Source organism: Urocitellus parryii, chromosome 1 (genome assembly GCF_045843805.1).
Source record: "Urocitellus parryii isolate mUroPar1 chromosome 1, mUroPar1.hap1, whole genome shotgun sequence".
In the NCBI taxonomy this organism is placed as follows: domain Eukaryota; kingdom Metazoa; phylum Chordata; class Mammalia; order Rodentia; family Sciuridae; genus Urocitellus; species Urocitellus parryii.
Genome location: NC_135531.1, coordinates 277,271,775 through 277,332,722, shown reverse-complemented (window position 1 = coordinate 277,332,722; position 60,948 = coordinate 277,271,775). Strand labels below are relative to the sequence as shown.

The following is a 60,948-nucleotide window of genomic DNA, read 5'->3' as shown; positions in this document are numbered from 1 at the left end:
CTGCCAAATTCATTGTCAAGAGTGCCATGGCCATATTTTTAGCCTTAAACTATCAAGCAGGAACCAATTCTAGGGAATGATGATGACCTTGATGCTGATCAAAGCTAACAACCCCCATGGTTTTAGCCACTATTCACACTGCATTCTTCAACTTTGAATTCTCAACAAATGATTGTCCTAGTGCAGAGTAAATGTACAACAAATCCCTGGACACTAAAGCTCTGGATCCTCTGCTCCTTAGGAAGGATGTACTCTGCTTCTTGTTTTCCTCACAGTCTCTCCAGTGCTTCACTAAGTAGTGGTTTTTAATCTACAACCGTAGGCTGATGCATGCCGGCTGCAGCATGCTGTCATCAGGGATGATAAGAAAGTTTCTACTTTACTTCACCATCAATAGGAACAGAAACTGTGAGGAATGGATCATTTGGTAATGGGAGTCAAGGGAAGGAGTCTGATCTGAAATAGTTCGATTTGTAATGGAGTCAGGCCCATCACTTGGGACAGATTGCTTTTTCTGAAGATGGCTGTGATATCTTCCACTTGACATACTCTTCTAGACCATTTACTACACTTTCAAGAGGTAGAGTCAAGTTCCCTTCCCCTTTGTCCTTCTAGCCAGTGGAAGGTGGTAGAAGTAGTTTGACTGGCCAGGAGTGGTGGTGCACACCTGTAATCTCAGTGACTCAGGAGGCTGAGGCTGGAGGATTGAAAATCCAAGGGCAGCCTCAGCAACGTAGCAAGACTCTGTCTCAAAAAATTAAAAAAGGGCAAGGGACATAGCTCTGTGGTAAAAAACACCCCTAGGTTCAATTTCCAATATATAAAAAAAAAAAAAAAAGCAAGAAGAGGAAGTAAAACAACAACTCCTGGTGCTTGGTCATGAGAGGTGGTCTAGCTTCCACCCCCTGCTTGCCAAAACATTCCCTTTGGAAGCAAAGCTGACACATAATAAGTCCCAATGGCCTGAGGCTGCCTGGAGCCTGACCACAAGGAAAGGCCCACAAGTAGTTGCCTTATCAACAGCCCTGACTGAAGTCCCAGCTGACACCAGCATCATCTGCAACCAGACATCTGAGTGAAAAATGCAACCAATGATTCCAGCCCCAAGCGTCCAGTCATCCTCAGCATCAAATAATGCCCAAGACATCACGAGGCAGGACAAGATCCTCACCATGCCTTGTCTGAGTTCCCAAATCACCGAATGTGTCAACATGTTAAAAGGGTGGATTTAAGTCAGTAGATTTTGAGGTAATCTACTCACAGTGATAGTGACTAGAACATCCTTGTCATGGACTGAATTATATCTCTCAAAAACATATGTTGAGCCAGGTATACGCCTGTAATCCCAGCAGCTCAGGAGGCTGAGGCAGGAGGATTGCAGGCTCAAAGCCAGCCTCAGCAACTTAGCAAGATCCTAAGACCCTAAGAATAAAAAAATAAAACAGCCTGGAATGTGGCTCAGTAGTCCAGTGCCCGGGTTCAATTTCTGGCATAAACAAACATGTTGGCAACTTAACTCCAAGTGCCTCAGACTGTAACATTATTTGGAGATAGTTTATCAAAAGGGTAAAAAAAAAAAGAAAAAGAAAAAAAAAAAAAAGAAAGAAAAGAAAAGAATCACAGAGCACAGTGGTACCTGTCTGTAATCCCAGCTATTAGGGAGGCTGAGGCAGGAGGATGGCAAATCTGAGGCCAGCCTGGGCAACACCCTGTGTTGGGTGTGTGGGAGTCTCCCCGCTGAAGTTGAGTTTCCGGTCATGGTCACATCACTGAATCCCTTACCCCTCCCCAAGGGCGCCAAGCTGAAGAGTGAAGAACGCCAAATTCAAAGGTTTTCTCAACCAATCCCCACAGGGCACAGTGCTGTTCCTGAGTCACCCTGCCAATCAGCACCTGCCACGTCCCCTATGCAACCCTTCTTAAGCAGAAGCTTGTAGCTCACGCTCTCTTCTCTCTGCCCTCTGCCTTCCTCCCCTTCTTTCTCTCCTCTCTGCTCTCTTCTTCTCTGCTCTCTTTCTTTCTGCCCTCTTCCTCTCCTCTCTCTGCCTCTCCTTTTCTTCCCCTTTGGGCAGCCCCTCAATAAAATCTCTTGGGTTGGTGAGTCACTCACCTTTCACCCTATCTCAAAATAAAACATAAAAAGGGCTGGGTGTAGCTCCATGGTGGAGTGGCCCTAGGATCAATCCCCAGTACAGGGGAGGGAGGGAGGAAGAGAGGGAGGAAGGGAAGAAGAGAGGGAGGGAGGGAGGGAAGAAGAGAGAGGGAGGGAGGGAGGAAAAGAGGAAGGGAGGAAGAAAGGGAGGGAAGGAGGAAGAGAAGGAGGGAGGGAGGGAGGAAAGAAGGAAGGAGTCATGAGGTACCAATATAGCAGGTGTCCATGTAGACAGGGGGTAATTGACACAACACACACACACATACACACGGAAGCGCACCATGTGACCATGAAGACAAGATGAGAGAGACGCTTCTCCACAGATGTGGAGGCTGAATGTCCCCTGCACAGTGAGAACAAAGAGTTGGGGTGATGAGGAAGAGGGTGTAGAAGTTTGAAAGAAGAAAGAGGGGAAGGGTGGAACTCGAGTGTGGAGGGCAGTCCCCCTTGGATTGGGACCCGCTATGGTTTGGAAGTTTGTCCTCCCAAGTTTCCTGTGACAATGTTAGGAGACAGCGGTGCCTTGAAAAGGCAGGGCCTGCTGGGAACTCATGAGCTCAGGGGGTACTGCCCTCAGGACAGAAGTAGGGTCCTTCTTCCTGGGATTCCCAGTTCTCCTGAGACTGAGAGGCCCTCCCCACTCCAGGTCTTCCCGCCCTGTCTAGGAGCTCTTCCTTTCTCAGGCTTCCGCCATCCCCTCACCATGTGTGACACAGGCAGGGGCCCCGCCAGGACCAGTGCTAGGCTGCACCTTCAGCCGCTAGAACTGTGACCTAAACAAACGTCTTTTCTTTATAAAGTCCTCAGGCATTGCTCACTGTGGTGGAAAATGGACTAGCACAGAAGCCTGACAGGGCTGGGTACCTCCTGGAGAGCAAAGGGAGAACACAGGGTAAAGAGTGGCTGAAGAAAACGCTCCAGAGAACTGAGCGGCCATCAACAGGACTCAGAAATGGTACTAAGGAAATAAATTCACTTTTGTGTTTGAAAAACAGGTTTTGTCATAAAAGTACTTGCATATTTTTCTTTTTCTTTTTCCTTTTCTTTTTTTTTTCATACCACGGATTGAACCCAAGAGTGCTTAACCACTGAGCCACATCCCCAGCCCCTTTTTATTTTTTGAGACAGGGTCTTGCTAAGTTGTTTAGGGCCTCACTAAATTGCTGAGGCTGGCTTTGAACTGGTCATCCTCCTACATCAGCCTCCCAAGCCTCTGGGAATAAAGGCATGTGCCACTGTGCCTGGCGCTCTCTCTCTCTCTCTCTCTCTCTCTCTTTCTAATATATATATATATATATATATATTTTTTTTTTTTCTCTCATTTCCAAACTCTGGAGGTAAAAGACAATTAAATCATTTTTAAAATCTTGAAATATAGTAAATGTGTCCTTTCACCCAATACCCCATGATGTGTCCCAAAACGTTAACCATTTTCTTCTGCGTCTTTTGCCTCTTCAGGGTCTCATTTTTCTGTTGCCCCTGAGGGTTCTTCCCACATGTTGTTTAACATTCTTCTCATTTTCTGTGTGGTCATAGATTCCCCTCTCTTTTTTTATTAGCTGTTAGTTAATAAAAGAGTAGTGGCCATGGTGGTAGTTGTTATCATAGCAAAGCAATATATGTTTATGGTTTTAATAGAGTTCAAAGCCAATCACGTTGGTGCATGTCTGGAATCTTAGCAACTTGGAAGGCTGAGACAGAAGGAACACAAGTTCGAGGCCAGTCTTCGGCAATTTAGTGATACCATCTTTCAAAATAAGAAGTAAAAAGGCTGGGGATGTGGCTCGGGTGGTAGAGCACCCTTGGATTCAATCCCCAGTACCACATGCAAAAAAAAATATTTAGAGTTCAAAAACATATACAAGAAAATTTTACTCCCTCAGACCTATAGGACCCTGGGGTTGTCTTCCCCTCAGTTTTGTATGTCATTTTTCCCGAAATATTGTATGCATAAATACAGTACGTATGATGCTGGGAATACAATAGTGGTCCTAAAGTCCACCTGATTTCTGACGTCATGAAGCTTGCAGTCTTCTCGGGCAGAGACACGGCTTCCTGTCTCCTCTCTAACACAAATACAATGAACCCAGCTCAGCATTACTAGGCATACTGCTGGGCTCCAGGGCTTTCCCAAGGAACACTCTGCCTGGAGTCCTCCATGTTTTTGTTTATTTGATAGTGGGGATCGAACCCAGGGGCTCTTAACCACCCAGCCACCTCCTCAGCAATCCCCTTCTTTTTTTTTCAGACAGGGCTTTAGGCTTCGCTAAATTGCTGAGGCTGGCCTCAGACTGCCTCAGCCTCCTGAATTGCTTGGATTACAGGTGTGGGCCACTACGCCCAGCTCACATTTTGTTTTAATGGCTACCCAGCTCTGCATATTTAGGTGTCTGTACCCTGGTGGCTTTAACCCATCCCATGCTGATAGTCATTCTGATTATTACCACATTTTAGCTGTGACTAACAACACTGTCATGAGTAGTCCCTTAAATTCATCTTTTTTCATGTTTATATTTACCTATAGGATAAATTCCAAAGTCAAAACAGTGAACATCTGCTCTTTTTCACGACTGTTCTGCACTTGAAATCCTTTCCCATGTTTGGGGAAATGCGAATCTTGGTGAGAGGCAGGACCTACCTCCTTTCACAGAAAACACAAAATGGAGATGGTACACCTTCCTGCCCCACCCCCACCCCCCACACAGGGGCATGTGACTGGACTCGCCTGAAGCTGAATCTGGAACAAACGACCTGAAGAAGCAGGACACCGCAGAGCTCTGGCCAGCCAGGGCAGCAGCACCACCCCTGGCTGGTTCCCAAGACGTGCTTTCTGGCCACCCGTCAGCTGGCCTCCTGCCTGCTTGCTGAGGTCGGCCCCCCAGCCCTGCTAGCGAGTCTGGGAGCTCCTCCGTGTGTCTTCAGTCAGTCCCTCTTCTGCTTACGTCCCTCTGCCTTCGATTATGTGACTTTTGTGTAAGGGCCCTGATGGATTCTGTGGTGGTCAGCTCCAAGATGGCTCCCAGTGATTCATGCCAAGAACGCTGACCTAGGCAACCCGCAAGTGTGATTAAGGACACTGTGGCCTACGCGTTCCTCTCTCTTGTAGTGTCACCACTGTTGACCGGTGACGAGTCCTCGCTTCCCAGAATGCTGAAGTATGACACCAGAGAAGCCCGCGGAGGCCAGGGGAGGGTGGACGGTGGACGCTTTATTAAAGGACAGCAGAGAAGGCTTCTTTCAGGAGGGAGAAGGGGACCGCAAGGCAGAATCCGTGGAAGGGGGAGGTCTTCCCTTTTTCACAGCTAAGGTCACTTTTAGTCCTCCCACACTCCTGTCCTTTGTTGCCCTCTGTCCTGCAGTGATGGAATGCAGGTGGGAAGGCCCACACGGTGGGGGCTAGGTGGGCTGGAGGAGTCCTCTGGGCAGGAAGGGCCTGGGATGGCTTTTGATTAGCACTTCCCTCCCTGTTTGCTGGGAGCTGTTTCATTAACAGTTCCTTAGGATGGTTCCGGCCTTGGGGACAGTAACATTTCAGTTTCCCAAGTGCTGCTCTGCTTTCCTGGACTCCCTTCTCTATAATGGCCTCCATTTTATTTACCTTACTCCATATTAGACCCGATTTACCTAGCTACACTAACTACCTATCCTCCAATCTGGCTTCAGTAGCACTTGCTCTGGGGGAAGGCAGCTGCCACGGTGTGAGGACACAAAGCGGCCCCCTGGAGAGGGTGGCTTGGCAGGCAACTGAGGCCTCTTGCCAACAGAGCACCCCTGGCTTAACTTCTCAGTACCACAAAAATAAATTTAAAAAATAAGCTTTCTGACACCAGTGGTCAGGAATCCTGCCTTTCCCATCCCTCTCTGCTGAAAAATCCCATCACATTCTTGTGAAATCAACATGCAGGGACTGTGACATGCCAGGCAACACCACGCTGGGCCTCTGGCAGTGGGCAAGGCCAAGCTCACGTCCACAGAAGAGTTCATGGTTCAAACAAGAAGGCAGAGGAGTCAGGAGCGGGATACTGAGTGCTGCTGTAGGATCGCAAGAGAGACAATCTCAAGGGGAAATGGGAACCCTGGACGGGGCTCCTTGTCCAGCATGGGGGCACCACTGATGATACTCTCAGGAGTAGTTTGCCATGGGAGGGAGGAGGAGAGAGGAGGAGGAGAGAGGGAGGGAGTGTCAATCAGAGGAAGCAGCATGTGCAAGGGGCTGAGGGGGTGGCACCTTCCAGGAGCTGCTGTGCGCTGCCTAAGCTGGCTGTACAGTCCCTGTTCCCAGGACCCAGGGAGAGAGGGAGAAGCAGGAGGCGGGGCAAGGCCAGTAGGCCCCAGATCTGAAGAGTGGGAATCAAAAATGGAAGAGAAGATGTTAGGATGAGATTTGCATTTTATAAAGATGATTCCAACTGCAAGGTGGTCCGTCAGGGCAAATGAGGGTAGAGAAACATTGGGTCCCTGCAGAGACCCAGGAAAGGAGCCAGGAAGAGTTGTCCTTGGAGTGGAAGCGGGAACCTGTTATGGTTTGCATCTGCAGCGTCCCCCCAAAGCTCCTGGGTTCGTGTGGGAATATTTGGAGGTGAGATGACTGGATTGCGAGAACTGTAACCTAAGCCGTACATCCTGGTCTGAAGGGACTGACTGGGTGGTAACCATAGGCAGATGGGGAGGGGCTGGGGCACTGAGAGGGGGCGCTAAAAGGGTTCCCCTTCCCGACCCCTTTCCTCTCTACGCTCCTGGCTGCCGTGAATGGAGCAGCACATCATCCTGCCCTTGTGCCATGATCTGGCTCTCCGTGGGCCCAGAACAGTGGAATTGACCACAGAACCTTTGAAGCCATGAGCCAAAATATACTTTTCCTCCTTTAAGTTGTTTCTGTTAGTTATTTCAGTCATAGCTACTAACAGAACATAGGTGGGAGCAACTTCGGCAGGATGTCATGACCAGATGGGAACAAAGGCAGTGTACGTCTGGTTTTTGTGGTTATCTGACCCAATATATGTCCTAAATCCTTTTATGTTACTTTTTTTTTTTTGGTACCAGAAATTGAACCCAGGGGTGCTTAACCGTTGAGCCACATCCCCAGACCTATCTATCTATTTATTTTTATTTTGAGACAGGGTCTAAGTTGCTTAGGGTCTCACTAAGTTGCTGAGGCTGGTTTTGAACTAGAGGTCCTCCTGCCTCAGCCTCCCCAGTTGCCGGGATTACAGGTGTACATTGCCACACCCAGCCATATTCCCAGCCCCTTTCATTTTTTATTTTAAAACAGGGTCATGCTAAATTGCCCAGACTGGCTTTGAATTTGTAATCCTCCTGTCTCCACCCTAGAATTTTCTGGGATTACCGGCTTGTACCACCAAATCCCACTCTCTCCCTTGGGTAAATTTGAAGGAGCACAGTAGCTGGATCACATGTTAAGGACCTCTCTAATCTTTTTGGGCCCTCCCCTCTGATGAAGAGATTTGGAATGTGACCCTAGGTAGAAAAACAATGTTTGAGAATGGTAGGTTATGGGTTGGTGCAGAAATAGACTGATCCTCTGGGAGAGCAAAGGGTGTTCCCTTAAGGCCTGGGTCCTTGCACACGTGGCCTGAGCATCCTGATATCATACCTGGGAGAGGCACTGACCTCATCAGCATTTCAAGGGGTCTAGAAGCTAAAGGATTAAGCTAGAGATATGACCAGTGGCTGGAAGCTCGCTCGCGGGTGTGAAGGAGGTGCAGGGGAGAGCAGCCGACAACCCTCGTACCCCGAACCTCCAGTGAAAACCCTCCCTCCAGTTCCCGTTCCTAACTATGCTACAGGAAATCCCTGTCAACAGAAGCCCAGGGCTGGAGTTGGCCCCCATAGAACACATGCTTCTTCCTCCTAAAGTCACAGAAGACTCGGGTACATTGCTGTGATGGCCAAGTTCATTTGCACAGTTTATTTAAAAAGAAAGAGCTTTAAGGTAGAAATGCAGATGGTTTCTTTACCCTAAAGAGAGAAGTTGCAAAAGAGAAGTAATAAATATGACAATAAGAAATATTTTTTTAAAAAATACAACAAGACCCTGGTCCGAGTGAGCAATCCCAAGAACTCACAAATATAAAAATCTATCATAGGGGTAAGAACAGATTTACCTCAATACCTTGAAGCAGATGTTGGAAATTGGCTCGATGGAGAGGATGGCCATGACTTTGGGGATTTCAAAAGGCACTGGTTGTGTCCCTGGCCTCGTGGGAACCTGAGGGGTCCACTGTAATATGATCTGCAGAGTTAGAGTGGACCTGGAACCCCTCTACTCATTAGCAGTACTTCTAGTGACTCCTTCCTTCTCACAGGTGAGTAGCAGGCACTTAGGTGTGGAAGACAGAACCGCCCAAGGAGGGAGACACGGAGCAGGGGAGTGAAGAGGGAGGGCCAGGGGGGTGCTGCAGGCCAGTCCCCTCCTGCTGCAGCTCCCCATGCTGGAGAGCAGGTGGGCAGTGGTCCACCTGGCCTCCTTGGATCTTGCCACCTCTACAGAAGACCACACAAAAGCAACTGGCAGAATCTGACCAAGAAAGACAACAGAAATGGGAGGAGAGAAGGATTTCCCAAGAAAATGGCAAGCTAACATGTCCTCTGAGGACCACAAAAGAAAGAATTTCTATACAAATGAGCACAACAGGCTACTCACTGGCGTGGAGCAAGGGAAGGGGAAGGCTGAACCTGGCTTCAGGGGAGGGCAGAGAGGTGAGCAAGGGGGACTTGGCCATCCCATGACCCTCTTGCAGGGGCAGAACAGTGGCGGGGCGGTAGCCCCTTGCCACCCAAGTGAGGCTGAGGAGAGGCCTGGGGCCAGGGAGGAGGCTGGAGGGGCCTGCAGGGGTAAAGAAGCTGGGCCATCCCTCCTGGCACCGTGGAGGCACCGCTGTGGGCGGAGGTCAGGGTCTGCTGGACTATGCGCTGAAAGCAGCCTTGAGTTCCCGGAAGGCTGCCTGGCGGAGCCTTCTCTTCTCCTCCTCCCGCTTCCGCTCATCTTGCTCAGCTTTTAATTCGGATTCAAACTTGCTGGCAGAGGACAAGGCCTGGGCCTGCAGAGAAACGGCACACAGGGACAGTTAGGTGTGGGGAGGGACCGGTGCGCCCAGCCAGCAGCTGCAGGGCGTGGAGGGCAGGAGCCCGGGGGACAGGCCTGCCTGTGGTCCTCAGGAGTCCCCTGCTGTGGCGCACATGCTGCTGGCTGTTATGGCTGGATCTGAAATGTCCCCCAGAGACTTGTGTGTTGAAGGCTTCTTCCCCGGGACAGCAATGCTCAGAGGTGACTGGACATGAGGGCTGGTTCCCGGGACTCATAGCTGAATGGATTATTGGGAGGTGGTGGGACTGCAGCGGGTGAACCTAGTTGGAGGACATGGGTCCTTGGGTGCACGTCGTGGGGGACCACACCTTGTCCTTGGCCCTGTCTTTCTCTCTTCCTGGCTGCCATTGCCAACAGTTGTGCTCCACCACACACCCCGCCACGGGGCTCTGGCTCACCACAGGCCCAAGCCATGCAGCCTGCAACCCTGAGCCAGAACCGACGGCTCCTCCTCTAAGTTGACTTCTATCCACTCAGGTTGCTCTCTTCTTTTTCAGGATACTGATTAACATCCCTGCTAGCTATTCACTCTGTGTGTGTGTGTGTTGCTGCTGGGAACCTTGGACATGTTCCACAGGCATTCTACCCCTCAGCCACACCCCCAGCCCTTACCCACACCCTCAGCCCTTACCCACTTTTACATTCCTTGAATTTCACAATAATATTGTAACCTTCTAGGGGAAAAGGCAGAAGCAAAGGCCCCCTTGCTGGGTTCTGGTTGGTACTTCGTCCATCTATTGTGGCGAAGGGAAGCCTTTACCATACAGATTCCTCCAAAGACTTCAGTTTTTATTGTTGCCATTGCAGTCTGAGTTTTCTCTAAATCAATCATTCTAAATTTACTTACAAATATTAACATGTTTTTGTCAGGGCTGGGAGTAGAATGTGGCACCATTTGGGTTTTGTTTTGTTTTTTTTTAAGGTTGTTTGGTGAAACTACACATACACATTATTATTATTTTTAAGGTGGACACAATCTCTTTATTTCATTTTTATGTGGTGCTGAGGATCGAACCCAGTGCCTCATGCCTGCCAGGAGAGCGTGCTACCACTTGAGCCACATCCCTAGCCCCCTATTTGGGTTTTTTAAACCTAACAATTTGTCTTCAAAACCATATCAGATAAATCCATCTAAAAATCCTTTATCCTAGAACTGATTACCCGCCACCGTGTCTCATCCATTTGGTAAAATTTCTTAACAACACATTGGGTGGACATTATTTTAATAAAGACTATTAAACTACTCTCAAAAGTAGCTATTCCTACTCACACCCCACCATCACGGACCAGAGGTGCTCATTTCCCCACGACTTTGCCAAGATTATCATTAACATTCTTCCCTCTTGCCAATCTGATAGGCCAAAAAAAAAAAAAAAAAAAAAAAAAAACCTGGCACCTTTTATTTCCTCTTTGGTGAATTGACTACTTGTATCCTTCACCCATTTTCCAGCTGGGTTTTTTTTTTTCCCTATGTGCAGTTCTCTATTAGGTATTAACTCTTGTTATATTTTTAGTTACTTTCTCCCTGTCTTTTGTGTGTCTTAAACTTTAAGGTGTCTTGACCACAGAAATATGTAAGATACATAATTTTATTCATTTATTTATTGGCAGTACTGGGGATGGAACTGGGGGGGTGCTCTATCACTGAGCTACATCCCCAGCCCTTTTTATTTTGACACAAGATCTCCCTAAGTTGCACAGGCTGGCCTCAAACTTGTGATTCCCCCACCTGTTGTTAGGAGTACAGGTGTGTACAGGTGTGCACCAATGTGCCCAGCTTTTTTTTTTTTTTTTTTTTAAAGAGGCCTCACAAAAGTAGTGCCTGGGTCCACTGGGACATCAGCTCTCCTATTCAGGCTGGGTCACCAGTAGGCTCAGCCCTCCTCCCTCATCTCTTTCCCCTTAGCAGTCACCCCCTTTCCCACTCTTTTTATTCTCCTTTCGCCTCCCCCTGTGCTTAGGACGGACGGGAAGGCCAGACCCTGGGCTGTTCCCTTAATGTCCCTGAGTCCAGGGGCCCACTCTGGAGCTGGCTGTACCTGCTCAAACACCAATGGTGTTTCAATTCTCGTAAATTTTGTGAGTTGGGTATTAAATACAGCTATTATAAAAATTAAATTATATGAGACTATAATCATACTAAAAGCTAAAGTTTTATATATATATCTATCTTTTGGTATTGAGAATTGAGCCCAGAAAAGTTGCCATGTCCTGCTTACATTTTTACATTTTACTATTATCTATGCCTTTAGTTACCTATTTCTTCTATACCTCTGTGATGTTGTTTTGTTTTGTTTTTGTTTCAGTGCTGGGGATCAAACCCACAGCCTCGCACCTGCTAGGCAAGCCCTCCACCACTGAGCTACATCCCTAGCCCGGTACCCATAGGATGGAAATACTGATGGTGATGTATCATTGTTTCCGTGAATCTCCCTTGAAAGCAACTGCAGTGTGAGTGTTGACACCATAGAGAACCACTGAAGCTACGTCTTTGGGCTTGGCTTATTGTTTCGTTGACTGTCTATACAATCTTGTTTTAAAGCAATGGAAAATCAGGTTTAAAGTGCCCATGAAGGGCTGGGGATGTGGCTCAAGCGGTAGCGCGCTCGCCTGGCATGCGTGCGGCCCGGGTTTGATCCTCAGCACCACATACAAACAAAGATGTTGTGTCCGCCATAACTAAAAAATAATAAATATTTTAAAAAATGAATAAATAAATAAAGTGCCCATGAAACTTGGAAGTTTGTGGAGTCTGTTGCCTTTACATGACAAACAGTTCTGAAAATTTGAGAGAATATTCTTCTAATATTCCATTCATTAAGGAATGAAGCTTCAAAATATATCCTTTTATTTGTTTTCTTACAAATTAACTTAAAATATCAACCAACATTCATATTGGAACTATATTCTCTTGTGCATTGCAACCACAAAATAGCTATAAATACAAGAGTCCAGCAAAAATCAAGGACTGCATTCTCTGAGAATTAATAGGCTGTGCCCAACTGACAATAAAAGCAGTGTGTATCCATTGTTTGTGAATTTTGTGCTGTATATTGTTTATAAAATTAATAACACACTTACACGCATGTATAAGTGCATATTGTGTGTGGAGGGTCAGCTACTAGGCATTTACTGACAAACCACTAAGCTTCAGCTCCCTCTGCAAAATGGGACCAAACACGTACCTCTAAAGTTTTTGTTCAGCATCAGACAAAACACGAATCTCAAGCACTTGGCAGAGGGTGTGACCCAGCACCAACTCCCCTGCGCTTGTTAGTCACCCAACCTCCCCACCCTTCCTGGCCAGGTTAGAGGAGGGAAATTCTTGCCATCTCTTCACTTGAGGTATTTCTTCTGTCCACTATAAAAGTCCACCTGTTCTCTGGATCCTATACCCCTAAGTCCTTGTTTTATCCAGCAATCCCCCCTTTTTTCCCTTCTTTCTATTTTGGTACCAGGGATTGAACACAGGGGTGCTTGACCACTGAGCCACGTCTCCAGCCCTTTTTATGTTTTATTTTGAGACAGGACCTCGCTAAATTGCTGAGGCGGCCTTGAACTTGAGATCCTCCTGCCTCAGCCTCCCAAGCTGCCGGGATGACAGGCGTGCACCACCATGCCTGGCTACCCCATTTTGTTCTTGTCTTCTGTGTCTTTGTCTTCCCAACTGCTTCTCTTTAACCTGAACATTCTGACATCTTCCCCGGGCTATGAAATAAACCAAAAAGTTCTTCCCTGAACCCAAGCTACTCTCCCCACCTGGGTCCAGACCTTTCCTGACAAGATGCCCAACTAGCAGGGCTCTCCCTCCAGTTCCCGTTCACTCTTCATCCTACTGTGATCTGGACCTCGTGTGAACCTGGGCCCTCAAAAATCTCTTCTGACCCATTTGCGGGGCCCAAGACCTCTGATTTAATCTGTGTTTCTTTGTTGTTTCCTGTTTGTTTTTTCGGCACTGGGAATGAAACCTAGGCAAGCACTCTACCCCTGAGCCACACCCCAGCACTAATCTGAACACAGCTCGCTTCCTCCAAATAAGTGCTTCTTTAGGGTTTCCTTGGACCTCTGATGACGCACTCATTCTTCTTCCCTGTGGGGAAGTGCCAGCCTCCCCCACAGTCCCGTCCATCATGATTGACCATTGGTCAATCTCCTTGAATTCTTGGTTTCACCTTTTTACTTGTGAAGAGATGGTTCCCACAGTCTGTGACACTGGATGCCTACAAAGTATCCATTTCTTCCCTTCTTTCTTCCTGTGAGAAACTCTCCTGCATGTGGAGAGTGACCCCGCTGCTCCTGACTCCAGGAGGGACCCACGGGGCAATGACATTCTAGCCCTTGCCAATGGTGGGGTCAGGAAGGGACACGTATGGGAGAATTACTGCACAACCCTCGATGTCCAGTACCCCCATCCTCCTGGTAGCATACTTACAAGTGGGCACATGGTTCCCAGGGAAAAAAGACTTACTTGGATCCGTCTATGCAGCCAGTTTCTGTCTAACAAGATGTGATCAAAAGCCATTTGCACCAATGTGACACCCATCAAATAGAGGCATGCCTGAAGTCACTTCAGACCTGACACCCAAACTCATTTTATAACTTTCTGTCCTCAAACACTCCCATGGCGGGAGGCAATCTTGAATTAAAATCTCAGTCCCTTTCCCCACAGCTCTCACACCATGGCCCACAACTTCTCGGCCCCCACTGGGTGGACATGAACACAGAGAGTTCTAGAGTTCTGGGTTCAGGTTACCCGCTCCCTGCCTCAGGCCACGGCCCTCCTTGGACCTACATTCTTCTCCAGACATCTGTGGAATCTCTTCCCAGGCAAGTCCACCCTTGTATTGCCACCCCTGGGAGCATCAAGGACCTGCTTCAACACCCCCGGGGTCTCTGGGGCCTGCAGCTGTGCAGTCCACTCCTGGCCGTGCCTGTGCCTGCACAGCTGATCAATGACACATTTCCTGGGCCTGGGAAGCTCGTCCACAGGTGGTCCTGATGCTCAGAGGTTGCGGAAAGGCCTTCCCAGCAGGTGTCCCTCAGCCTGGGGCAGGTCAGAGCTCCCTGAGTGTGTCCCTTGCCCCCAGGGGCCATCAGCCTCAGTCATCTACCACATATGCCACAGTCGGCCAAAGGGTGGGAAGTGCTGGCCCCGTTCTTTCATCTCGGCTTCCACTCCAGACACATCACCAGCCCTGCTCCCTCACGCATCCCATGTCCTCGCCACTCTGGGACACCTCTCCACGACGCTCCCTGCCTCCGTGCCTTGGAACCCTCACGTTTGCTGTTCCCACGACCAGAACGCCTTCCCTTCCTTGATTACAAGGTGAATCCCCATTCATCTCAGAACATCTGTCACCGGTGTCAGCTCCTAAATGGCCTCTCCCAAATTCAAGCCGTGATGCCCTCCATTCGTCATTCAAGCCAACATTTATTGAGAGCTATTACGCACCAGGCACTGTAATTACAAAGATAACACGCCCACGCTGCCTTTGAGTCTGGCTGAGGAGGCAGACTTAGAAGCATAACGAGTGGAAAAAATTTATTGTTATGCTTTTCATCTTTTCTCCTGCTTATAAAAATAATATGCACTCATTATAAAACATTACAGAAATATAAAAAAAAGTCCCTCTGACATAACCATGACTAATAGTTTTGCATGTAATTTTCCAGGTTGTATTTAATATTTCACAAAATCATGGATGGCATACATAGCTTTGCTTAATTTATTTTGGACATCTGTCCACATAGAGACGCTGTCACATCTCATTCTTTCATGACGGTGCAAGCACGTGGCAGCACCACAATGGACTCTTTCTGTGATAACAGAAATTTTGGTTGTTTCCTATTTTCCTCTGTCATCCACTATGCCAAGCATAAATTCTTGTCCAGACATTCTATGTGCATTTGCATGAATGCTCACAGATAAAACCCCAGAGGTAGAAGGTTAATGGCGAGTCCCAAGCTGCCCTACAGAAAGATCAGTTGGTCCTCACTGCGGCTGCCCATGAGCGGCCGGAACAGCTCCATGTGCACTAGAGGCCCACAGGGCGGGGTGGACTTGCCTGCCCTGGAGGGTCAGGAAGAGCAGCCTGGAGGGGCCAAGCCTGAGGGCAGTTCTGGAAGGAGCAGAGTTTGCTAGGCAGAGATGTTAGGGTGGGGCTCCAGACAGAGGGACAGTGAGGTCCAGGTGTGAAAAGGGCCTGGCAGCACTTGAAGCAGGTGGAAGGGGCTGGAGCGGGGATGGGAGCTGGGTTGTAACAGGTCCTGAGTGCCCCTTAAGACGCTCCCAGGGACTCACACACACTTTACCTACAGCCCTGAGCACATGCACCATCCTGGTGTCTCAACCCCAGGACTGTGCCCAAGGCGTCAGAAGAGCTCTGCACATGTGCCTCCATTACGAAGGACCCAAGCCAGCAGAACGGACCCTCCCTCCTCTGCACTCGCTCAGTCAGGGGGAGTCTGCTTCCCTCACTGGACTGTGCGTGCCCCCTGGGGAGGACAAACTCTTTGAAGGAGCTGTATCTTAGAGCTTAAAGCAGGGCCTGGCTTTGCTGGGGATGGGCCAGTGAATCAAAGGGAAGGCAGGAAGGAAGGGTCAATCCACTTAAGACTGGACACACGATTCTGGTCTTCAAGGCACATGGAGCGGTTGGCCTGTCCCTGACCCTGTCCAGTGAAAGCACTAGAAATTCAGCTTGTGGGGTGGCAGAAAGACGACAGAATCCATCTCTAAGCAGTGACATGGAGAAGGGAAAATATATGGGGAGCAGTGACATAAGACTTCACCTAGCAAATTGGGAGGCTGAGACAGAAGGATCGCAAGTTTGAGCTCAGCCTGGGCAACTTAGCGAGACTATTTCTCAAAAATAAATTTTAAACAGAGATGAGGATGTAGCTCAGTGATAGAACTTTTGCCTTGCATGTGCAAAGACTAAGTTATCTCTCAGCACTGAATAATAATAATAATAATAATAACAACAACAACAACAATGAGAACAGAGCCCTGCTAAAGGGTCTAAGCAGACTAGGATATGTGACCAAGGACACTTTGTCCCTAGATAAGATCCCAGAAGCTATTTCCTGCCTGGAGTGACAGGGATTCCCCACAGCTCAGATCACCCAGGGAGTTCTCAGTGAGCCCACTTGCCCAGCACTTCATGAGTGAGCTCATCTAATCCTCAGGAATGCTCTCGTCAGCCTCTGCCCCATTGTACAGATAAAGAAACCGAGGCACGGAGAGGCAACCAGTAGAGGAGGCAGGATCTGCACCTGGGCAGCACGGCTGCGGAGCTGCATCCTTTCCCTGGCACCCCGGGTCTGCTCAGCCCGGGATGTGCAGGACTCTCCCGTCTGTTTCTGCAGGAGTGCTCTGCAGAGATGAAGGTAAGAGGGCAGAGGCCAGCCTCGCGTGGAGAGGCACATCAATGCCCAGGGACTGCGTGAACTTGTGAATGGAAGGAAGCACCCGGAAGGGCTGCGGGGCCAGCCCTGGACATTCCTCCCCAAGTCTGGACCACTGTGATGCGCAAAAACCCGTTCAAGACAAGCCACCCTGTGCACGCCCGCACCCCACCACCCACCCATGTGTTCAGCACCAACTCATCCAGGGCTGGGTGGAGCTCTTTGCCGGGTGTCTATGGAGCGCTGACCCGGAGCGCCGCACCAGCGGGTCTGTTGAACCTGACCGGGACCCAGCGTATTTACTCTTTGGTTGTTCTCTGTTTTGTGTTGACTTTTCAATGGCACAAGGACACGCTGTTATTTCCCTGAGCGAAGCACTGGACAAGGGCGCGCCTGTCCCTCAGAGAGGGTAACGGAGGGAGCGCTGGCTCCACGGAGAAGAACAGGAACGTACCTTGGCTTCAAAGAAGTCCTTGGCACCCCTGACGCCCTCCAGGGCCACGTCGATCTCGGAGAGCTTGGCCAGCGCCAGCAGCCCGCTGTCTTCCTGCAGCTCTCCCGCCGCGGCCTTGTGGAAAATGAGCAGGAACTGCAGGAGGAGACAGAAGGACAGGAGCCGCTGTGCCTCGGCCTCCCTGAGACCCAGAGAACCCCTGGGGCCCCAGCCGAGGCCATTCTTGCCAACACTGGAAAAGGGCGTTTTTGTGGTGTGTGATGAGTTGGTTTGTTCCTTATCAGATGGCCAAAGAAAAGACAGGGCCCTGGGGTGAAGCTCAGGGGTAAAGGGCGTGCCCAGCATGTGCTAGGGCCTGGGCTCCGTGGCCAGCACCCAAAACTATATGCCAAAAATAAAATGCTGGGGGCTGGAGCACAGCCCAGGGGTAGAGCACATGCTCAGCATGAACAAGGATCTGGGTTCCATCCCCAACACAAAATCACACACACAAAATAATCAAATAAAATGCTGTTCATTTGCCCAACCACCAGTGTCATGGCTGGGAATTTATCCCTCAGAAACTCACAAAATAGTGTTAGCATTATCGATACAATTGGCAACATCCTAGCTTATAGCTACAAAAGGAAAATCAAATAGATCTATATATATTATTTTGAAACAAAATAATATTTTTGATATATCTTAACTACTTTTTTTTAAGTATTTTAAAAAAATGTTTATTTTGTTTTTCAGTTGTAGTTGCACACAGTACCTTTGTTTATATGTGGTGCTGAGGATCGAACCCAGGGCCTCGCACATGCTAGGCGAGCGCTCTACCACTGAGCCACAACCCCAGCCCATTAACTACTTCTGTTTTACTTGTGTGTTCCACTTTTTCTTTTCTTTCTTTCTTTTTTTTTTTTTTTTTTTTTTTTGGTTCTGGGGATTGAACTCAGGCTTGCTTAACCGGTGAACCACATCCCCAGCCCTTTTTATGTTATTTTTTGATTTTGAGACAGGGTCTCACTAAGTTGCTTAAGGCCTCACTAAATTGCTGAGGCTGGCCTCGAACTTGTGATCCTCCTGCCTCACCTTCCTGAGTTGCTGGGATCACAGGCATGGGCCACCATGCCCAGCGTTGTATTCTACATTTCCATCAGATTGCTTATCTCTCTGTTGGCTAAGAGATCTTCACAAGACCTGCTAAAACTTTAGCTCTGTCACTTGCCCTTTAACTGTGCGTACAGTGAGTTTTGACTTTTAGAAGTTTTAAATAAACTCTTTCAAATCTTTTTCTTTCTCTCACCAGAGTTATGTTCAGAAAAGCCTTTCTTGCCACCAAGGTTACGTGAACAATCACCTATGTTTTTGTCCACTACTTTTATGGCTTCTTAAAAAAAAAAGTGTAAATAATTAATCTCTGAAATGTCTTCCATCTATCCTGTGAGGGTAATTATTAACCTTATTTTCTTCCAAATGGTTACTTAGTAATCCCCACATCATTTATTGAATAATCCTTCTACTTCCTCCAGATTCAAAACGTGACCTGAAAGAATTAATCTTTGAATGCAACTTGTCCTAAGGCCTCAACAAAATAATTTATTAAATAAATAAATTGACCAAACATCAATGGCAGGCCTCCCACTTTCCTATTCTCTCCTGAGGTGATTCTGTAGATTGAACGCAGAGGCGCTTAACCACTTAGCCACATCCCCACCTCCCCTTTTTTTCCATATATTTTATTTAGATATAGGGTCTGGCTAAGTTGCTAAAAGCCCCACTAAGTTGCTGAGGCTGGCTTTGAACTTTCAGTCCTCCTGCCTCAGCCTCCTGAGCCACTGGGATTACAGGTGTGCACGACCATGCCTGACTTTTGATTCTTTTTAAATAATTTTTATAAATCTACCTGTCAAACAACTACCATGCAATGTCTACTATTTACTTTCCATTTGGGTATAAACTGATAGACTCCATATCATCAAAAGAGGATTTCCCCAGGTTTTCAGATGAGACCTAAAACATAGGTGTCTACAAGGAAATTTCAGGTTTCCATGTCTTTCTTCACACCTTTTTCCTGTGTCAAAGGACATCACTGAAGCAGTGACAAATCCAGTAAGTGGGACAGGCTTTCCAAAGCCCAGCTTGGCTCTACCCCAAGGCTCTTGCTCGAGGGGGAGGTGAGCTCCACTGAGTGGTTCTCACCCACCCTCACAGCCCCAAACGCCTCACTCACAAACCTCCGATCTGGGTGCAGTGACACACACCTGTCACCCGGCGACTCGGGAGGCTGAGGCCACATACTGAGACCCCCTCTGAAAATAAAACAAACCTTCTCAGGTTCCTCATTCCAGGGCCCTCAGTCCACTGTGGACCCCCCCCCCCCGCCCAGTACTAATCCATGCCCAGGGACTTGGAGCTTCGCTGAGGCATGAGCAGGAGCTTGGATGGACTGAAAGGCCACGTCCATCCACCTGCAGCTTCTAACCCTCTCACTAGAGGACGGCAAAGACTCAGTCTGCTGCAGAGGATCGGGCCAGAACACGGCCCAAAGAAAACAAGCCTGTTCAAGGAGGCCAGGCCCCCAGGAATAGGATCAAGGCCAAAAGGGCGGGGACAGCAATGACCAAGTTCTCTCCGGGAAGAGATTGAAGCAAAAAAGACTTCAGTGTTTGCCAACGTGAGCTGTGGGCAGGAGTAAAATGCCAGCCCTTCTGTACCCTGCAGCCATAGTCTGTCCCCACTAACACCCACTAGAACAGTGTTGAGAGGCAGTGGGCCTTTAAGAGGTGATTAGGTCACCAAGCAGGATGAAGGCCTTTCTGCTGGGACTGGGCGGGAATAGAGTGGGTTTGGCTTCCTCTGCTCTCTTACTTTCTCTCTCACCATGCCATTTCTTGTCCACTCATGGCCTGGCCTTGTGATTTCCACCATGAATTTCAGTGGCACCCAAAGTTGGCAGATGCCAGCACTATGCTCCTGGACTTCTAGATCTGTAGGTCAAAATAAACCTTTTTTCTTTCTAGATTACCAGTCTCAGGTATTTTGTTATAGCATCAGAAATTTGACTAAAATTATGACCTAAGTCATTTTGTTTACAGAACCCTCTCCCCTGTAGCTCCACAAGCAGATAGCTCTCCATATCAGCTATTCTTATTGGCCCCATGAAGTAGCTCAGAAAAGAGGGAGCAGCGCCCTGAGCTCAGCACCAATCCAAGTGACCTCAGGGTTTCCTTCTGTCCCCAAGACTCAGTTTTCTCACATCTGAAGAACAGGCAACAGAATCTGTGTTCTCTGGAGGGCTCTGTGAACTGGAAACATTAAAGAATTCCTCACGGCTCTTTTCCCTAAAGCTATTTCCTCTGAGCCTCAGGTCTGGGGTGGATCCAGCTCGTGGGCCCTGGCTGTGCCATCTCAGCAGGTTACCCACAGTGGCCCATCATACTCCAGGGTCTCCTGACCCCAAATAAGAAAAAAAAAAAAAAAATCCAGTCCAACCTGAAAAGGGCAGCCTTCCATGAAGCACGCCCGACGTTCCCATTTGACTTCATCACCGTCACTCACTGCCCCTGAATGACCATCTCTCCAACCGCCCAGCCTCGTTTGTCTCCCTATTTATAGTCCACAGAGACTGGCATGGTGTACAAGAATTGGAAAACGTCCTGACTGTGACTGGGAGGAGGCGGAGGGGGGAGCTGCAGAACAAAGAGCCAGAGAGAGCTCACAAAGCCCGAGGCCCCCCGCCACAGCCTGACGCCTCGGGTGGACTGGGGGGACTGTTCACCCTTGCGGCTCTGACAGGTGACACAGATGCTACCCCTATGTTAGTCAGAGCTCTGAGATTGAACTGACAGAAATAGACTTGTTGGCTGAAGCAAAAAGAGGTGTTTGTTACATGAAGATGTCTCAGGAATCCCGGGGCAGCAGGTACCGGCCCGGAGGAGGCCTGAGAGTGGACAAGTCTGACCAGGGACGACATTCCCTCTCCATCGGCCTGTTTGGTCCACGTGGCAGGCCGCGGCCACCCTACTTTGAGTGGGAGCAGCCGCCTGCAGAGTCATCTTGAGGCAAAAGTCTAGGAGAGGAGAGAGAGTTTGCCTGGACTAGGGTGGCCGGAGGCCCGTCATGACCCCATCATCCATGACATCCATGGCAGGTGAGGCACCCAGCCCCGCTAGGGCAGCAGGGACCCCATTTTCAGCTGCTCGGGCTGCTCTAACAAAACACCACAGACTGGGTGTCCTAAACAGCAGAAGTCTATTCTCCTGCAGTGCTGGAGGCGGGAATCCACCACGGGGTGATGGGAATGCAACTTCTGGTGAGGCTTCACTTCCCCGCTGGTCCATGACACAGAAGGAGAATCAGTTCTTGCCACCGAGGCTCAAACATAACAGACCTTGGCCAGCACGGTGGGGTGGCGCCCGCCTGGTAATCCCAGCCACTGGGAGGATGAGGCAGGAAGATCACAAGATCAAGGACAGCCAGGGCAACTTAGTGAGACCCCGTCTCAAAATAAAAACTAAAGGGCCTGGGGACGGGTCTCCATGGTGAAGTACCCCTGGGTTCAATCCCAGGTACGATGACTTGCTCAAGTGACCCAGCGCCATGTGGCAGACCAAGATGGGGCCACAGTCTGGGCTCCTCTCACCGCGCACAGTGTGGCTCCAGCGGTTCCCAGCCCAGGCAGAGACCAGTGGTGAAATGACTCAGCAGGAGGCCCGGCCGTGAGGCCTGAGGGCTGGCGTGTCCTTGCACTTTCAAATCCCCTACTCCAGGTACAGTGGCCACCCTCGGGACCACAGCAGGGCCCGGAACTGACAAGGATTAAAGCCAGTGCCACTGGAGCTCTGGGAGGGGGCGGAGAGCTGACAGGCCCTCTGGGGGTGTCCACGGCCTCGGGAAGTGGCCCAAACCGCAGCTCGTCCAAGGCGAGCCAGGTGTCTTAAACTCGAGAGGAACAGATGTGGGCAAAATGGGACCCGCAAGTTGGGTCTTAGTTCAGCTGGTGACTGCACAGACCCTAAGCATGCCCCCGACGTGTTGTTCCAGAGGTCACCATTTTGGGGACCAAAGCAGAGGCTCTTTCCCCAGCGTCTCCTCGAGCTCCACCAAGGCAAGCTTCTACCTCTGTACCCCAGGGGAACCCGGGTCGAGAGAGCCCATGCCCAGCAGGGGGCGTGAGGGGTACCCCACAGGGCTGTGAAGCCCAGCCATGGGTGCCAAGGGCAGGCTGGGCAGCCCCACTCAGCCCTGCAAAGGGGCCTGACCACGGGCTGGGCCTTCCTTCCACCTGACATGAGAAGCTGGCCGAGGCCACCTCGAGGGCTCTGCCAGCTCACGCTTTCTGTGATCTACTTTAACGACACAGGGTACAGAGCCAGCGTGGCTCTCCTCCTCTCCCTTACACAGCACTTCGGACCCCAGGTACGTGGGGTCTCCTTGCACCAGCAAGCCAGCGATTCTCTAGGGGCAGAGCCGCCAGCAGACACCGGCTGGGCGACCTCGAGTCTGATTCAGTCCCAACACTATCTGCCTGCGAAGGCTTCAGAGCCCACAGTCAAGGGCTCAGTCCCCAAGACTGCCTCCTTCACCTTAAGATGGCAGTCCCAGGGACAGGCCTCTGGCCCCTCACCGCCCCTCAGGTTTCCTCTCAGTTACTCAGAAGCCCCCAACTCAGGCCTTTTCAGCCTCATGGAAATTCTATACACAGACCCGACGGATTCAACCCCTGGCCGCTGGTGATCCTTTAACCTTCAGACGGTCTGCTTTCCCAAGAGGTTGCTCTTGGTGCTTCCTGTGATCAGCCCCATCCTGAACCTACCTAGGGGTGGCCTGCTGCCATCTCATTCGCATGCAAAAGACACTCTGGAGATTTCCAGGGTTTAGCTGCCTGTCAGGAGACAGAGGAAGACCAAGCACAGTGCCCACAGTACAGAGTATTCAGCTCCTGTCTGTCTGGGGTGGGAAATGGTCACTCTATTCCTCATTTAATAAAAACACACCAAAACTTTGTGCCTATAAATATCCACCACGGATATTTTGGTGAAACATCCTTCTAGGTTTCTTACCACTTTACACAAGTCAGGTGATTTTCAGTCTGTTTCCTGACCAGCACATCGGCTCAACACCTCCCTAAAGTGGAGGAGGCGGGTGCTGGGGAGGGAACCCAGGGCTCAGACATTCTAAGCCCAGGTTCTACCACTGAGCAACACCCCGCCCCTTGAGCATAGTTTTAAAAGCAGCATTGCAGGTTAAATTTCCAAACAGCACTCTCACGAGGCAGACCCGTTTGTACCCCAGAGGGCTGTAAACTGGGGGTCCCGCCCCAGGGCCCAGGAACAACAGGATGCAGATACCTCCCGGAAACTGAGCTTGCCGTCGAAGTCCTCGTCCACCTCCTTGATCATGCTCTTCAGGCCCAGGTGGGTCTGGGGGGCCCCCAGCTTCTCCATCATCAGCTTCAGTTCCATCAGGTCGATGAAGCCGTCGCGCCCAGCATCATACCTGCGGGGTCGCAGCAAGGCACGGTCAGGAAGAAGGGACACTTGTTAGTCTCCCAGACACGTGATCCTTTGGCCTCATTTATGAGTTGGTTTCTTCTTGTGTGTGTGGCTGGGATGGAACCCACGGCCTCTTACCTGCTAGGCAGGTGTCCTCATCCCCAGCCCTCACTTACTGAAAAACGACTCCAGTATCTCCCACTCAGTGTCCAGGTCACTTCCTCAGAAGGGACCTCTTTGAGCAAGACACCTTAGGGCTTAAGAGTGGACTCGGTGGTACACACTAGTGTCACGTCTCTCATCTCCTCCAGGCCACGCGCTTCCCCAGGATGGACACAGGCCTTATTGACTTGACTTTCCCGGGTCCAGACCATGGACACCATGGGCACCTCACGCTGGGGGAGCGGCACTCGGGTGCCCACGGCACCCTCCACACTCACAGGAGGGAGCCTCCTCCTGGGCACCATCCCCACATCCCTGCACACCCAGTTCCCACAGCCCCCATTCCCTGGGGCTGCCTGTCCTGTGTCTCCAGAAGCTGTTTCCCACTCTGCGTGGCTGTGAATTGGGCCTGGGCCTGGCTTAGATTTCTGGCTTTGCCCTCGGGGTCACTCGCCAGGTCTAAATGATCACGTCTGTGTGATCGACTGTCCTTTCACAGAACCTCTGCTGGCTGTCTCACCAGTCCCCAGCCCCCTCTAGGGACCAGCCTCAAGAGGTGAGGGGGTGGGGAGGCACCTCCAGACAGCTCAGCTCAGCCTCCCCCGCCCCTGCCCAGCCCAGCCCTGTCCCTTCTCCACACACCTGACCTCACGGGGCTCCCCTCCCTTGAGGGCCTTCATATTTTTGATACCAAGAGGCCTCTTGCTGCTCAGGTCTGAATGCCCTGCTTTAAAGAGCCAATCGGGTCTCCACAGCCAAACGGTGGGAATGACCCACGGAAAGGACACCCTGGCACATGCCACCACAGGGAGGACCCTCAGGGACGTAATGCTGAATGAAGTCAGCCAGCACAAGAGGACACGCACGCTGGGGTCCACTACCGAGGGACCCGGATGGGGGCCGAGCTGGGGGAGGTGGGGGCTCCTGTGTGATGATGGGCAGAGGTTCAGCAAGGGCTGAGGAAGAGCGGACAGTGGACAGTGGGCAGTGACGCTGGCCTCACAGTGGGAACGCACTTAACACTCCTGAGCTGTGCACTCAAACGGTTAAAACGGAAAATCCGTTCCACACATCTCACCATAATTTTCAAACTAAACTAGTCATAAGCAAACCAGCCTTCCTCACTATCCACCTCTTCATACACCCACCCCCAGGAACACAAACCCGCCACTGTCGAGAACCACCACCGACGCCCACCAAGAAATGCAGCCGTGGGCCTCTGGAAATTGGCCACTGAGGGCTGTGGCATTTCTAGGGCCCACATAGCCAGGCCAGCGGGGGGGGGGGGGGGGGGGGGGCAGGAGTCCCCACGGTGCTCCATGCCGGCCACTGTGGCTGGTTCAGGCCTCTCCTCCCACCGTCTAGCACGCCCTGCTCTGCTCTGTGGCCTCCTTGCTCCCCAGAGCCCAGGGCCTCCCACTTCTGCCTCTGCTGTCAACAGCACCCACTGTCTGTCCTTGTCTGGCCCCAGCACTCACCACCTCCTCTGCTGGGCATGTTTTATGCAAGTCCTCCCCACCCTCCGGGTGCAGCCTCCTTGTTGGAAGAGTTATTTGATAAGGTGCTAAAGGTCACAGAGGAGATCCCTGAGTGAATGCTGGTGACCTCTGAGCAGCCCTGAAAACAGGCGTTCCACATCTGGAAATGAGCAAGCTACCTCCAGGCTGCCAGGAAGTAGGTAGAATCTACACATCACAAATGGATCGGCCCAGGATCTAGTAGTAGTATCAAAGAATGGACTATTCCCAGCAACTGGGGAGGCTGAGGCAGGAGGATCTCAAGTTCCAGGCCAGCCTCAGCAACTTTGCCAGACCCTGTCTCAAAATAAAAAATAAAAATGGCTATAGATGTAGCTCAGTGGTAAGCTGCCCCTGGGTTTAATTCCCAGTACACACACACACACACACACACACACACACAAAGATGGATTGTGAGTACTTTAAAATGGAAGCAATGAGCCAGGCAAGGTGGCACATGCCTGTAATCCCAGTGGCTTGAGAGGCTGAGGCAGGAGGATCGTCAGTTTAAGGCCAGCCTCAGTAATTTAGTGAGGCCCTAAGCAACTCAGTGAGATCCTGTCTTGAAATAAAATGTATATATATTAAAAAAGGGCTGGGGATGTGGTTCAGCGATTAAGTGCCCCTGGGTTCAATCCATGGTACCAAACAAACAAACAAACGAAACCCCAGCTTGATTGAGACATAATGCACACATTATACTATCTCCTCCTATAAACTGAACAGTTCAGTGGTACTTTTTTTGTATTTCTGGAAATTGAACCTGGCCATGCTCTGTCACTAGCTGCATTCTTGCTGAGACTAGCCTCTAACTTGGGATCCTCCTTCCTCAGCTTCCCAATTTTCTGGGATAATAGGCGTGGCCACTGCACCCAGCCCGTTCAGTGGCTCTTAGTATATTCACAACTCTATGCCACCATCATTACCATCTAATTCCAGAATATTTTCATCACCCTAAAAAACAATCCATAGCCATTAGCACTCATTCCCCCTGCTTCTCTCTCCCTGGTCCTTTAGCAACTACTAGCATTTCTGTCTCTGTGGATTTGACACCTAGAAATTTCTCATAAACGGACTCACACAATATATAGTTTTCCTGTCTGGCTTCTTTCCCTTCACTAACGTTTTCAAGGTTCACTCATTTATCCAGCATGCATTCATCGACTTTATTCCTTTCTGTTGCCAAAAAACGTTCCACTTGCAGACACACGCCACACTTGGCCCATCCGTTCATCAGGTGACGACACTTGGGCCACTTCCACTTTTCGGCTCTACACTTCCACTTTTCGCTGCTTTGAACACTGGTACACACGTGTTGGTGTGGAACTCCCTCTTGGTTTCTTTGGGTAGACATCTCAGTGCAACTGCTGGGCCATGTGGCTCATGCACCTTTGAAAGCTGGTGGTCAAACGGGCCCAACAGAAAACCATGGTCAACTGGAGTTGCTGCTCGGGTGACCAAGGCCCTCTGTCAGGCCCTGGGCGGGAGACCCACAGGGCAGATTCCCCATCGGTCAGGTGGACCCTCTGTGATTGGGCCACCCAGAAAGGTGGCAAAACCCCGTCCCCAAACAAAAATAAAAAGGCCTAGGTTCACTCCCTAGTACCATAAAAAGAAAGGAAGGAAGGAGGGAAGGAGGGAAAAAGAAAAAGAAAAAGTTCAGGGACCGGACGATGGTGAATGTACTTAATGTCACTAAACTGCATATTTAAAAATGGTCACTTTGGGGGCTGGGGCTGTCCTGTAGCTCAGGGATTAAGCATTTGCCTAGCATGCACAAGGCCTTGGGGTTCCATGCACCAGAAAAAAAAATTTTAAAGAAGTACATTTTACTTTACACACACACACACACACACACACACACACACACACACCTTACCACAATTAAAAATTTTTTTCATTTAAAAAAGATCAAGGGGGCTGGGATTGTGGCTCAGATGTAGCGCGCCCGCCTAGCATGCGTAAGGCACTGGGTTCGATCCTCAGCACCACATAAATGTAAAAATAAAGACATTGTGTCCACCAATAACTAAAAAAATAAACTTAAAAATCATGTGGCAATAAATGAAGGAGCTTATTTAAAAAAAAAAAAAAAAAAAAAAAAAGATCAAGGTCCCGAAACTAAGACCCCAAGCCAACTTCAGAAGCACAGAGCTTGAGGAAAGAGCTCAGTGGCATGTGTGACCACACCCCTGGAGGCCGGGATACCACAGTGAGTCCTGGAGGCCACGTACTCATTATGGTAAGAAGGAAAAGTCCCAAACAAACAAACAAAGAATGATAGATCTAACAGAATATTCCAGATGCACTAGAAAGATGATTCCTGTGGAAATGGCCAAGTCCACCTGAACATTAAATTCACCTACTCCCACCCACCTCTTGACGCCCTGCTCCACCCCATGCAGACCCCACACTCCAGGGAAGCTGGGGCTGGTCAGTGGAGGCTCCCAAGAAGGTGGGAAGGCCTAAGACCCCGTGCAAGGACAGAGGGAGAAGGGACCAGGGGTCTTCAGCTCCAGGAAGAAAAAGAGGTATCTCTGGACGTTGCCCAGGGGCCCAGAGGCAGCCAGAACGGAGCGTGGAAATGAGACCCATTTCCACAAGGTGCAAAGAGGATCTTTTCTTTAAAACAGTTGACCAGATCTGGACCCGGAAAGTCAGGAGAGCTCTCACAGACAGGCTGAGATGGACAGTCTCCATTACAAGGAGTCCGACTCAAAGAAAACAGGTTTCCATGGTGTGGAACTTTCCAGAGCCTTCCATGTGGTCATGTGTTCAAAATTCACCAGAGGGAAACAGCACAGGCTCATCTGACCACAGATCCTCCGCCTGTAGTGATTTTCCACTGCAGAGGGGGCATTCGACCTCAGAAGGGGCAGCTCCAGGTGGCACAGTGCTTGCCCAGGGTGCACGAGACCCCAGGCTCCATCCCCAGCATCACAAAAAATAAAAGAAGGGGTGGCCCAGTTAAATGACCACTAAGTTCCCTGAACGCAGAGATTCTGAGTGAAAGTCTTCTGCCCTGTGCTCAGCACAAAGCCTGAGTTCCAACAAAGCTCGCAGAGGAGACCGGAGCCTTGCGGGCGGCACCATTAAGACGTGAGTCTGTCCAGGCCCGGGCAGGAAGCAGTGTCAGCAGACACTGGACAGCAGAGAAGGAAGGAGCAGAGGGGAATCTGTGAGGGAGCAGCTGGAAGGCTTAGGTGGCAGGAAAGAGGCGTACTGGGAGGGTGGGGACGGGAAGTAAAGGTCAGGGAACAAGGCAGGGGTTTGTCCTCAGATGAGAGAGCACTGAGTGGCTCCCAGCTCACTGACCTAGAGATGGCACTGCCTGCCGCAGACACAGAGGCGGGCAGTGGGGCCGAGCCAGGCTGGGGCTCCTCCAGCCACAGAGAGGCGTCAGCAAAGCCGTGCTCCCACTCTCCTTTGGGGTCTGGAAAAACTTTCCTCTGGATGCTCCAACCCAAAACTCTCCAGACTGACAAAGAGCACACAAGCCAGAAAGGACCCTCAGCCAGCTCTGGGCCACAGCTTCGAGAAAGTCCAATTTCTATCTGGTGAGAAGCCTGGGTCCAACCCCCTTTGGAGATTATGAGCCTGGAAGCAGAAGCCCACCACCCGAGTGGGCAAATCCCAGACAGGAGAAGAGCCAAGGCTGAGGCCCACGCAGGCCTGGGCTGGGTTCTGCTGGGGGCAAGAGGTTGGCACAGGGATGGAGCGTGCGGAGACATGGAGGGGACATCTCCAAGGCCGAGAGCAGGAAAGAAAGGAATCGTGAGCCAGCCGCCCCTCCACTCCCAGGTGCCCAGTCAAGCCTGCCTTCTTTTGTTCCTATTAGAAGCATCGGCCTAGTGCCATCTATTGAAGTCCTGGCAGGACTATAAAGTGACCACACATCAGTGGCATCCCTTTCCCTGTGGAGCCGGGACTTGAATTCAGAAGGGCACCCGTCTCTTCAAAGTGACCCTCTCCGAGGGCTGGTCTACAGTCACTTCCTTCAGGGCCTAGATTTGCAAGACAGGCAGGAAAAAAACTCAACACGTCCCTTTCATCTTCTCACTGTTTTATCTCCTCCCTCGAAACACCCCCCGACTCTGCAGAGCCCGGGACACAGTGGGGCTCAAAGCCTTCAGCAAGTACAACTGCTCTCTTCACAGCTGACCACCTTTGTCTCACAGGCTGGTCCCTTTGATCTTTAGGACAGTCCTGTGAAAAGTTTTCATACAAGCCACCTGCCCTTCTTGTTTATTGAGAGCTCACTGAAGGCCAGGCACTGGGCTAAATGACCTCACTAAATCCAGCAGTGCTGGGAGGTGGTAACCAGTAGTCCCACTCAGTGGACAGTGACAACTGTAATAAGTAGCAAAGCCACCTCTAAGGGAACTGCACTGGCCTGGGGTTTTAAGCTTCTATGGGAGCAGGGAAGGCAAGCGTGGTCATGAGCTGAGTTTATTCTAGGTACCCCTCAACTTTCAAGAGACTAGGGGAGGTCTACCTAATGTCCCACGAACAGATCACTGTCATCACTGTGAGCGTCATGCCTCCTGTGGTTCTCATCTGAAGACTTTGGCAGAAATGGCCGCGCAGTGTTTGTGATATTCATGGCTTCTCACTTTGACAGTGAAACATGGTGCCACACATTACCTACACATGCAAAGCAACTCACTTGTGATCCAGAGTGCACTAAAGTTGCCACCTTACAAACATTTGGAGAAACAGTTCCCCATCCAGGCATTTCCAATAAATAGCATCTGTTTTATTCTTAAACCCTCCTCTAAGGGGTATGGTACTGCTGGACTGCTGAAGAAACCTGAGCCCATCACCATCAGCCCAAGGTCACCAGGCCAGGCAGGTAAACAGGGAGGACCTCCTCCCCAGCCTGATTTCCAAGCCCTCAGCTCTGCCCCGGGCTGGGCTGCAGGGCTGAAGATACCACGTCAGGCTTTAGGGTAGGGGCCTTGATATTCAATGCCAAGGCTGCCTCTCCAGTTAACAAAGACAGAAACAAAGTTATTAAAACATAAAGGCAAAGAGAGTGTGGTTCAGTGGTAGAGTGCTTGCCCAGCAGGGCGGAGGCCCCCGGCTTCCACCCCCAGCAGGATGGTGATGATGGAGGAAAAGAAACAAGATGCAGGCCTCCCTGAAGGTTTTAGGAGGCCACCATTGGTGCATCATAGGTGGCTAGAGGTGAGGACCCTAGCAAGGCCTGCAAGCCAGGGCCCTGGGACCCAGCACACTTTGCAGGGGAGGGAGATGCTCATCTTTAATCTGCACCAAGGCCACCCTCTGCAAACCAGTGAGGCATGCAAACCCGTAGACAGACTGACTGCCACCTTGCACCAAGTGCACTAATGTTGCCACCTTACAAACATTTGGAGAAACAGTCTCCCCAGCCAGGCATTTCAAATAAATAGCATCTGTTTTATTCTTAAACAGGCCAATGCAAATGAATTTGTTTCCTTCACACAAGAAACATCTGTTGCTCCCCTCCCCACGAAAATGCTGTCACCTTCCCTGCAATTGGAAATCCAACCCTCTAGAAAGGGGACAGAACCTAGAATACCTTGCCTGAGTGGGGGCCAGGGCACAGATGAACTCTCTGGCCCTGGGGTGTGGGACCTGGCCCCAGAGTAACCTGGAAGTGGGCAGCTGGGGAGGGGGACCTAGCCCCAGCCCAAGCTCCATCTGACTGGGGCTTGCTTTCTCCCTAAAGCTGGGCCTAAACCTACATTCCCCCTTCTTTTATTTCAGATCCTCAAGGTACCACGGCCCCGACATCACCCCAAACACACAGTTGGCATCTTTCAAACACTTTCAGGTTCACTGGAGTCCCCGGGAGCTCCTAATCCTCCTCTGCCAACTTCTCAGCTCTTTTTCCTTCCCTGTAGTTTTGTGGGTTCTTTTGGTGCTGAGGATTGAATCCAGGGCCTTGCACACGCTAAGCAAGTGCTCCATCGCTGAGCCACACCCAACCCCCAGATCTTTCTTTTTTTTTTTTTTATTGGTTGTTCAAAACATCACAAAGCTCATGACATATCATCTTTCATACATTTGACTCAATTGGGAAAGGTAGCAGATCTTTCTTATTAAAGGCAACCCAGAGCAGTAAAGGAAACCCATTCATAACCCCAAGACCCCGTGTCGCCGTTGCCTGGGGTGTCCTTCTGCACTGTGACTTCTTTCCACGTTTACCATTGTCTCCGTCCCTGTGAGGGACTCCGGTCCCACTGGCACTCAGGATGGTGACACAGACACAGACAGGTGGAAACCTTTCCCTGACAGACCCTTGAGAGAGACCTGACCCTTCCGGGAACAGTGATCCCAGCCCTAAGTGCCTTACTGGGCTGTAAAGGAGCCCGAGGGAGCTAACCTTGGCTGGCGCCTGTCACGGTGAGTCAGGGGCTGGTTTTATGAACTAGCCCCTGTGTGTAGGCGCCAGGAGAAAGCACATGCCTTCCAGCGAGAACATGGTCCCAAAGTGCCTCCACCATCTTCAGTAACTGGCCGCTTGCTGTGGTCCCTGGTCCAGCACAGCCCTTTCCAGGGATGAGCCCACTGCCCAGGCCTCCTGCCTCTTTCGGGACGGGGGCCATCTCTGAAGGTCTGGTGGTGAAGTGGGCTGAGACCCTCACCTGCGGGCCCCTCACTGAGCATGCCCATCACCTGGAGAAGCCCCCAGCCTTGCCTGAGTGACCCAGGAGATTCCTAGCCCCAGCCCCACACGGCCAGCTACAGAGGAGACAGTGACCAGGGGACAAGGACCGGTGTCCAGTGTCCACCCAGTCTCGGACCCCTCCTGAGTCCATGAATCACTTGTTCTTTTGGCTTCCACTGTGCAGAGCCCCTGGGCGTTCTTGGTTTTCACCAGAACAATCCTGCCATCAATGAGGAGAGAGAGGAGCCAGCAGCCTTTGTGTGCCCGCGGCTCAGCCATCAGAGACTCCCCGAGGGACCCCTGAGGTGGGGGGTTCCCAGGAGGGTGGCAGTGCCCCAGAAAATGCCTAGAGCTGGGGGGGTGGCTCACCCCAGCAACCACCAGGACCCCTGCTTCTCTCTACACAGAAGGGCCTTGTGAGGAACTCGGTGAGTTTTCAAGCAGCCAGGCGAGGCCCCTCCAAGTGCAGCTGGGACAAGGGCGCGTGGAACTGTTAGAACTTCAGAGTCTCCTCGAGCCTCCAGGTCTGCTGAGTGAGAGGACCTGCCTCCACAGCTCCCGGTGGCCTCAGGCCCAGAGGGAGGCACCGCAGGCTACAGCTACCAGCAGGTGGTCCCTTTGGGGACCATCTGGGATCACCCTGTGGATGTCCCTAACTGTGCCTATCTAGCAGCCTCAGGGATTCCCCAAGGTCCCTCTGCCCAGTTCTGTTTCTGGCTTCCATCCTTCTTGCCGGTCCCCCTGGCTGTCACTCATCTGCTCTCCCTCCTTCCCACGTGATGCGGCAGGAACCCTGGGCGCTGCGGGAGGAAGGCAGGGCTCTGAGGGGTGAGGCGCCACAGCCTGGGCCCCACACTTCTGATTTCCACTCACTGGCTCCCTGCCACTCCCGGCTCAGGAGCTCCGGACTCTCCCGTGCTCCAATCACTTGCTTCCTTCTCTGGCTCCCTCTGCACCTGGCTACCTGGGCCTCCAAGAGCCAAAGAAAAGCTCAGCCAGCCCCAGAAGCAGGCGGACACAGAACACAGGGCGAGAGTGCGGAGAGCAGGGGGCCCTGGGGGAGCGGAACCAACAGGGGGAGACAGCAGGGCCGGGGAGGGGGCCTCTGTCACGGGGCCAATCCTGTTGGGGTGCTGGAATGTCCACAAGGCACCCGGGAAGAGATCTGTCTTCCTCAGGCACCTCCAGAGAGCCTCAAGCAGGGAGGCAGGTCCAGGCAACGGCCTCTGAAAGACCTCCCGGCTCAGAGACAGGCTGGGTCTTTTGGGGGCGGGGGCAAGTGGACCACAGCAGGGAGGGCGGATGGGAGGACGAATGCACAGGGCTGGAGGGGGCGGGGAGGGTGTGGGGTGGCACGAGGATGGCGTGGGCACAGGGCTGAACTCGGCTGCATCTGCTGCATGGAGCCAGGGCTTTAGGGCTCCCTTCTGGTAAATTCCTCTCCTTTTCTGGTAAAAGGCCAACATTTTGGCAGGCTGCAAGGGACCCGTGGAGTTTGGGACACCACCCTCCAATCAGCCACCACACCCTGTGCTTCCATATGCTGTGTCTGGAAGTCCATAAAGACAGCGAGGGCAGGACAGAGCCCTCTACTCCAAGGACCCCCGTGAGCTCAGCACCCTGCAAGGCAGCACTACCCTTCTTCCACATCCACCTGTCCCAAAAGCATGCCTGGGAGTGCCCTCTTACCAGGGCTGTCACATGGATTCAGGGTGGTGGGTGACCACACAGGAGGGTCATTGACCACACCCGCCTCCCCAGTCTTGTGCTCCAACTGGTCACTGGCAGCCCTGGGTACAGAGGGTTCGACTGCAAACAGACTGCCCACTGACACCAGCCACCCAGGATGGAAACAAAGCAAAGCAGCCCGTGACCACCCCAAAGAAGCATGCCGACCAATAGCCCAAAGTGCTGCATACAGACACCAGAACCCCCCAGTGATGGCCAGGGAGGGGCTGGCCTCAGACAGCCTGATCCGGCAGTGCAAAGGTACCGGGTGGCTGAGAAGTCCCCGCTCCTTCCAGGAAGGTGAAGCAGCAGGCAGGTGTGCGCTCCTGGGGTCACGTTGCCTGTCCAAAGTCCCAGCACCCTCACGTGCCAGAGTGGTGGCTCTGGGTGAGGTACTGGAGCTCTCTGGCATTTGATTCCTCCTTTGTCCAATTGTTGCCAACATCAAAGGCAAATAAGCCCCCGGCAGGGTGCCTGCAGAGCCATCCCTAAAGGTGGGGTGGGACAGGCACAGAGGCTTCTCCACCAGGGCTGGCTGTGGTACAGCAGAGGGAAGCCCACCCTGAGCTCCACATACCTCCCCCGGGGGTCCAGCTGGGGAAATGCAGCTGGAGGCTCCTGGGAACTAGTCCTGGAACCGCCATAACACAGGGTTTCCACAGGCACTCCTTAGTGCCAGGCCCCAGCATAGGCCCCCCTTGAACTTCCAAGCCCAGGAAGTCAGAGAAGCTGGGGTGGGCACTGGGCAGAGGTGGCAGAGCAGCAGAGAGAGCATCCCCAGAGGCGGGGGCCCTGCCCTGCCAGCCCAATTCCATGTTGGGGCCCCGCTGCTCCAGGTAGGAAGGGAAAAGCTGCCCCACCCGCCCTCAGAGGCCCCCACTGCACCCACCCTTCCCGCCAGCAGGACCCTGCTTCCTCCAGGCTGGCACCACCTTGAACCCGGCAGCCCTCACGTGGGGCCTGAACTAGTGACCTAATTAAAGCCCTGACTGTACACCTGAGTGAGTGGTCACTTGATCTTGGGGGCAACCTGAGAAGGTGGTCACTTTCCTTTTTCCACATCTCAGTTAACAGGTGTGTGCCCAAGTGGAGGTGTGGGCTCGCCCGCTTCCCTGGTGGTGATGAGGGTCCCGGCAGCTGCAGCCACAGAGCACAGAGACCTCTACAGAGGTCAAGGCTCCCAGCTGGGCATGGCGCTGAGTGGGCGCTGGGTGGGCCCTGGGGTGGGGTGGGGCCCTGCGGTGGGGTAGATCTGCTTGTTTCTGCTTTCCCAGGTAAAACTCTGGAGGATGTCGGGAGCTCCACAAGAATCAATAATAACTGAAATATAATCAACTGGAGAAGCTCTGAGGGAATTAGCCCAGTTGAGAGTGGAGACAGGATGGGAGAACTAGTGAGAAAGAAGAATTCAACAGCCAGCTGGGGTGAGCCCTAAGGGGAAGCATGAGGAGCCTGACACAGTTTCATGGGCAATAGGGAGCCACTGAATGTTGTATGTTACCTCCAACTCACAGGGCGGCTGAAGAGGGAAACACAGTAATGAGGCCTGGGTGGTAACAAGGCCCTTCTAGCTACAACATTTACGATGGACAGGAGAAGGCCAAGTATGAGGTGGTGGTCTAGTGGGGCTTGCAGGCCACCTGCAGAGGTGGCACCAGCTCCCCTCTAGCTGGGGATGGGAATGTGAGGGAGGCTCGTGAGGGAGGCTCGTGACGCAGAGGACTAGAGTGCAGGTAGCCTGCATCCGAATCCCAGCTCCACCACTTGAAAGATGCATGGCACTGGGCCAGTCCCCTAGCTTGTCTGCACCTCAGAGTGGGGGTACCAACAGCACCCACCTCAGAGGGCTGTGAGGAAGAGATGGGTTACTGTGTGCACATGGCAGGAGTGGAGCCAGCACACGGTAAGTGCACAGCAGCTGCTGGGCTGTGCCCGGGAGCCCAGAGCTCAACATCCTCAGCTGTTCTGGGGGAGGGGGCATTAGGCATGCAGGGAGGGGCAGAGACTGTCACCGCCAAGGCCACGCTGGGCGGGATCCAAGGCCAGCATGGCTGATCCAAGGCCCTGACAGAGCTCACAAGTCCCCAGGGGCCAAGAGCCGGGACTGTCAGCAGAAAGATATGTGGTGAGAGCTGCCCAAAACACAGTTCGGTAGCAGTGCTGGGGGTGGGGACGTCTAACTCCAGCTTGGGGACAAGCTGCAGCCCTGAGGTGGAGGGTTCCTGGGTTGCTTCACCACCAGGAAAGGGCAGAAGGGCCAGCCCTGGGCACAGGCGGCCTGCAGACCCTGAACAGAATCCTCCTCCTTGCTGCAAGCCTGCTCCAAGCTGACCGTGGGCTGCGCGAGTGTCTGCCAGGCGAGGCCGCCGAGGGTGGGGAGGCCAGCCGTGAGGGTCACTACTTTGGAGTCGGACCCCAGCACACTGGAGGGAGCCCCTGAGACTCCACCCAGCCAGGCCGGCCCCAGCCTCTCCCTGGTCTACAACCAGGAACGGGCCTTGAGGCAGCTGCTGCTGTCGCCGGCAACCAGGTCTCATCTCCAAGACCAGCCTGAAGTCAGCAACAAAGGGCGCCAGGTTAGGAGAGTACACAAGGCCCCGGCCTGGCTCAGGGGAGCGCACCCGCCTAGCACCCAGGAGGCCCTGGTCCCATCCTCAGTCTCAAAAGCAAAAGACAAACCAGACACAGACACACACAGACACACACACACACACTCACTCACACACACACACACACACACACACACTCACACACGTGCACCCTGGGCTTTTACAAAGACCTCCATGCTGAGAGAAGGCCCTTAACAATAGAATTCCAGGCCACCACTAAAGGAACAAGGTGACTCCCAGCCCCAAATGGCAGGCTGGCCGCAGGCACTCCCCACCTCTCCACCTGGAGCACCTTCTAAGGGGGAGGAAAGTCAGGGCATGGTGCCCATGATAACAAAGGGAACACAGGAGGTTTAGAGGGTGCTAGAAAGAAAGCGGAGGTGTCAGCACACACTCTTCACAGGCAGGAGGCAGGAGCAGACACGGAGAACCAGCTGGGCTCTCCAGAGAGGCAGGGTGGGAGGCCCACAGCGCCCACAATTCACAGAGTGGAAGGCAGCACAAGGCCAAGTCGGGGGTGTGATGAAGGATGGCCTAGGGAAAAACTGACAGGGGTCCCACCAGCCCCAGGCAAGAGAACAGCACAGGGGATGGACGTCCATGACCATGACAGGAGCGTCCCAGAGGAAAGGCCTGCAGGAGCCCCCAGTGATGGGCTGTTCCTCCCATCTCTGGAATCCCCACCTGCCATCAAAAAGCCCCTCGGGTACACCAACTCAGCCAGACATGAGAGGCAGGCACAGTACAAAGGCCCCAGAGGGACTCTGTTGGGGCCCCCCCATATTTCTCATTAACAGAACCCCCAGTGTAGACCACAGGGAAGGAGGCCTAACCCCAGCTCATGCAAAACCAGTGATGTCACCTTCCCTGGGCAGTCACTGGACTGCGACTGGGTGCTGGCCAACAGCACGACAGAGGCTGGTTTGGGGACACATCTGAGGAAGATTCCCCCCGATGTTTAAAAGAACCCAAAGTCTTTTCTATTTCTAGATTTTGCCTCTGCTAGGTATTGAGACAGAAACTCGGAATACCGAGATAAAACTGAGTCTCTAAAGGAAAAAATGTCCCCTTGGGAATATGGAACTTTCCATCAGGCACAACACGTGAGCCTGACAACGGCACCCAAGGAAAGAGATGTTAACCTGATGCAGCTGACCCTGGCCGGATGGACCACCTGACTGCCAGAGACTTTGAGAGAAGCTCGCACCAGCGCCAGACCAGACCCCTAGTGGGCAGGCGCCGTCTTGCTCAGTGTTTCCCACTCCAGAGGAAATGCAGCCCACTGGGATCAGACATTCTCTACCTAATTCCGTGCCTAACGACAACCCAGCCCCCAGCCTGACTGCCCCTCTCTCCAGGGCTCGCCCTCACGCTCCCCTTTCTGGAAAAGCTCCTCCTCTCTCTGCTAAGGCCTGACACATCCCTAAATTCTTCCTGCAACCTGTCAAGAGCCTGGGAGATCCAAGTAGAGGTCTCCTCCGCCTCTGGAGACACCTCCTCAGACTTCCTTATGGTGACGGTATGAGATGGGGAACCTCACTATTTTGCCAGTAGCCCAGGAATGACACCAACACAGAGGCCTGTGGAATGCAGAGGGGTCCTTGATGAGAGCAGCAACCCATTGCACCCAAGGCCACCCTTGTCCTCTGGATTCCCTATTACATGGGACAATATATTACTTTTTTTTTTTCCAGTATGGGGATGGAATCCAGGGGCACTCTACCACTGAGCTACATCTGTAATCCTTTTTGATAATTTTAAATTTTTGAGACAGGGTCTCACTCAGTTGCTCATGCCGGTGGGCCTCAAACTTGTGATCCTCCTGCCTCAGCCTCTGGAATAACTGGGATTCCAGGCATGTGCTCTTATACCTGGTGGGATGATACATTTGTTCATTGATGAGTGAGTTTAGGGCAGGGTTTTCCATCCTTGGAGCCCAAGGTCTCCCAGTTAATACCTGGCAGAACATCACAGTCTCAATATTCTTTAAGAACATGCACCAGACCCAGCAACCTGGGAGGCTGAGGCAGGAGGATAACAAGTTGAAGACCAGCTCCAACAACTTAGTAAGATCCTGTCTCAAAAGAAAAAATAAAAGGGGCCAGGGATGTGGCTCAGTGGTAAAGTCCTTGCCTAGCATGTGCAAGGACCTGGGTTCAATCCCCAGCACTGCAAACAAATAAAACACCACAACATAAGAACATGGACCAAGCCAGTTGGTATCAGCTTCCACTCTCTTAAGTTCTAAATACCTGTATTACTTTATAGGAAATTTTAAACAGGGAACATTATACTCATTATTCTTTAATGATGAAAAATAATTAACTTTTATTTAAACTGCAAGATTCTTATCTCCTATTACCCTCCAAACCAGTGGACCTTTTCCTGGGTCCAGGGGCCACGTCTCAGCAGATGTGTGTGGAGAGTGCCATACAAGATGTCTGAGGGTTTGAAGACTTGAGCTCAGGAACTGCAGCTCTTATCACGGGGCTCAAGGAGGCAAGTGCCCAAGGCCAAGTTCCACATGCCTCCAAATTAGCTTTCATTTTTCCTTTCCCCCTGGAGTTTTTAAACTCAAGCACACCTTGGGCTATTTCTCCGGGAAGGTGACCCACGGAGGATGCAAAAGCCACACCGGGAGCCCAGCCGGGGGCATCACCTGCCCGGCTTCCTTGGTGGACAGGAGAGGCAGACACAATTCTCATTCCTGCTCTGGTGCTAATCTCCCAGAGGCAGCTCTGGGGTCCCAGGATTACGACTTCGCCATATTGCACACCAAACTGAGGGCTGTTTCCCTTTGGGACCTAAGGCCTGTCCCAGTGAGTGAAATCCCAGCCCCAGGTGGGGATAAGGGCCAAGAGGTGAGGCAGGGGAAGAGTGAAGCCTCCCACAGATCCATGAGAGTCAGCATTCAGAAGATTCTGGAATTACTGCCTAGACGGGGCCAGCCAACTACAGCCCGCAGGCTGCATGGCTGTAACCCACCACACCGAGTCATTCCACACTGTCCAAGCGGCTGCTCTCACATAGCAATGGCAGAGTCAAGAGTGACCACAGGACTCCCAGGACCCATGAACCAAGAAGATCTCCTATCTGGCCCTTGACAGAACAGGTTGGCTCACTCATGGCCTACAAGGAAACTTGAAGGCCTCTGAGCCCCGCCCCAGCCTCCCATGTGCCTTCAACTCCTCCAACTGCAAACCTCATGCCAGGAGCCAGGCCAGTCCCCGCCAATGACACTCAAGAGAAAGGGGCCTAGTGTGGTGGCATACAGCTGTGATCCCAGCAACCCAGGAGGCTGAGGGAGGATGGCAAGTTCAAGGTTGGCCTCCACAACTGAGCAAGGCCCTGTCACAAATAAATAAATAAAAAGTAAAAGGGCTGGGGATATGGCTCAGGGGTCAAGTGCCCCTAGGCTCAATCCCAGGTAACAAACAAACAAACAAAAAAGGCTCACAGCCTTGAAAGATAGTTTTTCCCATTTCTCAACAACTCTACGCCTAGGAGAGCTCGCTCTTCCCTACAGCTATAGCTTCCTTTCCCTGAGTCCTCACTGCCACCTGCTGCCACCTAAGGCCAAGCCAGCTGCCACCATGGGTCAGGTCTCAGCCTCCATCTTGTCTTAGAAGGTTCATCCCCCAGGTCTTCGCTTCCGCCTCTTCTTGAGGCCTGAATCCACTCTCAGTGCTGGTAGCCCCTCTTCCCTCGCTGTGTTCAGAATGACCACGACCCCTGGCCTTGAATGCTGCTGCCTGAGGTCATACTGCCCGTGTCCAGCCCACATCCAGCATCTTCACAGGGTCTACAGTCATGCTAGCTCCAGCCCACTGGGCTAGGGTGCAGCTCAATGGCAGAGCACTTGTCTAGCCTGCATGGGGCTCTATTTGGTCCCCAGCACTGCAAAAAAAAAAAAAACCCAAACAAAACAAAACAAAAACTTAACTAACTGCTTTCAATCACTCCATTTTAAAGTCTTGTCACTTAAATTCTCATAAAATGTGATATTGAGGAGCCTTGACTGAGAGCAAGGTGGGGAGCAAGGTGGGGGGCAAGGGAAACTCCTACGGAGGAGAAGGCCAGCAGCCCAGGGCGCCTCTGCCCGCAGCTCATTATTCGCAGGTGCAGGAAGATGAAAGCACCCAGTGCTTAAACCAAGGCGGGGTCCTCCTGCCAGGGACCAGCCTGGGGCTGCACCCTCAGAGATTCAGACCAGCTCTGGATCCAAAAGGATCTCTGGATCAGTCCAGGGTAATTAAAGTTTCCTGTCTAACCTTGACTCCCTCAATTCAAAATAATCAAATGTACAGAGAGAGAAGTTCAAATCCAAGGTGAATCACTGGCGACAGAGGCTACCATCAGGAAGAGTCAAAGTCCTTGCCTATCTCCAAGGAGAAGAAAAGCATTTACCTTCCATTTATTTCTGTCCACCTTCTACTTTTTTTTTCCCTTCGGTGCTGGGATGTTCGGGGCCCAGGCTGCACGATCCTCAGCACGAGCTCTACCCCCCAGCCCCCACCTTCCCATCTTTAAAGCCAATTCCCTCAGAAGATCAGGGTCTCAACATGCGGGTGCCTCCCTCCGCCTCCCTGGAAAAGCTCCCTAGAGGGCAAATCCCCAGTTTTCCAACGTCCACCGCTTTTGGAGGCGTGGGGTGTAGCCCAGGAGTAGAGCCCGTGCTTAGCATGTGCGAGGCCCAGGGTTCAATTCCTGGAACCAAAAATGCCCCAGCGGTCTATGCCCCTTTCTTCCTTCCTCCCTCCTAGACAAGACCAAAGAAGATAAGAAGAAAAGGGGCGGGGGTGAGGAATGAAGAACCCACCCTCTGGCCTCCAGTGCTGTGGGACAGTGGCGTTGGCAGGGCCTCCATGACATCACCATCTCGGATTTTTAATAAAAAGGCAACCTTCCCAGGCAGAACGCTCTTCTCCCCACCCTCTCTTTGGGGAATAGACAAGCTTGCTGCATGCTGCAGAAACACCAGAGCTGCACTCCAAGGTGCTACGTTTGGGTCCTGCCTTTAAGTGACTGTCCTCATTACCTCCTTCTGAAAGGGGCCTCTGGATCAGTCCAGGGTAATTAAGGTTTCCTGTCTAACCTTGACTGCCCGGCCAGCTCAGCTCGAATTGCAGCCTTCAACACGCTCTGCAGAGTCAGTTTCTTTTAAAATCAGGCCACTATTCTCTTCTCCCAGCCCCGGTATCCAGTGACACACTTGGAAATGGAGAGGAAACCTTCTCTGTCCAGGCTGATGATGCCCCTGGCTTCCCACACTCATTAGAAGGTTCTTTCTTCTACAACATACTGTTTAGGAGCAGGCTCATTTGTGTCAGGTCCTAGGGACACAAAGATAAGCCACAGCCACGCTAAGTCCCCAGGCTGGGAAGGATCTATTTTGTTTTTTCATAAATTTCTTTATTTTTATGTGATGCTGAGGATTGAACCCAGTGCCTCACACGTGCTAGGCAAGCGCTCTACCACCGAGCCACAACCCCATCCATTTTTGTTTGGAAGCCTAGAAAATGTAAGAAATCTGCAAGCCACATTCGTTAAATTAAGAAAATCCAATTTAAAAGACCAAAGCATGTTCTGCCGTGTGTGCGTGACAATCCAGCCCCTCTTTCCAACAAAAAGAATGGGTGCGCTTTGTGTAGTGGTCTCATCAGGTTACCCACTCCAAGGGCCCCATGTACTAGGCGACATCAGAATGTGAATCTAGAAACTGCTGAAAAGTGAAATTCTTGCTGAAACTAAGTGTGCGCCCCGCAGGGCTGGGACTCAGTTCCGCTGGGTTTGTCTTGTAGCTGGGCAGCAAGTCCATCTGAATCAGGGTGGGGAAGACTGGTTCTCCATGGGGTGGGGGGTCGGGGGGCAGGGAGGCTCAGGCTGGCTTTGGAGAAGTCTGAGATTCTGATCTTCCTAAATCAAGGTCCTCCTGGGAAGGTCCTCCCATCTCCAGAGACATTGCCACCAGGACTGGGCAGCTCTGCTCATTTGCTGTGCTGGGTTGAAGAGCGTCCCCCCAGAATTCACGTCTACCCACAACTTCACCATGTGACCATCCCTGGAAACAGAATCTTTGCAGATATAAATGTGATCAAGATGAAGTTACGCTGGACCAGGATGGGCCCTGACTCCGGCAACTGATGTCCTTATAAGAAAGGCTAAGTGAAGACAGAGACGAAGACTGGGAGAAAGCACCAGGCGACAACAGAGGCAGAGACTGAAGTGCTGCCTCTGTAAACCAGGGCATGCCAAGCACTGCCAGCAGCCCCCAGAGGCGAGGAGGGAGGCAAGGAAGGACCAGAGCCTCCGGAGTACGCAGGACCCACCCAGGCCTTGGTTGAAGACTGTTAGCTGCCAGAACCAAGAGAACCGGCCTCTGCTGTGCTAAGCTCCCAGCATGCGGCACTCTGTTCAAAAGCACCAGAAGGGCTGGGGATGTGGCTCAAGCGGTAGGGCGCTCGCCTGGCATGCGTGAGACCAGGGTTCGATCCTCAGCACCACATACCAACAAAGATGTTGTGTCCGCCAAGAACTGAAAAATAAATATTAAAAAAAAAAAGAAAAAATAAATAAATTTATTTAAAAAACAAAAAAAAAACAAAAAAAACAAAAGCACCAGAAAACACATGTGCTGACTCAGCACTGGAACTAGTGGTCCCTTCAAAGGACTCTGAAAGGAACAGGTAACCCCCCCGAGTGACCAGGCCACCACTCCACAGCTCAAGCAGAAGTTCAATCAACTTCAAAGGAAAAATGAGACTGGCAAAGTAAGTTATTAAAAAAAGGACAACACAAAACTTCCCCCAAATTACAGCTCTGGAGGCACACCAGCCCCGTAACTCAGGAGGCCGAGGCAGAAGGATCAAGATCAGAAGGATCAGAGTGCAAGGCCAGCCTCAGCAATTAGCGAGATCCTCCTCACAAAACAAAAACCTACAAAAGGGCCAGGGATGTAGCTCAGTGGCAGTACGCCCCTGGGTCCCATCCCCAGTACCACACACACACACACAATTACAGCTATGAGACGTTCTGAAAATCAGTGACTAAAACTGACTGGGCCTCCGACGTAAGCCAAGCACTGAGCCAACTGCTTCATGCAAGTTAATTTACTGAATCCCCTGAAGGAGAGATGGTCCTATTCTATTCCCACTTAACAGAAGGGGTACCTGAAGCAAGAGAGCTTTTAACTTCGTGCTCCAGGGAGCGAGGGGTGGGACCAGAGTGTGAACCTGGGAAGCCTGGACCCCAGCCCTGGTCCTCACAGTCACCAGGGACTGCTTTGCCATGAGTAAAATTCAGAAAGAAACCCACAGTGTAACAAGTTGGTATGTTGTTCCTTCCTTCCTTCCTTCCTTCCTTCCTTCCTTCCTTCCTTCCTTCCTTCCTTCCTTCCTTCCTACCTACCTACCAGGGTTGAACTCAGGAGCACCCGACCACTGAGCCACATCCCCAGCCTTATTTTGTGTTTTATTTAGAGACAGGATCTCACTGAGTTGCTTAAGGCCTCGCTTTTGCTGAGGCTGGCTTTAAACTCATGATCCTCTTGCCTCAATCTCCCAAATGGCTGGGATTACAGGTGAGCACCACCACCCCCTGGCTGTGCTGTATGTTCTTTAACTTTTTTTTTTTTTTGCACAGAAACCAAAGGGAAATGAAGGAGAGAACATGCTCAGGTCTCGGGCAGAGGCACCGCGGGGACCAGCTGGCTGGTTGGACACCGCCACACAGCCTGAGCAAGGAAGGCCTTGGCATGAGTGCCACTGGCTCAGGGGAAGTGCAGGCTGCAGAGGGACCCAAGGCCTGGGCAGGGGTTTCCTTCCTGGCCAGGAGCCAGTGGTCAAGTCAGCTGCAGATATATCCGTGTGGTCGGTGCAAGAGAAGCCTGGGGGGGGCTGTGGCACATCCACATGGGGGAAACCTGGGAAAAGGGAGCCACCAAGCCTGCACACTGTTTCTAATTTTTTCTTTAAAAGCTCTTTTAAAGACAGTAGGCAGAGGAAGAGGAAACCCCGGGGCTCAGTAAGTATCCTGGCTGGGCCACAGGCAAAGCTGGGACCACAGAAGTCATTAGCAACAGAGGGCCAGCTACAGGACAGGTGATCCGGCCCAGCCTGCAGGCCACCCAGTATCAAGCTCCATAGCAGCTTTCCCTGGTATGTGAGGGGGGGCGGGACCTGGAGCTTGCCCTGGCCTGGGCAAGGGCGGGGCGGGGCACACAGGGGACTGGTATGACCTAGCCACCACAGGCACTGCAGGCACTTCAGAAGACCAGGGCTTGTCCATCAACTGTGGTCACAGTCACATGGCCTCTATGAGGGGAATGAGGGCTACAACCAGATGCACCGGAAATGTCCAGGCAGCAAACTCATCCAGAATGGGGAGACCCGATGGGGTGGCAGGAGGAGAGGGAAGAGATTCAGTGGTTGCTCAGGTACACACATCAGCAGGAGCCCCCTGAGAGAAAGACAACGAGCCAGCTGGGGGATCCTGGGGTTCACGGATGAATAGGGTAGTGTGGGATTAAGTAGAGCTGTGGCACTTGAAGGTAAGGCAGGGAGGGGAGAACAGGTGGTCAGGGTCTGGGAAAACTTCAGCTGTGGACACATGACCCCGCTTCAAGGGTGGGGGCACAAGGTGGCCTGGCCAACAAGAGCAATGAATTCCCTGACTACAGCAGTTGGTTAGGAGCCAACAAGAAACAATAGCAGTCAAGAACAGTGGTGCATAACTGTAATCCCAGCATCTCAGGAGGCTGAGGCAGGAGGATCACAAGTTCAAGGCCAGCTTCAGCAACTTATCGAGGCCCTAAGCAACTTAGTGAGACCTTCTCAAAAAATAAACAGGGCTGGGGATGTAGCTCAGTGGCATAGCACTTGGTTTCAATCCCCAGTGCCAAAAGAAATTTAAATTTAAAAAGGGTTAGGGACCTAGCTCAGGGTAGAGTGACCCTGGATTCAATCTCCAGTACAGTGCTAGAGAAAGAGGGGGAGAGAGGGAGAGAGGGAGGGAGAGAGGGAGAGAGGGAGAGAGAGAGAGAGAGAGGGAGAGGGAGAGGGAGAGAGGGAGAGAGAGAGGAAGAGAGGGAGAGGGAGAGAGGGGGAGAGAGGGAGAGAGAGAGAGAGGGAGAGAGAGAGGAAAAGAGGGAGAGGGAGAGAGGCAGAGAGAGGGAGAGAGGGAGAGAGGCAGAGAGAGAGGAAAAGAGGGAGAGGGAGAGGGGGGAGAGAGGGAGAGATAGAGGAAAAGAGGGAGAGGGAGAGAGAGGGAGGGAGGCAGACAACAGTAAAGCTACCTTCCTTGCAAACAAGTGACACACCAAGGCCTCTGCCGTGGATGCTCTTTCCCAGTGGACTTACTGGAGCTGCTGTGGCCACACTGCCAACCCCAGGGATGAGCTACTTTAGAATAAGGAAAACAGAGAGGGAGTGGCTTTAAAAAATAGAAACAAGGGCTGGATGTGGGTAGCTCAGTGGTAGAGTGTGTTCTTAGCATTTGAGAGATCCTGGGTTCAACCCCTCCCACTGCACCAAAATAAAGGAAGAAAAAGAAAAAGAAAGCTTTGAGCTTTCTTTTGAGCTCCTAGATCCAGCCATACTTGAAGCTGATGCTGGCTTTTTAGTTTCAGGAGCCTAATAATTCCCCTTTTGTTTATGCCAATATTTGTTGCAAGTGACAGAAGACCCAACCAATGTCATAGCTCAAAAGAAATACTATGCAAGGTTCCTGTATACTCTGTCGGGACCCCAGATCGCATACTGTCTTCCTCTTAGCTTGACACAGAACGCTGGTCCAGTACCTGTTTTCTCACAGAGGCCACCTTGCTTGGTCTCCCAGGGCCCTCCCACCGGCTGGTCTTCCCTGCATTACTCTTAGGCAGCTAACAAACTTATCCTTCCTAAGACGGTTTTGCAGGAAGAGTGAAAGAAATGAAGGAGAGAGGTAGAAACTCAAATGATCACACAGCAATCTGAAAATGAAGGTCCGTCCCAGACGCCCTCCCTGAATCTGTCAAGGCCAGAGCAGTCTTCCCATGAAAAGCAATGACCACAAATAAATCCCTGGGGGCTGACCGACCAGCCTCACAGACAGCTTTTCCACCTTGGCCCAGTCCATTCTTGGTCCCCAACTCCGTCTTTCCGAATTGCCCAAACGGACCCTGGAAGCCAGGAACAGAGAAATCTAGGTGTCAGGGAGGCTCCCAGGTGCCCTCTCGGTAGCCTTCAGAACAGGGGCAGTTCAGGCTCCCTGCCCCACAACGCCCGCCACAGCGCCTTTAAATAGAACCTCCTCTCCGAGGACAAACACATTCCAGGCGCTTTTAAAGACGCCCCGGCAGGACCTGGCCGGCGGCCTGCGCTCCCCCAGTAATTTTTCCGGTCTCGGCCCAATTCTGGAAATAATATTAATAGCTCGGTAGGAGCTTACGGTGTGCAAAATACTTTATGGCCTTAAAAGGCAAGGGACTATTACTGCTCCCACTCTCCAGATGAGAAGAGTGAGGACAGGGAGGTCCCAGGCGACAAGTCCCTTCGTGCCGCCTCTTTCGCTGGGTGTGCGGGCTCCAGGTGCCCCAGGTGGGCGATCCCCCGCTCACTATCTAGCAAGGCGCAAATGCAGCCAGCGGCCATGGCCGGTTCTGACCCACACCTCGGGCCCCACAGGCAGGAAGCGGGGAGCCACCTGGCGACGCCCCCAGGAGGCTCCCGCGCCGCTCCGCGCTCCCGGGAACTGCTAGGTCTCCTGGGAGCCTAAGGCTCCAGCTCTCAGCCTCGCGGGTACCTGGGACCCCGCGGCGGCCAAGCATTCACTTTCCCCTTTTGTTTTAAAAGACGAAAGGACGTCAGGGCTAATTCCCCCTCGGGGATGTAGATCGAGCTGGCAGGTGAGGCGCCCCGGCGCGGCTCCTTTCCTAGAAGTGGGGCTCTACGCGATCTCGGGACCTGCGCACGGAGGGGGCGGAACCCGCCCCGGAGCCAGGGACACCCGCTTGGTGGCCCCAGGGCAACTTCTGGGTTCGGTCCGGGTGCAAAGGGCTCCAGCTCTCAGACTCCCGGCGGGAAGGTCCCTCCACCACGCGGGGAGAGACCGGCGCGCAGGACCCGGCTCCGCTGGCTCAAACGCTAAGGGCACCCCGGGGCCCCTGCACCTCCTTCCTGCCCCGGCTGCCCCTCCTCCCGGACCCCCGCCCTCCTCCCGGGTCCTGGGCCCGGCCCCGGGGGCGCAGCGCACGGGGTGCACGGCGCGGGCGCTCACAGTTTGAACTTGCTCTCCAGGTCCTTGATGAGGCGCCGGCTGAACTCCGGGAACTCGGTGTAGGGGTTGAAGACCCTGCAGCGGCGGGGCCGCGCCGCGCCCTCGTTGATGTCCAGCCGCCGGCTCAGCTGGGCGCTCAGCTCCGCGCCAGCGCTGGCTGTGGGCGCTCTGGCGGGCGGCTCGGGCTCGGGCTCGGGCTCGGGCTCGGGCTCAGGCTCGGGCTCGGGCTCCAGCCTCGGGGCTGGGACGGCGAGGGGCGCAGGCTGGGGGTCGCCCTGGCCGCCTTCCTCAGCTTCCTGGAGCCGCAGCCGGCGCTGCAGCTTGCGCGCCAGCTCCTCGCTGGCCATGCTGGCGGATCCGGGACGTGGGGACGCTTGTCCAGGCGCGGGGACCGGGCGGGCGGCGCGCTCCTCCCAGGCTCGTGGCTCCGCGACACTCCGCCGAGACGGCAGGGGCTCGGCGGTTGGGAGGAACCGCGGGCGGGCGGGGCCGGCAGGGCGGAGCCGCAGACTTAAGGAGGCGCCGGTGCTCGGGGACCGTCAGCCGGGCGGGAGGCCCAGGGCGTCTTCGCGTCCCGCCGACCGCGTCTCGCCTCTCCCCGGCTGGGGCTGGGAGGCTGACCGCCCGCCCGCTTCGGGCGTGAACCCCGGGATCGACTCCGACCTTGCCGCCAGCGTCTGCTCCTGGGGAGCCCGGGGACCCCGTGGTCCCGCGGGGAAACGATAGCGGTCAAAATTTTCCCGACCGTTCGTTTCTAGCCCCCATGAAGTGTCCCGGACTGAGGAGCTCGCGGCTTGGGACAGACTGGGGGGAGGGGAGGCGAGCACCCCGGTGACACCGCGTGCCCCCACCTGTCCCGAGGTCCTGGAGTAGGAGGCTCCAGCAGGGAGTGTGGGGCGGGAGAGCTGCGTTTCAAACACTCATGGAGGGGCTGGGGAGCAGCTTAGTGGACGACCGCTCGCCCAGCATGCCTGAGGCCCTGGGCTTGATTCCCAGCAGGCACACCCGCACGCACAACCCAAAACAAGGCCAGGGGCGGTGCAGCAGGATCTGTAATCCCAGCCACTCCGGAGGCTGAGGCAGGAAGATCTCAAATTCAAGGCCAGCTTCAGCAGATTAATTAAGCGAGATCCTATCTCAAAAAATCAGAAGAGCTGACGATATAGCTCGAGGGTAAAGTACCCTTGGGATCAGTCCCCAGTACAAAATAAATAAAAAATTTTAAAAGCACCTCACTCACTGAAAAGAAGTTTTTCCAAAACATGCTAAAAATATTAAAAGCAAATAAACAGAAGAAGTTTTGGTTCCCCTGGAGGTAAGAGACCAGCTCAGCTGCAGGAGCTCTGGACCTATTTGGTTTGCTTTGCTTTGTTTTGGGTGAAACACACAAGAAGAAAAAGAAAAAAGTTGAAAATAAGCAACAGTTTAAACAAGAGGGTAAAAACAAGTACAGTCGTCATTCTCCCCAAGGAAGCTGATGATCATGACGGTTACATCACCCAAGCACTGAGAAGAATCTTGTAAACACTGGGCGGGCTCAACTCAGACCCTAGCAGGCTGAGCACATGTCTATGACTATTTGGCCTGGAAACTTGAGCCAGGGTCCAGCCTCTGTCATGTGCATCCTATATGACACGTTGGGGACAAAGGGATGGGGGGCATATGTGCCTGTAATTAAAATGTAATTTCAGGGCTTGTGGAGTGCAACTCAGGGGCAGAGCAACATGCTTAGCATGCACCAGGTCCTGAGTTAGATCTCCAGCACCCAGGAGCAATGGCTCACGCCTGTAATCCCAGCACTCAGGAGGTTCACAAGTTCAAAGTTAGCCTCAGCAATTTATTGACGCCCTAAGCAGTTTAGCAAGACCCTGTCTCAACATAAAATACAAAAAGGGCTTAGGGTGTTGCTCAGTGGTTAAGTGCTTCTGGGTTCAATCCCTGATACCAATAAATAAATAACTTTAAAACCAACATAGCATAAACATATCTTTAACATCCCAACTAACTCTTTTAACTGTTGTGTAAAACAGGTTTTGTGCATGAAATGGACAAACCTATTACAAGGTGCTGCAATTCCTAACCCGGTGGAGGTGACCAGCAGGTCTGCTTTGTTGTCACATCTGTTTTGAGCATTTTATGTGATATCCTTGACCAAATGTTTTTTAAAATTTTATAGACTCTATTAACAAGAAACTCTGCATGAGGGCTGGGTGGAGCGCCTACCTTGCACGTGTGAGGCAGTGGCTTTGATCCTCAGCACTACATAAAACTAAATCGATATTGTGTCCAACTACAACTAAAAAAATATTTTTAAAAAAGAAACTCGCATGAATAGGCAATAACATTTTAAAACCACATTTACATGCTAAAATTTATGCTTGCTCACATGAAAGAATTTAAAAGCTCTCCCTTGTTTTTCAACTTCCAAACATAATGTTGAAAATTCTTCAGTGAATGAGAGTGAGTTTTGAACAAAATTCCATTTTTTCATTTGAGTGTTTCCAAATGAGGAAGCGCTTTTGCATAATGCACATGTGTGATGTGAACAGTCACTGGGTACAATTCAAAGGCACATCCCCTGCAGGGAGCAGAGATCAGGGGCTGTGTTCACCGCAAACCCCAGTCTCCCTACCACTGACATAAGGGTAGGAGACAGGACACCCTCTAAGCTGTGTCTCACCCCTGACAGCAATTATTCACCAGGCAACGCTGGCTACCCCTGGGGATGAACTCAATGTGTCACTAGTGACTACTCCAGGTAGCCATAGTCATGGCCATCCCAGACACCCCCCAGCACGCCTTCTCTAACGTCCAGGGTGTGTGCCTGACAAGGAACTAAGCATGATCCCTGATGATGGACCAAGATCACTCTTTCTTTTAAGTGTGACTTATATTTTGTAACATAAGCTTCAATATATAGAAGAAAACCAAAAGGACCAAATTATTAACAGTTGTTTTTAAAAATTCTTATTTTTCGTAATTTCCTATAATGAATATATAGAACTGTAAGAAAATAAATGCCATTGTTTACAATGAGGAAGTGGACTTCTTGCTGGCAGCGTTTGTCTTGTTGTGAACCCATGAGCTCATTTATTGCACTAATGTTCTTTTGGTGTAGTTAAAGGAGCTTCTACCTTTTGTGGGGAAAACCAAATCATTGGTTTAATTCTAAGACTTCATGTTCATTTTTACCACTGTGTAACAAACCATTCCCACACTTCCTATATTCGGCTCACAGATCTGCAGCTGGGGCAGATCTGGGTGGGGAAATCTCTCCTGGAGTCCACTTCGTGAAAGCAGGGGCAGCACCCAGGCTGGGCTGGGGAATGCCCTGAAGACTTGTCCTCACATGTCTGGGGCCTGATGCTGGCCGATGGGTGGCCCCTCTCTGGGGCTGTTTGCTGGAGTGCAGAGACAGGATTCGGAGCTTCCTGAGGCTTAATTACACTGTGGAAACTGAACACATGTGAAAAACTCTTCGCACCCTGTTACCTAAAAATCTATTGCTCTCGGGAGGAGGTTCCTGGAGGGTAGCATGCCAAGAGAGGTCAGGAAGCACTGCATCCCTTCTCCATACCTGGCCCTGTGCACCTCTCCATCTCTATCCTTTATCCTTTATAATCAAAGGATTTTTTTAATATTTATTTTTTAGCTGTAGTTGGACACAATACCTTTATTTCACTTATTTATTTTTATGTGGTGCTGAGGATCGAACCCAGGGTCCCGCATGTGCGAGGCTAGAGCTCTACCACTGAGCCACAACCCCAGCCCCCACTGAACCCTTTTTTATGTTCTATTTTGAGATAGGGTCTTGCAAAGTTGCTGAGGCTGGCATCCTCCTGCCTCAGTCTTCTGAGTTGCTGGGAATACAGGCATGTACCACCATACCCAGCTGTGGACCACTTCTTAAGGATCTCTCTAGTTCACTCTCTCAGCCACCCCCTTTTTTTGTAATGCTGGAATTGAATCCAGGGCTTCATGCATCCTAGGCAAGCAATCTACCACTGAGCTACATCCGAAGCCTTTTAAATTTAATTTTGCCAGGTGCATTGGTGCATGCCTATAACCCCAGCAAGTTGAGAGGTTGAAGAGGGGGATGGCAAGTTCAAGACCAGCTTCAGCAGTGTAGCAATATCCTCAGCAACTTGGCAAGACCCTGTCTCAAAATATAAAATAAAAAGGGCTGGGGCCAGGGCAATGGCACACACCTGTAATCCCAGCACCTTGGGAGGTTGAGACAGGAGAATCGAAAATTCAAAGCCAGCCTCAGCAACAGTGAGGCACTAAGCAACTCAGTGAGATCCTGTCTCTAAATAAAATACAAAATAGGGCTGGAGTGTGGCTCAGTGGTTGAGTGCCCTTGAGTTCAATCCCCGGTATCCAAAAATAAGGGGGGGGGGCACTGGGGATGTAATTCATTGGTAGGGCACTCCAGGGTTCAATCCCCAGTACTGAGGGGGAAAAAGTTCAATCGAAAAGTTTTAGCAGTTAGTCAGGTGAGACGAGGGGATCAAGAGGATGCCTGCAACAGGAAGATGAGGGGTTCCGAGCTCCTGTAATGCTCTGGTTTTGATCTGGTTGGCAACTGTATGAGTGGTTCACTTTGCACAATAACATCAAGCAAGAATCTCCTGATATGTGGACTTTTCTGCATCTGTGTCTGTGTAGTTTCACAATTTGGCCACAAATTAAAAGCACACCCCCTGACCCCACCTGTCATCATCTAGACCCACTTATCAGAAGTTTCTCTTCATTTCTGCCTACTCTTTTACAGCATAACTGCACACTAAAGCCAGCTAGGAATGCACAAACCCTTCCTCCAGAACTCCCTAGTCCCAAGTTACAGGATCACACCTGGAAGGGTTCTTGCCAGAAATACCACAATAAAAATCAACACGGATTGCTAAACAAACACAGAAGTGTTGATCACCGGCGTCTTGTTTGGATCCACCACGCTGCGGCTCTCACTGAGCCGCGTCAAGGAGATAAGATGTGCACATCCCACACTCCAGAAGAGGCTCCTCTCCAAAACTCTGGAGCTAAGGCACCTTCCTGCTGGTATCCACGTCCCTGCCTTTGAAAAATCATACAAAATATTCATGCCTAGGGTTAAGGGTGCCGTGGTCACTGAAGGCATGAGTCAACCACCTGCCAACAATGCCCACCTGCTGCCAATAATCGTCTTTCTCTGTTACTCTGCCTCTCGTTCATTGACTCTCCAAGGTGGCAGCAAACTGAACCTTTCGCTTACAACATGATTTGGGCTCCTACAACCGAAAGGTAGGATCTGCACACCTCTCTCTCTCTCTCTCTCTCTCTCTCTCTCTCTCTCTCTCTCTCTCTCTCTCCTCTCTCTCAAATATTTATAGTTGTAGATGGACACAATACCTTCATTTTATTTTTTTATGTGATGCCAGGATCGAACCTAGTGCCTCACACATGCTAGGCAAACACTCTACCCCTGAACCCCAGCCCTGCACCCATGTCTTGAACCTGCATGCGCTCTTGTGACTGGTGGACCAAAAGCTTGAGGTAGAAATGGGGCTAGATCACTCTGAGATGTGCACTTGGAACCCTGAATAACTACAAACTGAGTCTGATGGCTTGAAAGCTGTCAAGCTGAAGGTAACACAAGTGGGCTCCAGTCAACAACAGTCCAGAGGGACCCGTCTTTTGACCAGCCCCCAACCCTGCCCCAGTTCCACACCTGTGAGTAAAGTCATTCATCTTGGAAGGAGGCCGTCTGTCCCCACCTCCACCAGCCCAGTCATTAGGATCACTCCAGACATCAAGTCACCCCAGCTAGCTCCAAAACATCCTAGAGCAGAGAGGAGCCACCTTGCCTATGCCCAAACTGACCCAGAGCGCCCAAGAGCATCAGGAAATGGTGGTGTCTATTTAACCCTTGATTTGTGTTTTCTTTAGTTATGCAAATCAAACATGATAAAACTGAGCAAGTTATTTTAAGTGCTCAGCTTGGCAGTGTTAAGTACTTCCACGTGGAGCTCCGCATCCCGGGACTTTTGCAAACTGAAACTCTGCAACCCCGGGGCCGTCATCCCCCTCCCCTGGCCCCGCCCATCAGTTTCCTGCTTCTGCCTCTGGAATCTGGGACTTAGGTGCCTCACAGTGTCCTACAGTGCCCTACAGTGCCTGTCCTTTTGGGTCTGGCTGACTTCACCTAGCACAGCAGCCTCGAGGTTCGTCCCTGCAGGATTCCCCTCCTTTTTAAGGCTGGATAACTTTCAGTGTCCTCCTATGCCACATTCAGTTGCCCCAGTCATCCCGGATGGATGCCGGCTCCTTCTACCTGCTAGTTGTTCTGGACAGGGCTGCTGAGACAGGTCACACCACTGAATTTGAGCTGTGTGTGTTGTCAAACCACAACAAATAGCTGAAACAATCTTAGCCCTCAATAAAAGTTTATTAAAAGAAAATGACTATGCTAGGCGCGGTGGCACACGCCTACAATCCCAGCTGCTCCTGAGGCTGAGATGGGAGGATCCCAAGCTCCAGGCCCGCTGGGCAACTCAACAAGACCCTGTGTCAAAATAAAAAATGAAAAGGGCTGGGATGCAGCTCAACGTACAGCACCCTGGGCTCCATCCCCAGTACTGGGGGTTGGGAGGAAAAAAAGAAAATGACTACTCTATTTTAAAAAAAGAAATGTGTCACTAAGCAAAGCATTTCAAAGATCAGGGAACAAAATGCTCAGACAATTGCAGCCCCTGATCACTTCTTTAAAAAAGCAATATCTGGGCTGGGGTTGTGGCTCAGTGGTAGAGCACTCTCCTAGCAGGCATGAGGCACTGGGTTCGATCCTCAGCACCACATAAAGATAAAAAATAAAGATATTGTGTCCACCTAAAACTAAAAAATAATTTTTTGATTTTTTTAAAAAAAGCAATATCTGCTTTGTGCCTGATGCTACCACACAGAGGCAAACATCGACAAACAGCGTGGACAGACAAGCAGGCCAGGTGCCACTGAGGTCTGGGGCAGCCCAAATCTAAGTACAAAGACTAAAGAAGAGGGAGATTTATGGATACTCTAGTGAGTATATGTTATCAACCTTGACCTTGTAAGAAGAAAATATGTATTTTAGAACTATATGTAATACCACGTAGAACCATACACAAGGCAGTATCCACCTGCATATAAAGAATATATAGAATACACACATAACTGTGCATAATGAAGAAGGTAGGGCAAGGCTGGGGACCACTGTGACAGAGCGAATTTCTTCCACTAAATAACAGGAAACTATCCGTTGTATTTATTATTGAACCAGGTAGGGTGTCCCCTGCCCCAACCCCACTGGACCCAGGGCCTCACATGCTAGGAAATCACTGAGCTCCATCTCTGGCCTTTTTTCATCTTTTATTTTGAGACAGGGTCTTGCTAAGTTACATAGGGCCTCATTAAATCACTGAGGCTGGCCTCAAACTTGCCATCCTCCTGCCTCAGTCTCCCCAGTGGCTGGGATTATAGGCCTGCATACCATGCCTGGCTTCATCATTTTAAGTTGCATTTCCCTCATGACTAATGATGCTGTTCAGATTTTCATGTCTTTATTAATCATCCACATATCTTCTTTGATAAAATGTTTAGGGGCTGGGGATGTGGCTCAAGTGGTAGCACGCTCGCCTGGCATGCGTGCGGCCCGGGTTTGATCCTCAGCATCACATACAAACAAAGATGTTGTGTCTGCCGAAAACTAAAAAATAAATACTAAAAATTAAAAAAAAATGTTTATTAAAATGTTTGGCCCATTTCTACTGGGTTGTGTGTCTTTATATTGAGTTGTAAAAGTTCCTCCTACATTCTGGATACAAGTCCTTTGCCAGACATATATATTTTATCTAACGTTTTAAATTATTCTTGGTGTCTTACGAAGCTCATACTTGTTTTATTCAATAAAATATTCCACAGAGTCAGGTATGGTGGTTCATATGATGGTTCCCAGTGAGTTGCAAGGCTGAGATAAGAGGATACCAAGTTCGAGGTCAGCCTCAGCAACTTAGCGAGACCATGCCTCATACAAAAAGTAAAAAAGGACTGGAGATGTAGCTCTGTGGTGGAGCACCCTGGGTTCAATCCCCAGGATTGTAAAGATGAATAAATAAAACACCCCAAAGAGGGACAACTCAGTGTAGAGGTGCTATGTGCCCCGGTGGTTGGGTATCTCAGAAACTGGAACGGAACAAAACAGCAGTGATACCAACTCTGAAATCGTAACTCCTGCCTGGTGTTAAAGCTTCTGAATCCTGGGCCAGGCAGGTCAAGGGCCCAAGAAGGTAACAGCCTCTGGCTTTTCTCCAGAAGGGGCGCTGGCCTGTGGAAACCTGCACCCATCTGGAGCGACAGCCCCATGCTGCCCCAGGTTGGCTGCTGCCACAAAGGTCCCCAGGCATGGGGCCTCAGCTGCCCTCTCTCCTAGATGTGAGCAGAGACCGGAACAGTGCTCACCTCAGGGGAATCAGATATGGTTCTCAGAATCTCTAGAGGTTTGGAGCAGACAGTACTTCTCTGCGAGGCCCTGGGATCGATCCTCAGCACCACATTAAAATAAGTAAGTAAAATGAAGGTATTTTGTCCAATGACAACTAAAAAATATTTTTTAAAAATTTTTTGGTGCTCTGCATTGAACCAGCGCCTGGCCATGGTAAATGCCCCCTTCCACAGAGCTACGCCTGCAGTCCCACAAAATATTCTTGACAATGTGTGAGGCACGATGTTGCCTGGTTAGTGCATCCACAACAGGTCCACAGAGTCAATGTCTTCAAAACAGAGGAAGGTCAGTAGTATTTGGAGACATCCAGTGGGAGCCACCAGGCTGCTTACCCGGTCGGCTACAGGAAAGCCCCAGGGGACTCGGCTGGACTAGTGACTGTCATCCCCACCCAAGCCGATGAGCCCAGGGGACTCTGTCCTCAGTGGCCCTGGAGGTCCACGGACCCCAGGCTGAGACAGACACAAAGGAAAAGGAAGGCACCAAGAGCCAGCAGCCCAGGGTCTCCACAGCCGGCGAGAGGATCCACTCCACAGGGCGCCCAGCCTCAAGCTCCTTCCAAACAGCCTGACAGCTGTAGGCCTGGCCCTCAGCTTCCCCAAAGTCACCTGGAAAAGGGACACCTGGGCAGGCCCATGGGTCTCAGAGCCACTTGCTCAACACAGGCAGCCAGTCAGCAGCAGCCAGCGCCCCTCACCTCCCTGGCCTTCTGCAGCGCCCCTGTGGGGACACCAGCAGAATCCAGGACAGACCCAGTTCCCCAGGGGCTGGGGGAGGAGTCTCCTCTCCTCTGAAGGGCAGTTCCACACGTTGTCTCTCTCCACAAAAGCTGACCTGCAGGTGGGCCTGGAGCCACAGACTGGAAGGGCAGCCTGCTCCAATAGCAGTGACAGCCATGGAGACCCAGTCTGAACTGTCCCCTTTTCCCTGCATCTGGGGCTCTGGAGGACTAACCTCCCTCTTGGCAGGTGGTGAGACAGGCCATCCACTCTCAGCCCCTCCTCTGGGGTTTCACAGCCGTGTTTAAGGACCCTGTCCCTTCCTATCCTGCAGAAACTGAGGGGATCACCTGTGCACCACCACAATTGCCATGAGTCGCTTGGCCTGCTCTCTGTTCTGGGAGGGGAGAGGAGGGGGCTCATCTGGCTGGGCACCTGCCCACCTGTTTGTGTTGTTGGCTTTACAACTCCAGGGAAGGGCAAAAGGTGAGGATTTATTGCACGTCCCCCTTAGCCACTGTTGGGAATGACAGGGGGACCTGGTCCACACCCACAGGGAGAGCCTCAGTGTCAGGAAGAACAGGAGAGCCTTGCCAGGGAGATGGCCTGAGGCGAAGGCCCAGGAGGTGATAAGAAGTTGGAAGAGAGCCAAGAGTGGGCTCCTGCCTGTCACTCTTAGTGGGGAGCCTCTTGGAAGCCCTTAGTCAATTCATCTCTGGAGCTGCGGGTCCTCCACACAGTGCCTGACACATTTGAGCAATGGGGTAAAAAAGACAAGGGAGGGGCTGGGGCTCAGTGGTAGAGTGTCTCCCAGCGCTTTCGAGGCCCTGGGTTCGATCCTCAGCACCACATAACAATAAATAAATAAATAAAACAAAGGTATTGTGTCCAACTACAACTAAAAAAAAAAAAAAAAGAAAAAAAAGAGGGAGGGAGGAATTAATGAATAATAGTGGTGAAATTTACATTGGCCTTGACCTTGCCTCTCTGTTCACAGGGACTGGACAGTAGCACAGTGGTGGAGTGCATGCTGAGCTGTGCAGAGGGCCTACTATCCCCAGTCCCAAAACAAAAATACCATAGGTTTACATGAATGGACACTCATGAAAAAAAACAATAAAAAACCTTCTTGCCTGTAATAGAAGAGTTTAGCTACCCACAGGTATTCTGGTAGTGGGTGTATTTGAAATTACTTATTTAAAAAATATTTATTTTTTAGTTGTAGGTGGACACAATACCTTTATTTTGTTTATTTTTATTTATTTATTTTTTAAAAACACATTTTTTTTTGTCTTTATTTTATTTATTTGTTTTTATGTGGATTGAACCCAGCACCTTGAACATGCTAGGAGAGCGCTCTATCTCTGAGGCACAACCCCAGCCCTGAAATTACTTTGTCATTGTGCTTTATACTTTTTTCTGAGCTTACACTGCAGTTCCCTGGTTTTTCTTTACCTCTCATTTGCTATATCAAGCAAGCATTTTCCCTCTTTCCCAAGTAAATTTAATGTTATTCCACTACTTGTCACCTTAAATTATAAAACAAAAATTTGTGGCAAGGTTAGAGCTCAGAAGTAGAGCACTTGCCCAGCATGCATGAGGCTCTGGGTTCAATCCCTAGCACCACCAAGTTTATTTGTTTGTTCAGTCCTGGGGATTGAACCCAGGGACACTCAACCACTGAGCCACAACCCCAGCCCTTTTTATTTTGAGACAGCCTCTCATTAAATTGCTGAACCTGGCTTCCAACTTTCAATCCTCCTGCCTCAGCCTCTTCAGTCCCTAGGATTAAAGGTGTGTACCATCACACCTGGCTACCAACAAATTTTTGAACCTGTATTTTCCTAAATTAACAAAGTCAAGAACAAAAGTTTCTTACTTCCTCCCCACGTGAAAATCAAGAGATCTAGCACATTCTTCCCCTCTTCCTGTTTATGCCCAGAAATTGTTCATTCATTCAGTGAAATGATGAGTACACACTATCCTACCTACACTCTTGATTACTAATGCTAACAACAGTAAAAGCTCCTATTTAGTGAAAATTTACTATGTGTGGTACAGGACTTACCTTTACATACACGGCCTGGGGTTTTGCCATATTTCACCTTCCCACTCAAATGCCAAGTGACCTCACCTTAGAAGGACTTGATCTCTCTGCCTTTTCAAAAATCAGATGGCCTGGCCTGTGCCGGGTCGGAGTATCCCACTGGGGCACACCAACTTTACAAATGAGAGTCAGTGAATGCGACACTTGCTCAGCGCCCCTCCAGGCCTGTTGCGTCTCCCGCTACCACCCACCCCACGGAGCAGAGGGGGAAGGTGAGGAAGGAGGAGAAGAGACTCCTCCTGTTGAGGACTTAGGCCCAGGGATTGCAGGAGGCCGAGGGGTCTCTAGGAGACCCTCCTGAGAGCCCAGGATGAAAGAGCCAGGAGTTCAAACCCCAGAGTGCCCCTAGTGGTGGAAGTGAGGGGTGACAGGGTACCTGGGCAACGGGGAACAGGACTGGCAAAGTTGAAGGGGGCTTTAAAGGGCCCAGCTGCCACCGACCCTCCGTTCCCCTGCCCGCTTTCTTTTTTAGGTGCTGGTCATTGAGCTCAGGGCCTCCTCTGGCACCGAGCAACATCCCCAGTCCGTTTCTTAAAATGTATTTGTTTGTTTGTTTTTGAGACAGGATGCCTATTTATTTTTTTGCCCAGGATGGCCTCGAACTTGCGACCGTCCTGCCTCATCATCCTGCAGCAGCCGTATTACCGTTGTGCACCACCGTACCCGGCAAACCCCCATCTAATGTCTGGGAAACATCTCGCCTTGAAGGCGACGCGCGCTCAACGTTACAGATGGTGACTTGAAGAGAGAGTGACACCGAGGAGAAAGGTCGTGGTTGATAGAAGTAAGTGGGGTCAGGGCAGGGATGAGTATTTACCTGCCCCAGCACGGTTCTCCAGAGCTCGGTGCTCGGAGCAAACCCCGCGTCGCCCCCGCGAGTCCAGTTCCTGGGACAGGCGCCCGCCCGGGGGGCGCCCTCTGCCGTTTGGTCAGGGATCATCTTGGGAAACGCTCCGCAGAACTCCCTGCATCCATCGCACCCCACGCGTTTGCTCACAGGTCTTCACGCATTCATTGCATTCAGCAAGGGTTTATGGAAGACAGCCTGTGCCAGGTGCCGTGCTTCCTGATGGCGATTCAAGGACACGCCGGGCTCCGATTCTTGGGTTCAGAGGGAGACATGATAAAACCTTCACACAAACCGTGTTCACTGGCCAGGATGAATAACTGGGTAATTACGGGGGCAGGAAGGTCCCGGATGGTTTCCTGTAGGAAGCGGCATTGCTCCTCACATCGAAGTTTGGAATTGAATGAGGTCAGGCAGGCAGCCTGGTGTGAAAAGTGTGGAGCTTCTGCGAAGCCTAGGGCCACTAGGTCACTGACCTGGCTTGTGGCCAAGTGGCAACAGTTTACCACGGCATGAGAAGCAGGATCCTTCTTTGAAGTGTTATCAAGGACTGTTAGCTGGAGCCCATTTTAAATGGAAACTTGGAAAATTCCATCATCTTTGGGACACTTTACACTGTCTGTGTTACTCTCCAAGGTTAAAGTCATGTGTTCCTTTCTTTGCCAAGTAATTTTTCACTAGATGCCAGATATTGTGATATTTGTGTTTTAGGGGGTTGGACTTTGTTGTGCTCCTTTTAAAGAGCTTTGGAGGTATTTATTTATTTATGTATTTATTTAGTGCTGGGAATTTAATCCAGGGCACTTGCTAAATTGCTGAGGCTGGCCTCAAATTTACAATCTTCCTGTTTTAGCCTTCTGAGTTGGGATTACAGGTGTGTGCCGCTGCTCTAGATTCTAAGAGTTTTGGAGTTTTCATGGCAGGGAATTCAGTTACTTGCAAATAACACCAATCTTTTTCAGACTTGTTTTCAAGTCTTTTCAGGATTGGTCTGGAGTAGTCTTTCCTCTCTGGCTAATGTAACCACACCTTTCAGGTGTGGCACCTCAGGGGTCTCCACTGAAGCAGCTGTGCATTCAATGAAACCTCTCTCTGGTCAGTGGGAGTGCAGACCCTCAGTTATTAAGACCATTGGAAATTGCTCTTTCCCTGCCAGTTGTGCCTGGCCTCCTGGCTTTTCACCCTGTGGGTGCCAGAGATTCAACGGCCCTATGCTCCCTCCTTGCTCCTTCTCTTCCC

At 51.4% G+C, this 60,948-nt stretch overlaps 1 protein-coding gene across 1 annotated transcript; it reads right to left on the bottom strand.

Moving 5' to 3' along the window:
• Positions 1–8,065: 8,065 nt before the first annotated feature.
• Efhd1 (EF-hand domain family member D1) lies at positions 8,066–47,950 on the bottom strand. The gene is made up of 4 exons (XM_026412759.2): positions 47,525–47,950; positions 23,457–23,604; positions 17,122–17,256; positions 8,066–9,213 (listed from the first exon to the last, which is right to left on the bottom strand). The coding sequence occupies exons 1-4, from the start codon at positions 47,869–47,871 to the stop codon at positions 9,079–9,081; spliced, it is 765 nt and encodes a 254-aa protein (XP_026268544.2). The 5' UTR covers positions 47,872–47,950; the 3' UTR covers positions 8,066–9,078.
• Between the last annotated feature and the right edge of the window lie 12,998 nt (positions 47,951–60,948).

Excerpts from the sequence above, each read along its gene's own strand:
- Efhd1 (XM_026412759.2), bottom strand. The coding sequence starts at position 47,871 with ATGGCCAGCGAGGAGCTGGCGCGCAAGCTGCAGCGCCGGCTGCGGCTC. Across the intron at positions 23,605-47,524 it reads CTGGAGAGCAAGTTCAAACT|GTATGATGCTGGGCGCGACG; the intron begins GTGAGCGCCCGC and ends GCGACCCCGCAG. Across the intron at positions 17,257-23,456 it reads GCAAGCTCAGTTTCCGGGAG|TTCCTGCTCATTTTCCACAA; the intron begins GTATCTGCATCC and ends CTCCTCCTGCAG.